This window comes from Tauraco erythrolophus, chromosome 2 (assembly GCF_009769465.1).
Source record: "Tauraco erythrolophus isolate bTauEry1 chromosome 2, bTauEry1.pri, whole genome shotgun sequence".
Lineage (NCBI taxonomy): Eukaryota > Metazoa > Chordata > Aves > Musophagiformes > Musophagidae > Tauraco > Tauraco erythrolophus.
The window spans coordinates 55,794,084-55,864,056 of NC_141466.1; the positions used below are offsets into that span (position 1 = coordinate 55,794,084).

The 69,973-nt window shown below is 47.7% G+C and overlaps 2 protein-coding genes across 3 annotated transcripts; both read left to right on the top strand.

Annotated features, from left to right (window-relative positions):
* Positions 1-367: 367 nt before the first annotated feature.
* On the top strand, positions 368-42,003 carry GRHL1 (grainyhead like transcription factor 1). Of its 2 annotated transcripts, none has more exons than XM_086608378.1 (16): positions 368-387; positions 4,147-4,333; positions 7,382-7,452; positions 8,965-9,355; positions 10,155-10,231; positions 11,055-11,211; positions 11,701-11,812; positions 12,758-12,852; positions 25,958-26,116; positions 32,453-32,504; positions 34,809-34,948; positions 36,741-36,778; positions 36,882-36,970; positions 38,756-38,841; positions 40,611-40,675; positions 41,889-42,003. In XM_086608378.1, the coding sequence occupies exons 1-16, from the start codon at positions 368-370 to the stop codon at positions 42,001-42,003; spliced, it is 1,854 nt and encodes a 617-aa protein (XP_086464504.1). The 2 variants fall into 2 exon arrangements, with proteins under 2 accessions (XP_086464504.1, XP_086464503.1); XM_086608377.1 differs by lacking the exon at positions 368-387 and adding an exon at positions 989-1,035 and having other exon boundaries at positions 32,453-32,540.
* An 18,093-nt stretch (positions 42,004-60,096) lies between these two features.
* Positions 60,097-67,696, top strand: KLF11 (KLF transcription factor 11). The gene is made up of 4 exons (XM_086608379.1): positions 60,097-60,138; positions 62,460-62,714; positions 64,056-65,049; positions 67,058-67,696. The coding sequence occupies exons 1-4, from the start codon at positions 60,097-60,099 to the stop codon at positions 67,360-67,362; spliced, it is 1,596 nt and encodes a 531-aa protein (XP_086464505.1). The 3' UTR covers positions 67,363-67,696.
* The last annotated feature ends 2,277 nt before the right edge of the window (positions 67,697-69,973 follow it).

The window sequence follows — 69,973 nt, forward strand, 5'->3', positions numbered from 1 at the left end:
TACCACCCGCTGCCGGCTGGGCTCAGCCCGGCGCGCCCCGGGCCCACCGCCGCTCCCCACCGCCGCCCCAGCCGCGGCGTCCCCCGTCCCCCGCGGAGCCCCGCGCCAGCGCCCGCTGCGACCGCCCCCCCACCCCGCGCCCGGCCGCCCAATGGGGGCGCGGCGGCTCCGCCCCGCGGTCGACGGCAGCCAATGGCAGGCGCCGCTGGGCGCCCGTCCACCTGCGGCTGCGGGAGCCACCTGAGCGGGCGAGAAAAGCCGACAAAACCCGTCGGTGCGGCGGGCTGCGCGCTGCTCTCTTCGCTCGCCCCCGCCTCGCCCTCCTGACCAGCCGGGCCAGTTCTGCCGCCCGCTGCCTCCGCCAGACATGACACAAGACTACGACAAGTGAGTGAGCCGCGGGGGGGAGAACCGGGTCGGGTCCGGTCCGGTCCGACCGGTGCTGCCGCCCCTCCGGGGGGCTGCGGCGAGGGGGGCTCGCCGCTCGGGGTCCGCCGCCCGCTCTCCTATGGGGCCGGGCCGGGGAGGAAGCCGCTCTCCCCAGGAGCCCGCCCCCCTCCATCTTCTCGGAGGAGTAACCGGAGGCTGTGGCGGGGCGGTGCGAAATGGCGGGGGGGGGAGGGGGTGGGGGGGTAAGCCCCGGGGGGGGGGGGGGGGGGGGGGGGGGGTGCCCGGCGGCGCAGCGGGGCGACCCCGGCGGCCACCCCGCCCCGCGAGGCGAGCGGCGAGGCTGGGCCGGCTTTGAAACCCGACACCGGAGCGAGGCGTGGGTCAGCGCCGCCGCCGTCCGCCCCCCGCCCCGCCGCGCCTTAAATGCGGGCGGCAGCGGCGGCGAGCGGGCCGCGCCGTCGGGAGCAGCGGGCGCCGCCGCACGCCGGGTTGCCCCTCTCCCGGGGGCTGAGGGAGGCGGGCGGAGCCGCAGCCGCAGCGGCGGGCTGTCTGCCCCACCGGAGCCCGGTGCCGCTGCCCGGCGGCGGAAGCGGCCCCCATGGACTTCTACGAGGCCCACCCCTCCGGGAAGGTGGATTTCGGCAGGTAAGGGGGCGGCGGGCGCACCCCGCGCCCCTCCGGTGAGCCCGGCTGCAGCCACCTCGTGCTACGCGAAACCCAGTGTTAAAAGAGCTAAAAGCGAGCGTGCTTTCGGTACCTTCGTGCTGTTACATCGGCTCCGAGCCGGCCGCTTGCAGAGGTCAGTGGATCAGGCTTATTTCTACGCTTGTCACCGTGTCCATCTGTAGGCGGTGGCCACAGGCGCCGTGAGTGAACAGAAAATAGGATAACTCTGAAACGATGCGAAGAACCGGTTATAAAATTAACTGCGTTTTGAACGACTGGTGCCTAAAACGCACTCGTTTCCTAGAGAAAGCATAGGATTTTTACCAGAGCTTTGGTTTTTGGTTTTGGTGTGTTTTTTTAATATACTGCTTTTTAGGAAGAGGGCTTTAATGCAGCAGCTCACTAACTTTATGCTGTGATTAGGGTTTTTCATGTGTTTGCATACGTCTTATTACTTCAATGCCATTTAATAGACGAGGTCATAGCAATTTAGGTACGTGCGCTTCACTTTTCTGGCACGTAGAAGCGGGCGAAGGAAATCCTGTGTGCTGCCTCAGCATTAAAGGTGTGCCCTGCGCACGACCAGGTGTAAAGCAATCTGTGGCCAAGGATCTCTTAATGTCTCAAGTTAAATTGCACAGTGAGACAGACAAAAGGTGGGTTTTGGATCGATGAAGTAAGTGGGAATAGTTTCTGTGATCTGAATGCAGAACAGTGCAGGCTGTGGGATCCTCGCAAGCAAAGGGAGAGTATCTTGCTTTTTGTAATGTTTCTCTGCTTCCACTTCGGTCATGTAGAAAATAAAATTCAGAAATTATTAAAAATGTAGTAGGAAACTTACTTCCATCCTTTGCTGGACACGTCTACTAGTTTGTGAGCAGATCCACCTGCCAGTAATCTTGCAGCCTAAAACTTAGAAAAAATAAATGTTTGCCTTCTCTTCTTAATATGTTCTCGTTTTCCTGAAAGAAGCTGTGGTTCTGTTAAGGGATTGAGTTACTGCCAAACCCTGAGCGTCTCTTGATAATTGTGCAGATAATTCTTTCTATGCTGCTTTTAGGGGGGGTAGGTTATCTGTAGGGCAACATGCGTTATACTTAGGTGTTGCAATGACAAAGAAATCACACAAAAATATGTGGGTTTTGCATTTGCTATGTTTCTGGTTAGTGGCTGCTTTAGTTCCTAGTATTTTTGGTTCTCTCTTTGGTCTCTCTTTCTATGTGAACGTTACGTTGGTGGAAGGAATCAGCTTAGTGGTCTTGTGAGTTCCAGCAAGGCTGATTTAGTCCTTCAGCTTGGCAGGGATGGATCAGGTGAGCTGCACCCAGGTTACTTCAGTTGCCTTTTTCTTTACGAGTGGCTTTAACTGGATAGGCTATGGATATTTGAGGTTTCTTTTATCGTGTTGTGTAAGCATAGGAGCTTGTTCCACGTCCATAAAGAAAATTCTGCTTTGTCTTCTGTTCCCCTCATTTGCTAAAAAGTGGATGCCCCTGGTACCAGAGGTATCTGCGTTTTGGTACACTGCATTTTGGTGCCTGCGTCAGTGTGTACACAAATATGTATTGAAGACCTAAAGAAAGGGCTTGGTGCAAGAGCTTGTCTTGTCATTGCTGTTTGCTTTTTTCCAACTGTATGATACTGATTTATAGCCACAAAGTGCTCTTAACAAGTCCTGGAAACTCCCACTCGCTTTAAGTGTCTTCTGCTCAGCCAAGCTGTCCTATTGAAGCTCAGCGAGACTATTTGTGTAACTGATAAAGGATCGAACGCGTAATTTGAAAAGTGCTTTGCAATCTTTTTGGTAGAAGGTGGTGATAAACGTAGGATACTGTTAAGCTGATTATAGCGATTAGAGTGTTTCACAACTTTTATATTTCACAACTTTTTTGTATTTGTAGTATATTTTGATCTCTGAGTGCATCTGGATAAATAGATGAAAAGAATGCTTATCTACTAGGGAAGGGGTGTGATGGTGGTGGGGAACTGCTTTTTGCAGGGTTTGGGTTTTTTTTTAATATATTTATGTATCTATTTATTTATTTTAAACCATTACTGGTTCATTACAAAGTGCTGAGTTTGGGATTATTTAAGAAAATAAAAACCTTCCTTCTCTCCTCACCAATCTGTGGTAAAGTAGTGTTATGCTTGCACTGGAAAGAAAACTGTTTGAACTGGTTTAAAAGCCAGATTTAAACATTAACTTCAACTCACTTGAAAGATGAAGCGTATATTTTAGAAATAGAACCAAAATATATTAAGTTGTCTAAGCTGGTAGGACAGCATTTTCTACAGATGTCCCACTTTCGCCTGTGGGCAGAGGGTCCAAGTCGTCCTGGAGCTTTCTTATTCTCAGCAATCACAAAATGTTCAGAAAAAATATTGGGGTTTTTTTGTATACTACAACATAAAGGGAAAAACTCCAGTTTTTCTCTTTTTTTCCTGGTGATCTGTTGAGGGTGTTTCAAACTAGCGTCATGGGTTCTTTCAGCAGTAACCAGGCAGTAAGTCTTTTGGCTTCCCTTGTCAGAAAAATTCACTGCCAAATTGATTTGAGGTCTCTTTGACCAATCTCCCTGTGTAGCCTGTAAGTCATCGGCAGCTTCTAGGTGGTGTTTTCAGATATACTGGGAGAGCGAAGGCACCTTCTGAAAGCTCTGGGGGAAAGACACGTTTCATTAATTCACATTTTCTACTTCCATGTGGGAACTGGAGCAGTTTGCGGCTTGGTAGTATTATGTAGGGTGTGCTAGAGGTTTTGTAGGTGGTAGGCCAGTAAGCGCGTGTAACTCTTTCTGGGTTGGATTCAGAGCATGAGCAGGTCTGTTGTGCTCTTAAACAGCTTTGCCTTTTCCTAAGGGCTGGTGTAATCCAGCTGAGTTTGGTCAAATTAATCCCGATTTACACTGAGCGTGAGTGAGATCAGAATTAGGTTTCTGGGCTTTTTGTGTTGACTAATCCTTGCAGTGCACTGAATCAGAATATGAACCCTGTGAAACTAGGGCAGCTAATTTTGAAGAACTCTAGGAATGTTTTCCATGTGTTCTAACAGGTGGCTTTTTTTCTTTCTTCTTTTTTTTATAATTCAAGTAAAAGACCCGTGTTGGTTCTTCAGAATGACTCTCTCTACTCTCAGAGACGTCCTTATACCAGTGAAGATGAGGCCTGGAAAACCTTTCTTGAAAATCCCCTTACAGCAGCTACCAAAGCTATGATGAGCATCAACGGTGATGAAGACAGCGCAGCTGCCCTCGGACTGCTGTATGATTACTACAAGGTAGATTGGCGTGGGTACGCTCTGGCAGCCAGCGGAGCTCTTGTTCCACCTGTGGAAAAGGTGTCATTTGCTAGAGGATTTTACCGAAGCTATGAATAGATGACGAGGATTTTAAACTATGTGGGCTTTAAATGGAGAAAATTCCATGCCTCTTTTTCTGAAAATTGGTTTATTTTTAGCTCAGTAAAATAAGATCCCCTGGAGCTTAATGTAATGGGTCGAAAGCTTCAGTAGCACTTTGCCTGTCATCGCCAGGTTCTGCAGGAGGCAATGTATTGTAGAAGTAGTCATGAAGAATGAGGCTTTGGGAGCATGTCACTATCTGAATGTAAATACACATGGAAAAATAAATGTCTCTCCTTTTGCTCACATGATCCCTATTCTGGTGGGGCTGGTGGCTTTTGCCGGGGCTTTGATGTGCTACCTTAGTTTCAGCTGATACTAAGCTATAACTACAGATTTTTGGTGATGTGTGGGGCAGAAGCATCCACCTGAAGGAGTGTACCACATCTGCATCCGTCTAACTGTCAGTGAGCTTCAGCTGCCACAATCTGTTAATCCTTAGACAGCTGGGGTTGTCTTCCCCAGTGTTCACGATCTTCTCAGAGACACGTGCCTTTGTAGATGCTCAAGGGAGAATTGAACACAGTCGAACAGATAACCTTCTGGTTTGTGTGGGATATGTTTTGCTGAGCTTTCTTTCCTAAATACCAGAAGTCTAAGCCAGGGTAGTTATCTCCGATCCACCTCCAAGTCAATGGAGACCAGCAGGCGTTTCCAGGCAGGGAGGTTTCCTGCTCGTGTTAAGATGCCTGCGTTATGGTGGCCTGGCTCACCGGGTGGAGACGCCTGTTTTTTCTTTGCTGAGCATACTGGGAGGCCAGGAGGCTGACTTGGCTCACATGCCTGACACTTTGGCTAGTGTCTTTTAACAGTAGTGAGTGCAATTGCCAGCCTCCGTATGTTCTTGAAGCCCAAGGAGAGGTTACCTTGTGCATGCAAAATTGTTGCCTGCCCTTTTAAGAGCTGAACATGTCTTACGTATCAAAATGTTCTTGTAATGCTTAATATGGAGATTAGCACTCCACATGCACACGACAAAATGCCACGAACTCACTGATGTGGATGTTATTCAGCAAGTTTTGTGAGAAAACTGGCTTTCTGCTTTGTGCCTGTGCTTGCTATGCTTTTGGGGGGAAAAAAAAAATAACACACCATACTTTCACCAGAACGATTTTAATCCACAAAATCAATTTTGATTTCTAAACCTGTAGATTACAAAGAGAACATTGATGTTGATCCTTCACGCTTGACAAAGCAGAAGGGATTTGCTGTACATTAATGTCTAGTTCGGGGTTTCCTCTTATGTTTGGGTATCAGTGGGTGTACATAAAAATCAGTGGAAGAACAAGTATGCCGCACACTTGGCTGAAGCAGAATGGTTAGAGGTTGAAAGATTTATTGAGGGCTGTTATGAAGTAATGCTGCAGGGACGACGTCTAGGCATTTCTAATACGCCCCCTCTGCAATATTAAAGGCAGCTGATGAGATCACCTTTGTATTAAAAAAAAAACAAGACCAAAACAATAAAACCAAACAACTTGATTTTTTTCCCATTTGACTAATGGGCTACCCTGATAGCTCATTAACTGAGGTTAATAAGGCCTTACAGGAAACAAATTTTTGATCAGAATCTAGAGTTTAGGAGTGTTGGCCAAACAGAGCTTGGAAGACCTTTGTTTTTCAGTGACTAGTTAGTGTTGATCTTCTAACAGTCTCCAGCGAGAGGTTCTCCAAATTTTGCTGGTTACTATGGAAAATCCTACAATTCTGGTGTTATTAAGATTCCAGGTTATGTGGAAGAGCCAGGACTTAGGTTTTAGTCAGGTGCCGTTTAGAGAAGTAATGCTGTCCACGCAGGTATGCCATCAGCCTTCTCTTCCAGTTAGCAGTGAAGTGCTGGTTCCCCACATTGCACCCAAGCTGGCAAATGCGAGCAGTTATCTGAGCAGGCTTCAGGGAAGGAAGATGGTGGGAGTTTACTCCTCCTTACACCAGAAGGTGTTTGCTTTGCTCATTCAGGAGGCGTCTTGAGGATGACAAAAGTCCTGGGTGCCATGTCTAGATTTGCAGTGGAGCTTGTGTGGACTTGCTGTGCAGTTGAGGGGACCTGAGCGCCACGGGCTTGTGCCAGCAGTAGTGAGAACTGTTCTCGTCACTGGGCTGCTGGCTGCGTGCTCCAGTGAACTGAGCTGCCGCAGGTTGAAGAGCTCACCTTCTTCTGTATGCCTCGGCCTTACAGCGCAGCCAGGAAAATGGCATGTGTCTATGTGTGGATGAGGTGGTTTGTGTGATCAGTGTTGTGGTATGTGGTGTTTTCAGGGCAAATCCTGTCCATGGCATAAAATACGGGGAATGGTATTGAGCTATTTTAAATCCAGAGCACAGGCTGTTACCTTTTGTGTACAAAATATTTAATACAGTTTGGGCCAGCGTGTTCTATGTGGCCATGCATAAAAATGAGCTGTGGCATCCCAAGACACTTATTGGATTTCGTCCTCCCCAAATCCCCTGGTCTTTGAGGAGGAAGAAAAGCCTTGGGTGGTCTTTGAGGAATTGGCCTAGAGAGCACGTGTTCTTGGGGAAGGGGCTGTGGAGCAGTGTCCTTTCACAAGTCTTGAGCGGATTGAGCAAGCTGAACCCTGCCAGCCTGCAGAGGAGAAAACCTGCACTGCCAGCACAAACCTCGAGGGCTCTCCTCCTGGTCCTGTTCACCCTGGTGCTGGTGCTCCAGCCAGGGATGGCCAGTTTTCTGCACTGGTTTTCCCACCACCTGGCACCAGCAGGAGCTCAGGGCTGGCACAACTGGCCAGATCGGCTACACTGGGATCTGTGGGGCATCACCTGGGGTGGGCCTGGCATCCCAAAGCTGTGGAAATGGTGGTCAAGCTGTAATGCTAATAATGACTGGTATCAGAGAGTGATGCTTTCTTAATTTGACCGAATGGCTGTGAAGAATGGATTTATAGCATGTCTTGTATTTCCCAGGTTCCAAGGGAGAGGAGGTCTTCGACAGCTAAACCAGAGGTAGAACATCCTGACCAAGACCATAGCAAAAGGTATTAGTTTTTATTACTGCATGTCTGCTTATCTCCCTTCCCTCCTAGACCACCAAAGCTGCTGAAGGAAGGTGACTGGCTGCATTGCAGTGTTGCGCTGGAAGAGAAAAATGGTTGGCTTTTACTCTGTGCCCCAAATTTCGGTGCTGTCCCAGGAACAGGATGGGGGATTGGACCATGGTGTGGAGAGCTGGAGCCCAAACTGCTTCTCATCACCATCCATCTGCTTTCTGTCTGCTGGTGTCATGCAGTCATCGCAGCAAATGCTGCTCTCTTTAGCACTGGACGCGGCCTGGCAGCGCAGGCACCCCTTCCCAAGGCTGTGGAGGTGACCGGTGACGCTTTGATTTTTGCATGCAGTTGCCTCAGTTGCTCACTGCTGATTTTGTTCTCAGGCAGCAGCGGTGCTTCTTTGTGCATGGGCTGATAGGGAAGGACTTCAAAGTGCTTGTGATTTAGTTTTGGTTTTATATTGTTTGTGGACTTCTTTTGTATCCTCTGCAACTCCTTTCTTTCTTCCTCTTCCTGCCCTCCCTCTCCTGTGCCTCCCAAGCAGAAGATGATACTGATTAAGTAAATACTACAAATGTGAGGTTCATTGAAGCCAGGCTTCCACTCCTACCATCCTCTTCCTTTGGACAGACTAGAATGCTTTAAGGTGAGGTTTTGTGGTCTGGCTGAGCCCATTGAACGACTCATTGTTGAGAAGAGCAGCATGGTTCCCAGCCATGTGTTCCCACTGCTCCCCTCACACCAGCTCTGGTCTTCCACTGACCCATAACCTAGCAGGAGAAAAAGAAGTGGCTAGTTTTCTGCCAGTGGAACAAGCCGAACTGGCTCACCGAGGGGATGGGGTAGCGTCAGAATTGGTGGAAGGAGAGGGCAGGACCACATTGTGGGGAGGGAGAAAGGGAGGGCTGGCTGACTTAATGGCTACTAGCTATGAGGTCAGCTCAGCCACAGATCTCAGTGTTGTCCTGGCAGAAATGAGTGTGGTGGGGTGGAGAGTGGGAAGTTATGCAAACCACTCTCGGCAGTCTCAGTGTGGATTTTCTCAGGAGTTTGTGCATGAAAGAGGGGTGTAATTTCCCTATTAGTGTTTCCTGGGTGGCGTGCAGTCCTAGGGCAGAGGAGCAGCAACCTTGTTCTCAGTCGTTCCCCATCTGCCAAAGAGCGGTTTCAGGGAGTCTGCGTGTGCTGGTGTGTGGTGGGGAGAGCCTTGAAGCGCTTGGTGTAGGACTGCTGTTTTCCAAGCAGTGAGGATCTGGATTGTGAACCCTCACCTTTTGCTCCAGGGTAGTTCATCTCCAAGGTGGGGTTGTGAGCAGTGGGTGAGGGTTTTTTTAAATGAGTTTCTCATCTTTTCAGGTTAGGATTGAGCTGTTCTGCACAAGCAGGAGAGTTGGTGTCAACTGTCTTTGTCCAAAAGGCTGAGAAGTATTTCTAGCTCTTGTTTAATAAGTAAATAAGCTGTATAATTTACACATGATTTTTTTTCTTTGTCCTTTAAAGGAACAGCATCCCAAATGTGACGGAACAGTCACTCATTTCTGCTGGAGAAAACAGAGTCCAGGTTCTGAAAAATGTGCCTTTCAATATTGTCCTTCCACACACGCCCCAGATGGGCATGGACAAGAGAGGCCACCTCACAACCCCTGACACAACGGTCACTGTTTCAATTGCCACAATGCCCACCCATTCCATCAAAACAGAGACGCAGCCCCATGGCTTTGCAGTGGGCATCCCACCAAGCGTCTACCACCCCGAGCCCCCTGAGCGGGTGGTGGTCTTCGACAGGAACCTCAATCCTGACCAGTTCAGTTCCAACACCCAGCCTCAAAACTCCCAGAGGCGAACGCCAGACTCCACCTTCTCAGAGACTTTCAAGGAGGGCGTGCAAGAGGTACTGAGAGAGGCAGTTGCTCTGTGTGTGTGTGGGGGGGGCTCGATCTGGTTGCAGAGATCCAGTTCCGTCTTTAATTGTTCTTGTTACATGAGCCAGAAATCTGTCTGGTGAATTAGGAATAGAAGACTTTCTCAGAAAGGTGCGTAAGTATCGCTTAGTATACAAAATCCACACAACGTGAAATCGTTATCAAAAGCAAATGACTAATTTTAGCAGAGACAGAGCCTTTGGCTGGCAAAGTGGGGAAATAGTTATCTTGATCCACAGCACCGGGCTGGGTTTTGCAAGAGTTCAGCACTCTGCAGTACCTTTGCAGGTACCAAAGTGAAGTGGCTATGTGTGTAAGCTTCCTTACTGCCAGTTTCTAGGCGTGATATCTGTCTGTGGAAAACAGTTGGTTTATTTAGGAGGCCTTGAGTGAGAGTTAAACTTGGATGAAAATCCATGGTTTTTGTTTTACCGTGTCAACTGAAAACAGCAGAGCAGCTGTGTTTCGATTTTGAAGCCAGACCTCAAGGAACTGTGTGGCTATGCCCTTTCTTTGAGATTTGGGAAAGCTTTAAAATGTTGCCCTGAGCTGACTTAGAAGGCTTGTGAGATGCACTTAGTTGATACCCAAACGTTTTGGATTAAAACCCTGCTCAAGTGTCCTGTTTGTACAGACTGAAAATCAGTTGTTATCTGATGATCAATTTGCCTGCCAGAAGTTCCGTGGTAACGAGTATCTGTTTAATCTTGACTTTTCTTGTTGCTGCTGTGTTAATTGTTGTGGTGTTTTGTTTTGTGTCTACCCCAGGTTTTCTTTCCTACTGAACTGAATCTCCGGATGGCCAACATGAATTCAGAAGATTATGTTTTTGACAGCATTTCTGGGTAATGCTTTAACGCCCCTGTTTGCCCATATCCTCCTGTTCTCTTACAGTTGTTCATGAGAAAGCAGTACCATTCATGCTCTTCTGTGGCAAGTCTTTTATCAGGCACTGGGGGGGCTGTCGATCTCAAAACCACAAAAGTGCCTGCTCATTTGAATTTCACGCTTGAAAATCTTACCTCTATCTTTAAGGAAAACTACTTTAAGCAAAACTACCTGCAGGAATGGAAACACCACCTCATTTCAATCACTGTCCTTGTAACAACTCCCTGTCCCATGAGGAAGTGCAGCGCTGTCAGCTCTGCCGCGGTCTTGGAGCTAGCTTCCAGCTGTGTCCATCTCCCTGGTCTGCTTACCTTGCTGTCTCCCTGCTGGAAGTCTATAGCAGAAATAGGAAACGTGAAACTCATTTGAACTCCAAGGGAGGGGAATAAACTAGTTGTTTGGTTAGCTGCAGTTAACCGAGAGAGAAGAGGAGAAGACTGTGGCCACTGAATGGCTTATTAGCTTGTGAATTTTAATTTAATTACTAACAGATACTTTTCTATTCCATGGGAGCAGCTTGCTGCTCTCAACCTGAATAGAGAGCTTCCAGTCTTGCCTGCTGATGCATCTTGGGATTTAACTTGCCAAGAACTTCTCTTAAATGTTCATTCATGAAGGAAATGGTTGAAAAAGGGGCTCATCCTGTTTTCCAACTTCCTTGCCTGTTGATGGCTTAGTGAGTCAACTAACGACTTTGGAATTTCTCCAAATTAAATGTAGAACGTTTAATCGGCTTTCCAGGAAAATGCCTTAGCAATCACTACCCTCTTCACTCCATAGGAATAACTTTGAATACACTCTGGAAGCCTCCAAGTCCCTACGACAGAAGCCTGGGGATAGCACGATGACTTACCTGAATAAAGGTCAATTTTACCCGATCACTCTGAAAGAAGTCAGCAGCAGTGAAGGAATCCATCACCCCATCAGTAAAGTCCGAGTGAGTGGCAGCTCTTGTGGTTTCTTGGGAAAGAGGGTGTGTATAATGGTAGCGTTAAACTCTCCCAAAGTGCAGTAATCTAAACCAGAGCATCAGCACTAAGGCCAGCTTACCCGCTCGCTTACGTCAGTGTTCCTTCCTTTGCTGTCCACCTACTTCCAGACCAACCCATCGTGGCTCAGTCTGTTAAGAAGTGGTGTCAGCACTTGTGTAAAGGTGATGCAACACCAGAAATGAGATCCTTGAACTCCAGTTAGGAGAGCAGTTCTGCTCATCTCTGTTTATGACCCAGAAAGTGCTGCTGTCTGCCTTCCTGTTTGGCAGCGGTGTGCCAGGTGTACTGTGGTGCGTCAAGCTGGAAAGCCTAAAGCAGAAAACCTGATACCAAGAAGAACTTCCAAAACAAATGTACTCTGTGGCCTTTTCTCTTTCACGTGTTTGCATTATTATTATTTTTTTTAATCTTACCCCCTCCGCCTCTCCTTTCAGAGTGTCATAATGGTTGTGTTTGCTGAAGACAAAACAAGGGAAGATCAACTCAGGCACTGGAAATACTGGCACTCAAGACAGCACACAGCCAAACAAAGATGCATTGACATAGGTGAGGAACGCTTTCATTGCTGATGTCAAACTCCAAACTTAATTCCTTGGCAAGATTTGGTTTTCTGCTAAAGCTTTGTTATTTTAAGAAACCCTTGGATCACGCTCTCTGCTGTCCATAGCTTTGCTGAAAGTCTAGAGAGAGCTTTTGATTGCTTGAAGCTAGTGGTGTAGTTTTTAGGACTCATTAAAGAAGCTGATTTTTGGAGGATTTTCATTGGTGAGCAGGTTGAGTTTAGGGTTTTGCGTTGGGAGATCCAACACCCCCCTCCAAACTACAGTTGCTTGGGCATATCCTGGTGCTTGTAGCTAAATTGCAGCTTGCAGACTCTGTGGCTGTCCTAAATATTGTGTTTCTTCAAAGGACAAGATCCTCATAGAAATACCTCGACACTAATGATCCTCCTTCCCACAGCTTTACTCACAACTGGTCTTTGGTACACATAAAAAAAACAAAGCACTGCAAATTTCCACTTGCCTCCAGACAAGACTGGGGCTGGCTGGCTTCCAGCCTTCTCTGGCTGAAGGCTGGGTTGTACTCCTCATCCCTTCCTTCTGTGAATAAAAGCAGCGATTAATCACTTGGCACTTAAAGCAGACGCGCATGCAAATCTTTCTTTGTTATTGAAGGAGTTTTATTGAGAGCTTATGCCCTTGCCGTACGGGGTAGAGTTTCCCGTACATAGCAGGTTGTGGCACAAGACATGCGATATTTGGGATGTCTGCTGTTTCACTGGAGTTTCTAGTTTGGAACTTCTGCCCTTGTTGTGTTTTTTTGGTTTCGTATGAGAACCGTTTTCGCCCTTTTTAATCATCCATTCTGAAGTGCAGTTCAGCTTCCTTTGCCCCCAGGGGGTTGCTGAGGAATTGCAGTTTCGGGCTGCTTTATGCGATTAAGAACTCCAGATGGTATCACCTCTTCCTCATGCATCCTTCTTTCTAACAGCTGACTACAAGGAGAGCTTCAACACCATCAGTAACATTGAGGAGATCGCCTACAACGCCATATCCTTCACTTGGGACATCAACGAGGAAGCAAAGGTATGTGACCACGGTTATATTTCCTGTCCTTTTAACAGATTTGGGGGCTGGGGGAGGGGAAGGGTGTGTGGCCTACCTGGTGATTAGTGTGTAACAAGTTTGTTTACGCTCTTACATTAGGCAAAACCTTCTGGCTATTTCTTAAGAGGGTTTGCATGTGCAACCATGGAGAGCTTTGCAACTACTTTAAGGTTCTTGGCAGAACTGCCTACCTGACAGACAAGTACTGACAAAAGGAAGCACTGAGCATTTCCAGAGCAGCTGAAGTGGTGCGGGAGGTGCGATGGAGTGTAGCTGGGCTTGGCAGTGAGCACAGCCTCCCGGAGAATCCCTGCGGGAGGTGGGGGGCGGCTTCTGAGGGAGCCGAGGCTGCGGCAACGGGCTTGCCTTTAGCAGAAGAGGGAGTAGCTGCTGCCGCTGAGCTCCCAAAGCACGCTTTGCCGAAACCGCGCATCCCAACACCCAGTGACCTGTTTCAAGTCAGAGCAGCCTCCTGGTGAACTCTGGTTTGATCTTTTTTCAGACTTTGGGCACTACGGTAGGTGTGTAAGTACAGGCAGCTTCCCTAGCTAGTAGCTAACTGCAGCTGTTTGAAGCCACTCCAGCTTTTGAAAAAGACCCGTGAATCATCTGAGTGCCAGGACAGCAGGGCATTTTCCACCCATTTGTTGATGGACTCAAGGTGCAGTAGTTTCTTTGGAGAGTTTCATTACTTCCTGGGTTTTTTTTAAAAATTGGGAATGGTTTCCTTCAATTTTTAGAAGCTGGCGGTTCCCTTGCTCATACATCATGTGCTAGTCACCATTGTCATGGGGAAAACTATTGGTGACTGCGGAGTGCTGTGTCTTGGGAGAGCCCTAGGTTGGGGGACTTAGGAGCTCTCAGCAGAGAACGCAAAGGTCCTTCTCTGGAGCTGCGTGCACCACTATGCTCTGCTGGAGGTACAAGGAGTGGTGTCACTGCACAGAGCTCACTGTCACCATGTCTGCTCCGTGTAGCACAAGAGCTTTAGAGGGAAGAGAGAGAGAGGGGTTGTGTGGGGGCTCCTGTTGGGTTTCAGCTCTGTGGGAGAAGTTTTGGATGCTTGGTAGGCAGCAGCAAGGAGCTGTGTGTGCTGCTGCTGCAAGTTCTGCCTTGCAGCATGCATGACATTACTTTTGAGGCTGATGCTGCATGCCAGGCTTCTCTGTTCACCAGCTTTGGCTTTAGTCGGGTTGAGCGGGATGGCAAGAAGGGCCTTATCTGCTGGAGGATGCTAAAAGGCTGGTGTAATTTTTGAAGCATAGGACTTTGCTATGTGAACAAACATGAAGTTTCAGAAGGGCTGTCAAAAGGAGGCAATAAGTATTCCCAAGATGGTATCCTGCTGCCATAGCCCGTCTAACATTGTCCTGTTCTAGGACCTCTGGTAATCTGTGTCTGCTAGGTACTTGAGGGCTTAGCATTTGCACGCGGGGATGGATCATGCAGACAGAGTGATGATTTCAGGTCCCCAAGGAATCGGAAGCACTTCGCAGCTCTGCAGCTGCCTCTCTTGCTGGCTGAGCCATCCCACAGCAGTAGGAACGGGCCACTGACCCAGGAGTGGGGCTTAGAGCTGGTGCCGAGAGCCCCGTGGCTGCCCTAAGCCATCCCTTCCCACCAGGTGACAGAGCCAAGGCCTACAAAGCAGTTGGTTCTTACCCAGGTGCTCTGCAGACCCTGAATGAGTAGTTTCAGTCCATAGTGAAATTGTCAATAGCAGCTTGAAAAGATCTAAGGACCCCCAAGGTGCTATTTCAGCTCAGAACTGTACTTTATGGGATGAGGTGATGCGGGGAGGTGTGACCCAGACTAGTTTTGCAGCTACATAGGCAAATTTACCTCCAGATTCACAGTCTCAGTGTGTGAGATGGTGTACTTCAAGTATTGATTTGTATGAACCTGCAGAGAGGACTGTTGATACCAGGACTGCAAGCCTGGGATCAGAATCACATTAAGACAAAAATACTCTGAACTTGAGTGTTCAAAGAATTGGTGTTTTTAGCAAGTGCTCTGTGTGTTTAAGCATCTGTTTAACTTTATTTCTTTTCCTCCAAGTGGATGCATTTTATCAATGATTGAATTTCTCACCAGTAGAGCTGCAGTTCTTTCTCAACTCTTGTGATCTTATCAGGAGTTGCCTGGGCCAATTTCAACAATTTTTATTGCATAGTTCATTTACCTTGCATGCACACGCTCGTTCTCTCCCTCTCCCCTCTTTTTTTTTTTTTTTTTCTTCCCCACCCCTCCAACAATAGTCTTGAAGTATATGAAGAGAGCAGGCAATAAAAAGAGCTGAGTTTCTGATGCTACAGAAAGTCCTCCACAGTAATAAGTACAGGGTCTTACGTTTAATAACAGCAGCAGTGTTGCACAGATGATATGTTTAACCAGTCAGCAAGCCTGGATTATTAGAAACTTGCTTCCTGAGCCCTGGAGTTACCTGGACCAGAGCCAAATGATTCTTCTGCTGCTTCTCCCATTTCCCTCTTGCTCCTGGTTTGCCACGGGAATGATTTGGTCCGGTGCAGCGGTGTCAAACGGGAGGTGATGAGGCTCTGCGTCTGGGGTTTCTGATGTAGTGACTAATTAGGCACTCAGGGCTCTGGGGGTGTGTTGGATTTAAGAGAGAAATAGCATATTATCACAACAAGTCACCCCTAGCAGCTCTGGGACCAGATGCTTGTCCTTCTTGTGCTAGTCTTCATTGTGGGGATGTACAGGCACTTCGGGGATTTTGTAAAATTCAGCTTTCTGGTGAAGAAACTCTGCTTTCAGGTGATACGAGTCATGCGCTTGCTCTGTAGGCCAGAAAAACGTGCAGGTTTTGCAGCTGCGGTGTTGGAGGATGGGAAGGATGTTTGAGATGTCCGAAGCAACCAGTATTTCCCAGTTGCCTTGTGCTGGGAGAGCTGAGAGTGACACCAGGGCTTTGGATGCCGGACACAGCAGGCAGGTCTGGCCCTGCACGGATGGAGCTATCACACAGCTGGCTGCATTGGTGTGCTGTTTCATGTCTGTGAGCCCATGTGTTTAGAAACCAGGAGTGTTTCATGCATGACAGATGCTTCCCACTCTGGGACCAGGCAGTGTCCATGGATTTCAGAGCAAATGCTTCTTTCTGACAGCTCCTCTCTGCCCTCTTCTGTTACTTTGGGACATCACAGGAGCTGCTAGAAGCTGCCACTTTATGGAATAATGGTGGGTTAAGAATGTGTTCATGCTGGAAAAGGACCCAAGATCCAAAGCCTTCTTGCTCTGAGACAGTGAAAGGAGCCGAGGGTGGGGAGGAAAAGACAGACCGCCCACAGTGGTGATCCTGAGACTATAAGGGGAATGAGGACAGGGTAGAAAGGTTGACACGAAACACTGCAGAGTGGGGAAGTGGTGATTCTGGTGGGCTTCCAGGCCTCTGTGTTAGAGGTGGGGTCTGACCCCACCACCTGACAGATCAGGGAGGGGAAGAACTGGATGAGGAGTCAATCATGCTTTGTGAGGAGAAAAGGAGAGATGGCGCACTGGGAAATTAGTTGATAAACTAATGAGTTGTTGAATTGGATATTTATTAAAGCCAGCACTGCTACGCAGTCAGGAGCCGTCCTAGTTGGGTGGAAACATGGTCTGATGAGTCTAACAAAGATGTGTAGCTGATACACTCGCTTGCACGCAACAGGTAATGCTGGAGTTACCCTGAGGCTTGTGGAGACTTCAAACAGTTTCCCACCCTGTCCTGAATGTCTGCTGTGTTGGGCAGACAGTCAAGGTGGGGTTCTTCTCCTGTGAACAGCTTTGTAGATGTCTGAACGCAAGCTTGTCATCTTTCTATGACTTCATTAGAGATGGGGTGTCTAGAGCTGGGATGGAGCTTTCTTTGGAGATGCCTGCCTCTCCTCGTTGACTGAGCAGACTTGGCCATCATTAAAATCAGGGGGTTTTAAAGGTAGGGAAGAGGAATCCTGTCCTTGCAGCCGTTTTTTACCTCCGTATGTCAATCAGGAGAAGCGTTTGTACATTCAGGTCGTGAGTTTTTGAGGCAGGAACCATCTCTTCCCAGGTCTGTACAGAGTGCCCTATTCTCCTTCTCATGCTTGGTGGCCATTAGGGGTCTTTTAATGGAAATTGCCACTGTATGCATGGTTAAATGCACATTTATTTTGAGTGTTTCCTGTTGCTCTTCGTAATGTTGGCCATTGTCCTGTTACGTCTGTTGTGTTACCCGTTAGGCTGCGAAGCAAATTCTCTATCCCTTAACTTTGGCCTGGGGACATGGCCTGCTCTCAGGTCAGTGGCAGTTGAACAATCTGGACAGATCAGTTTCCCCAGGGTTAACTGGCTTTGCTGGATCCCGCTTTGCTCAAATCCTGTCTGAGCTCCTGCCCAGTGGAGCAGGAGGGCTGGGGCCTCGTGTCTGAGCAGGGCGAGTTGTTGTCTGCGTGGTGATGGGAAGATCCTCTTTGCCCCGTTTTTGTAGTCCTAACAGTGCAAGGACCCCACTGTTGTGCTGGGGCACCCCTTCCATGCTTGCCAAAGGGTCGCTTCTGGAACGTAGCGTTGCTTCCAGCAGCTCCCAGAGACGGGCCCCATGGAGGTCTTCTCCCTGGCTTGCTTTAGGCGGGATGGTGGGACTAGAGCCAAAAATGATGTCACTGCACATTAAGGGCTCTATTGTCCTCCCACTCCTTCCCTCCAAACTAAAAAAAAAAAAAAAAAATTAAAAAAAAAAGGCGTTGTAAGCCAGATGCTCTGTGTGAAAAGACCCTTTCTACTAAAAAGGGATACAAAACAAGGGTGGTGTAATAGAGGCATTTAGAGCTGGAGAATAGTGTAGTAGTCTTTTTGCTGTCTTTCCACCAAAGGAAGGGAAGGTGCTGTGGTATCTCTTAAGTGACACCCTCAATGACGGGACAATTAATACGTTTTTTGTTTTCCTTTTTGGTCTAAGAAAGGTGGAATGGTCTTGTATTAAAGTAATATGAGGCTAATTTGGATTGGCCTTTTTAAATAGCAGATTTGGCAATGAGGGTGGTCTTCTGGCAGATCCTCATGTGTGTTGACTGCAGTTCTTAGCCAGGATTTTTTGTTCGCATGAGTTCAGTTTTGGGAAAGGGTGGATCTCTTGCTACAACTTGAAGTATGGCTGGGGTGTACACCACTGATTTATTTTAAGAGTTTATTATAGCATAATCCTCACTTGGTGTTCACTGTAGGAAGAATTTCAACTTTTTTGATTGATGAATATTGCACGCTTTTATATGGATGCCATTGTAATGAAACAGCAGTCATATGCCTCATTAAAGAAGGTGTTGCCACCTTCAGCAGCATTGAGGACATACAGGTTTGGCTAGTTGGAAATGAAACTATGAAATGTGATGAGTCAAACATACTTAAAGGAAAGAGATTGGTTTGAAGCCAAGGCTGCAGACCACAACTACTTTGAGGCACAAGTACACACACAGCCTTTGGAGCAGTGACATAGGAAAGTCATAGCGAGTATTGCTTACCTGCCTCTTAATGCTGACCTCTCCCTACTCTGTCCTGGGTTTTCTTAAAAACAAGCATGTGTTGCCCTTGATGTTAAGTGTTGCAGATTAAGAGCAGGCTTTCAACTCACAGTTTTTCTTCAGAACTTGATGTCCCAAACTCCACCATCTCTCTCTGGCCTTCCAACCAACTGCGGAGCTCACAGTGTGTTTCCTAAAGCTGGAAGAAAAATCTCCCTGAAGTTAGCTCTTCTGTGGAGAAAACTGGGAGGAAACTTTTTCTCCATTCCTTTCATACTTGATGGCAAAACTTCCTTTTCAGCCATTTTTGTGCCTTTGTAGATGTAATTATTTCAGTTTGGTGGGTTTGAGGCTTTTTGTTTGTTTGTTTTGGGGTTTTTTGTTGAGGTTATATGGTGAGTGAGTTGGTGGTTTTGGTCGTTTAGGCTTTTTGGGGGAGTTTTGTTGTGGGTTGGTTTTTTTTTTTTTAACGTTTTGACAATTTTTTTGCCAAACTGCTGCTTTTTCTTTCTTTCCAACCAACCCAACAAAAGCTGACACCTGGCTCTGCACCTTTATCTTATCAGAGCATGGGGTGGGAGGATGCATTGGTAGGACTGGGAACTTCTATCCCCAGGTTTCCCACGTGTTGCGAGCGGAGATGTTCCTGCATTTCCTTGCCTCAGAACAGGTTGGAATAACAGTCAGCATTGCTCTTTGTGAGTGGGGAATATGTATTTTCCTTTCATTACCATTCATTTTCGTTTTGTTGACGGAGTGAACTTGCTAGGAGGATGTTCTCTTATCCGAGACTGGGGCTTATTTCCCACTCGACATACCCACGATGTGTTTTGTGTCAGCTGCCCAAATTTGGCTTGGTAGGTCTGAATGCAAACTAACTTCCCCGGGCTGTGAGCGGGACGGTGCTGGGCCTGGCTGAGCAGAGCCGGGACGGATACAGCCCTATCGCACATCTGCCAGACAAGCCTTATTTGGAGCGTCCGATCCCAAAGGCAGGAGGCGGCTGGGGAGCCCACAGGTGCATGAGTTGCCCAATTTTTTTATCTCTCTTTCCTGGCTCACCTCCTGCTGATGCAAAACCTGTGGTGCATGTGGGAGGCAAAGGAACGAATGTGAGAGCAGTAAGATTAGCCACCTCTCAGGTGATCCGTACCAAGCTTTTTTTTTTTTTCCCTCCTTCTTCTTTTAAAGACAGAACAGTCTTCCCAGCACAGCTTTCCTGGGACATGCCCTCACGGCTGCATGCAGCAGACCTGCACTTGCCCTGCCCGCGCTCCGAGCCGGCCCCGACCCAGCGCCGCTCCTGGAAGCTATGGAGCTGTGTTAGCACCACGTGGTGCCCAGGCTGGTGGCTTTGCCTCTCGGAAGGGCTCGGAGCTGCGCTGCTGTGATTTATAAAGCTTTTGGGCTGGAGGTGGTTTGCATCCAGCCAGCTGACAGCACAGATGAAGCACGTTAAGGCCCGTCTTGAACACATCCGTGTGGACAAATCTTTAGAAAAGACCCTTTATTTTTCCCCGTTTATGTTTGTCCAAGCCTTTAGAAAAACCACATGCTCTCAAGTCATCAGCACTCAAATAACAACCTTTGAGCTTCCGGGTAGGTTTTCTTTAGTGGAGGGCTGATAAATGAGTTGTTTGTGGAATTTGGGCCCGGGGCTGCTCCTTCAGCTAGCCAGCAAGGAGTGCTGTGACCACATGGCTGCATACCCCTGAATTGCACACGCGTCTGCGGGAGAACAAGCAACTTGGTGGCTCTTGGGCTTTGTCCTGACATTCCCAGGATTCCTGTTGGCAGCCAGGGTGGGGAGCAGCTGTGACCTGGCATTGTCGATAGCTGTGTAGCTTCCTTCTCCCCAGTGTTGGATGGGGCACATCTTGGTTCTCCAAGGGAGTCTGTGCAGGTGGAGGAAGAGGGAGTTAGTTCATCTCCTCTGGTCTGTACCAGATGGATGGATCCTTTACCTTATTTGTTCCTCTGGTTTTTATTCAGCTGTTGTAGTCTCAAAGGTTCCTCTTCACATCAGTTTGGTTGAGGGCTTCTATGAGCCTTTGTCCTGCAAAAAGTGAAAATAGGACGTAGATCAAGTCAGCTGTGCAGTGGCTGCTGCCCTCCCCAGCCAGAGACCACAGGAGTGGCCTTGCTACTCCAAAAGAAAGCAAAGTGAGACGCAGCGTAGGTCCAGTGGGTCCTGTTGTGCAAGCACACGGCCTCAGGCTGAGCTGCGAGTAGGCTGCATGGTGATCAGTCCACAGGCAAAACAGTGCCTTTGTGCTGGGGAAACAGTCCCAGGACATGCTGGGGTCCCTTTGCCTAAAGTGTCTTGGGCAGAACATTGAAATTATTTAGCCAAGATCAAGAAAAACAGTATCAAAGAATGGTTTGGGTTGGAAGGGACCTTAAAGATCATCTAGCTCCAACTGCCCTGCCATGGGCAGGGACACCTTCCACGAGACCAGGTTGCTCAAAGCCTCAGCCAACCTGTCCTTGAACACTTCTAGGGATGGGGCATCCAACTGCATTCCCTGAAAAGAAGCTCATCACAGCTTAACATGTCCCTGGTGGTTGTGTTGTAGGCTCCAAACTCCATATTTTGTACACACGCAGTAATCCAAAATCAAAAGCATCCTGACAGTTTTAAGTTGAATATAACAATAAAATCAGAGGCTTTTACCTGCTAACACTAGAAAAGAACTAAAGTTTTTATTTGAATTCTCAATAGAGAAAGAAATACTCAATGGACTTGGGTTATTGAGTGATGTCTGTCCTCTGGGTGCAAAAATGTAATGGGACATAAATCGGAGGAGGTGAATTCAATTTATCTGTCTTCTATTGAAATAAAAGCCATGTGGAGAAAGGCGATCAGACTGGAGTAGTCCCAGGTGTGTGTAGGACCTTATCCAGAAGGACATACAAGACCTTGCATAACAGGGAAATCTGTTACACGTCTGTTACGGTTTTACCCATGCCTGTGTTTGCTGGGGACTGGCCAGAGCTTATAGTGTGCTAATACCCATCCGAGTTGCTTGCCATTACCTATAGCAACCGCAGACATTGTTGATGCGTACCCATGTATCGTTCCTTTTCAACTTTGCTTTGCCGTGAGTCAGAAGGGGCTGTATAAGGTGACATTTCATCTAAAGTTGCTGCATATGTAGCCTGTGGACTAATCAAAATTGCTGGTGCTTTTTGCGTGACAAAAGAGCATGGCGTCCAAGATAAACCGAGGAGAAGAGATCTGGGTATGCAAGCCTTCATTTAAAAAAGGCATCTTTCATCTCGCTGACAGCGAAGTTCCTGCAGTGCTTTGATTGCCCTTTAATTATCCCTGTTTTTCCTGGTTTGTTTGAAAGGCAGATCTTGTTAGAAAAAGGTGCTGTGTGGAAAGAACTTGGCTGTCTCTGCTGCCCTTCCTTGAGGGCACACAGCAGAGCTGCCGGATTAATTTTTTGTTTTCTGCATTATTAAAACGGAGGATTGTTTCTCGTAGATTTGAACGTGGGCACGGTGTGTTTCTCCCAAGTTAGGCGAGGAGGTGCAAGTGGTCGGGTGGTTAAAGCAGACTGGAAAGTCATGAGGTCTGGCTTCTTCCCACGCTGACTTCCAGCGTGATCCTGGAGGAGGTGCTTTAATCCTTCTGCCTTCGGTCTTTCGTTGTGTGCGGTTGGGCTGCTGCTTGTGTGCCCCAAACGCTGCAGGAAACCTAACTTGGCATTGGGTGGGAGAGGCTCTGTAGCGTGTTGGGGGTGTAGGTCACCAAATGTGGGGGGTCAGCAGCTCATACCAGCTCACAGGTTTCATGTTGTTTGTGTTTTATCTGAAACCCCACTGTTGTGGAGCCGTTTGTCTTGATGAGAATCTCGGCTTTCATTAATAATAATAAAAAAAAAAGCATGAAAAAAATCAACAAAAACAGAAAATAAAGCCTGGCTTTGCTTGGAGAGAGAAGCCTGGAAATATGATTCAAATATAGACTAAAAGCTTAATTGCCAAGCAAGCAAAATAACTCGAGAACAGGTTTCTAATCCTTTTAGAAATCTCAGTTTTAAAGAAAGTCTGCGTAACTTTTGAGGGCTTGAGTCATGTTTGTAAGTGCTCGGGCTTGACAATGCTCTATTTTTAAGTGCTGTCTTTATGTTGAATCTTGGGAGGTGAGATGAAAATGTTTTTTTAAAAGTAACAACAAATCTTAATATAGCTGAGAATGCGGAACTGCCCTTAGAAAAATAGGTTGGACACATGAAAAGGAATCTTGCTCAGCAGGCTGAAGACGCAGAGCAACTTCTGCGGTTACGTTTTTCTTTCTTCTGGCAATTTTGGGGTGGGGATGTAGCTGGCGCAGTCACTTGGCCTTATGCTTCTTTTCAAACGCAAGTCAAATCTTCCTGAACAAAAAGCACCTGGCTTGAAACTGTTTTAGCCCAAACTGGAAAAACTGTTCTCTAAAACTTGTTTTTTGTGGAAGTTGGGGCAGCTTTAGGTTGCTCAAAAATATGAGTTACAGGATGGGTAGGGAGAAGCAGATGATCCTTTTGAACTGAAATGGCTTTGTACGAACAGGAGAAGACAAGCTGGCTCTCTATTGCTTCAGAGAGGTGATTAGGTTTTAGTTGTCATCTCCTGCCCGGAGTCCTGAAGACTTAAATGGCATGAAAATGAAGTCAGCTGCTTAAAGCCAAAGCTAATCAAATGAGGGAGACTCTAAAGTAGGAGGATAATCTTTGTTATCTAACAGGCAATCCCAAATTCCCATGAGATTCCCATGCACCTGTGCTGCTGTAGCATGCATCTGTTGTGCCGAGACCAACACTTTTACCTTCAGCCCAATGTGCTGCGTGGGCTTTGCATGGCTGGTGAGTCGTGGCAATGGAAAACGCAGACCTGAACTATCTGGTAAAGAAGTGACACTGCTTGCTACGGAACTGGTGACTGATGCTGCACTTTGAGTCTGCTGGTGTCTGGTAGTGTGAAACTCAAACGAGGGGTTTCACAGAAATTTTTAGGCTACGGTGGACTTGCTGACATGGCTGCTCAGGCGTGTTTTCTTGAAGAACACAGTAATTTCTTCATACAGACGTGAGAGTTGCGTGTGAATATTCAGGATGGGTAAATAAATTTAAAATTAAAATGTAAAATGTAAAAATATGCAAACACCAGAGCTGAGGCTCTTTCTGAAAAAACAAAACCCCTACTCAGGGAACAGAATTATTCAGGCTGTGTGCACATCTGATTACCCATCTCCGAAGTGGATGAACGAAGCTCTTCACACTCCTTGAAGGTTTCCCCCGGGGTGTACCAGCACTGCAAGCAAAATGCCCTTGTAAAGCTGAAGGCAGCAAAAAGGGAAAGGGGGTGGATAAAAGCTGGCAAAGCCATCATTGGGGTTAGTCGGGGGAAGATTGAGAAGAGCTTATTTTAAAATAATTTTCCTGGCTGCAATTTGGGACGTATTTAATGCTTTCAGAAATAGTCGTCTTGGAACAACACGGGTTTGGGATGCTGAGACACAGGCTGGAAGGCGAGTGGGCATCGAGTGCTGGCTCACCTTTGGTGCTGCTGTCCCTGCACGTTGTCCTGGCTTGGGCCACCGCAGGACACGTGGGTCAGGGTGGCTGGCGATGGGGCTCTACAGGCGTGCCGTCCTGTGCCGCTGTTAGACATTGTTTGCCATGTTTCAGTGTCTCTTTGCACGGGCGGGACTCGGTGGGGGCATTGCCAGCAATGTGGGATGGTGTGCCTGCTCCAGAGAGGGGATGGGGACTGGCTGCCGAGCTGATGTGCCGGCAGCTGCCTCACCGCTCTGGGGCAGCCAGTGGTCGCAGGGGCTGCGAGAAGTGGCATGTGAACCTCAAACATTCAGGAAGTTATTACGAGAGAAGACGCTTATCTGTACTATTTTTCTCCCTCAGGCTTTTAATACTATTGTGTTATATGTGGAAAAAAGCCACCAGAGTTTATATCCCTAATCTGGTGATAGTTATTACATTTCCATTTCCCCTCTTTTGTTAAAACTAGTAAACGATGTTGCAGAACCTGTGTAAAGAAGCTCATGATAAGCGCTTTGCAAAATCACAAAGCCAATCCAAACCTGGAAGCTTTTCAACACCTACCTTGAGAATTTGCAGCTCCGGGATGGTTCCGGGAGGTGGCACTAACTCACTGCAGAGACTGTCAGATGAGCCCTTCCTGGTGGCAGCACAGTCAGTGAGGGTTCAGGCAGTGGGATAGTACTGCAGAATCTCTGGGAAGGTGCTTCTGGCTCCCAAGGCTTTGATTATTTTTCAAAACAGTGGGTTCTCAGCCTTTATTCTTGAGGCAGAGAGGGGAGGAACCATCGCAGATCTTGGTAGCTCGTAAATTCCTGGTAATTAATCATTGCAGTGTCTTCTGAGACATGCCAATAATGAGGATTGTGTCTGGAGAAAAGCCTGGCACACAGCAAGCCCATATTCCAGATACAAAGTACTCTGGTCTATCTGTTCATATCCACACAAGGATGTTTCTTCCTTGTGTCAAGCAGTGTTAGACTTGTTTTCTCGTCGTGATTGAGGTTTTTTGGGGTGGGTTTTTGGTTTTGTTTTTTTCTTGTTTTTAGGCAATTATGAAAATATTAGATATGTTCAAAATAAATAACTATTAATTTAATTTCCTCATAATCCATTTTTTTATTAGAATAATGAAAATACTACTCTTTCCCTTTTGATCTGAACATTAGCAGGATATTGTAGGTTTACTGGGGAATATTCAAAATAGTGCTCATCTTCTTAAGTGTAAAACCCAGAAACTCTTTCACTGAAATAAGGGCATTATTCCTGTGTTTAAAGGTAACATATTGCCTAATATTTTTTTTAAAAAGCTTTGAATATCAGTTACAAAAATGCAGCAACCAAAAACCCCCAAGTAGTTTCAAGCATAAGCTGCACTCACAGCAGCTTATGTAAAACTCGTGGAAAGCTTTGTTTTAACTTGCCCAAAGTAACATAAATTTTTCAAAGCATAGTTGTGTTCTTACCAAGATGGTAAAACACTGGGCAGTGAGGATTGGGTGTAGGAGGATTCCTGTTGTTAAAAGTTTGGTGATGACATTTAAAATCTCAGATTCAGGCAGAAATATCAGGGAAAGATGGCTGAGGTCTTCATAAAGTTTGGAGAGTTCGTTGAAATTTATTCTGGACAAAGTGGCTTTGTCCCCTGTAATGGCTTATATAAAGAATTAAAGAATATTAAAGAACTGGGTGTAGGAGGATTCCTGTTGTTAAAAGTTTGGTGATGACATTTGAAATCTCAGATTTCAGGCAGAAATATCAGGGAAAGATGGCTGAGGTCTTCATAAAGTTTGGAGAGTTCATTGAAATTCATTCTGGACAAAGTGGCTTTGTCCCCTGTAATGGCTTATATAAAGAATTAAAAATGCTGTAACACTTCCTGGGGATTTTACCTGCTCTCTCAGAAGAAAGAAGGTCCTGGTCATAGTGGCAACGACCAGGATTTAGATCTCAGCACTCACCAAATAGTCCCTTGCTCAGTGGCCAGCCAGGAGCCTGTGTGTCACTGCTGACGGGCGCTGCTTTCCTCTTCTCCAGGTTTTCATTTCTGTGAACTGCCTCAGCACGGATTTCTCCTCTCAGAAGGGAGTTAAAGGCCTACCCCTGAATCTTCAGATTGACACCTACAGCTACAATAACAGGAGTAATAAACCTGTCCACAGAGCCTACTGCCAGATTAAAGTCTTCTGTGATAAGGTAAGGTTGGGTCAATGTGCTGGTGACCCTTCGGAAAAGGCTATTCTGCAGCTTAGCAGCTTTTTTTTTTTTTTTTTTCTGCTTCTGCCACGTGCTGTTTTGGCTCGCTGAAAACTCCCGTCTGTGTTCAGCCTTTGCAAGGAAAAAATTTCAACCCCTTCTGCTTGGCTCATAGATGTTGTGATGACCTCAGATAAATTTGCTGCTCTCAAAATGCTGGAGCACTGGGAAGTGTTCCTGAGCATTGACTTTGGAGAAAGGCCAGTCAGTGGCAGAAGACTGTCAGTGCTTCAGACGCTGGAAAGTCCAGCGGAGTGCCTTCAGTAGGAGAAATCATTGCGATTGATCGGAGCAAGTGGAGGCTTGTCTTTTTGCCCAAGCTATGCCATATTGGTCTTTTTAAATTTCTTCATGTGTTCTTACTGCATTCTTCCTTACTGTTCTTACTGCATAAAAATACTCCAGTAACTTGCACATCTTGTGAGCAGAAAAATGTTGCTGTTTTCACTGTACCACTGTGAGATACAGCAGCATGACAAAGCCTGTTTACAAGCTGGATGGGTGCTGTAATTTGACTGCTCTGCCTAATGCATTTAGCACACAGAGAATTAGTAACACCTTTCCCAAAGCCACTGTTCACTGGAAGCTGTGAAAGAAACCTAGCAGGAGCTGAACTGAAAGCAGTTGTAAAAGCTTAACTGAGATTGCAAAGAAAGACTGTTTCCCAATCTTTGTAACCTGTTCCTACCTGAACAATCTTTAGAAGGACCAGAGCAAGTAATGTGCAATGTTGCTGTTTCTAGAAGGACCAGAGCAAGTAATGTGCAATGTTGCTGTTTCCAGAGTGACCAAGATCTTTCTAGGCTGGGATAAATGTTGCCTGGACTTCCTCGGTCCTTTTGATTGCTGTAAATCACACCAACTTCCTATTTTGCTGGCATCCTACTTGATTAGGACCTCTCATTCTTTGCATCCGGACTCTGTCTTCATAGCACAGACTCTGTGAGTGATATCTCAAATACCTCTCTGCAGCTGCAGGTCTGAGATGGGCTTGTGACCCCCACTCTTGAGTCATCTGCCAGCTTTGCACTGGTTATGTACTGTGTGGTCTTGCCTTGTTGTCATCCCCCAGAACACTGCTGCAAAGGTTAATCTCCTGTGCCTCTGCCTCCACTTACCTCCCAAAACATATGGAATCCTCTACAACCTCTGGTGTAGCATCCTGTTGACCCATCCTGCCGTGTTTTATTGTCTATCTGTATGCTTTTAAATAGGCCCCTCTGCTTTCCTACATGACTGGGAGAAGCTGCCTGTAGCTGCCTGCCAGTGTAAAGCTACTTAGTCATCTTCCTTCAAGTGCCTCTTGAGATGGCTTCTGTTGTAATGATTTCTGCAAAGAATTTACCAGGGAGTTAACGAATGCTCTCTAGAGCCGGCTTAAAGGCTTGCCAGTAAGCCAAAGAGGCTTGGGTTTCATGGGCTTTCTTCAGGCCTTCTTTTTTTCCTTCTTTTTTTTCTTTTTCTTTTCCTTTTCCTCCTCTAAAATGAGACTGAGGCAAGTGTGTCATCTAAACCTCTTTCATTTCTGGGAGTCTCATGTGTTATCAACCTGTAATCCCTACAATACCAGTGAGTATAGACTTGCTGCAGGGAAGAGGGAATTGTCCAGTCAATTACTGACACTGTGCTAAAATTGCTGACAGGCTCGTGCCACTGCTAATAAGACAAAGCAGTTAATAAAAGGGCAGACGTGTAGTCAGTACGTAGCTTAAAGGAAACCATTTGAGTCTATGCCATAAATTTCAGCAAATCTAGTAGTACAGTAATGCCGGTGTATCTTTTATTTTCCTTTGAGATTTTGACCTTTCCTCCTGCTTTATTCCTCCAGATACTTTGCAAATTAGACCTGAATTAAAAGGAAAGGGAGAGAAGCAGAAAAGATTACTTTTTATGTATTTAATCTGTTTGTTCTGTGAATGTGCAGCCAATGTGAGGTTGGTGCCTGAAGATTCTGCAATTCACGTTTACAGGAATGGTGTTGAAGTTTGCTGCCTTTCAGATCTGGAGATCTCAGCATTGAGAGCTGAGGACAGAGGCCAACGAGCTGAATGCTGTTAGTCACCACGTTCAATTAAACTCTGTACTCAAACACTTGTTTGAGACGCTGGGCAAGTGCTCCTGTGAGCAGAGCTGTGTCCTTACAGCTCCATGTACTGACTCGTAGACCTCAATGCTGACCACCTTCTCCAGTCTCCTGTAAGAGCACTGACATTTCAGAAAGAGCACACGTTTTCTGCCCTGCTTTGAATCTTAGGTAATCAATCACCTGGTCTTGAATGTTTACAGGACCATCCTTATTATAGTATCTACATGTATTGCAATCCTTTGTGTGTTTGTTCTCATGTGGCCACTTTTATCTGTAGAAGTACTGTTATCCATGTTTTCTTCGTGGAGGACCAAGTCTATGCTGTGGAGGTCTGTTGAAAAAAAACAACACAAAATGATGATGCTATGATCACCTAACAGGGACAGCTCTGTGCGGGTCCCTCTATTCCTTTGTCCGTTAAGGCTGTGTTTGCATTGCACACCTGAACTGACTTTGAACCCAGGCACTGGCGTGGTAGTCCTCTGCTGTCTCATTTTTCTGTGTACAAATCAATAGATATCCTACAGAAGGTCAAACAGTTTAGTTAATGTTATGCGGTGTAGTTAATGTTGTGTGGTGGCCTTTGCATGGGAAAGGAATGAAGAGGGAGAGTTCCCATGGTTGGAGTGGAAGGGAAAGCTGCCGATACTTGTTTCTAGTTTCTGGCTGCTGCCTCTGAGACTAAGTTTCTTCGTGGGTTTCTGTCTTGCCCTTCACACTCTCTCTGTGGAAAGAGAGTCCACAGGTGCTCAGGATGTTTGGTTTTCATCTAATACTACCTGATTTCAGGACCTGAGTAAAGTGGTATGGGCTTAACAATGTAATCCTGTGGCATGTTAGAGCACAAGCTTTGTTCAGGCGTGCCTCAGCAATATTTGGGCTGTGCAGGGATAGGGGTGACCTGTCCCAGAGGAAGATGATCTTCTTTGCTGTAAATGGGTGCCTCGCCTAAGCATCCACTTGGGGAAGATTAAATACAAGATTTCACAGGCTATAGCTTGTACTGTCCTTGGGGACCTGCTGTTACTCTTGTAGTGATGGGTAGTACTGTGGGAAGGTTTTTATGGGATGGTAGAAACAAGCAAGTGAGATGCTGTTGGAAGGAGAGAGATGGTGCAAGGTGACTGGAGGCAGCGTTGATGTGGATGGGCAGCAACACCGAGACTGTTCCTTCTGTTGCATGATCGCAGAATGGTTTGGGTTGGAAGGGACTTTTAAAGATCCTCTAGTTCCAACCCCCCTGCCATGGACAGGGACACCTTCCACTAGATCAGGTTGCTCAAAGCCCCATCCAGCCTGACCTTGAGTACTTACAGGGATGGGGCATCCACAACTTCTCTAGACAACCTATTCCAGTGCCTCACCACCCTCCGAGTGAAAAAATGTCTCCCTTATGTCCAGTCTAAACCTACCCTCTTTCAGTTTAAAACCATTGCTCATTGTCCTGTCACAGGACCTGGTGAAATGTCCCTCTCCAGCTTTCTCATAAGCCCCCTTTAAGTACTGAAAGGCTGCAGTAAGATCTCCCTGGAGCCTTCTCTTCTCCAGGCTGAACAACCCCAACTCTCTCATCCTTTCCTTGTAGCAGAGGTGCTCCAGTCCTCTGATCATCTTTGTGGCCCTTCTCTGAACCTGCTCCAACAGCTCCATGTCCTTCTTCTGTTGGAGTGCCAGAGCTGAATGCAGATGGGCTCTCATGAGAGCAGAGTAGAGGGGGAAGATCATTTGCCTCAACCTGCTGGCCACACTGCTTTGGATGTAACCCAGGATACGGTTGGTTTTCTGAGCTGCAAGTGCACACTGCCAGCTCATGTCCCAGTTTTTTTGTCCACCAGTATCCCCTGGCAGCTCAGCTGCTGGGGCCATAGGGCAGAGGAAGAGCGTGAATGCCTCATGGGCTGTGTGCCAGAGCTGCACCCAACACGAGAGGGTGTGCACAGAGGGGATGAGGAGCAGCTCTTGTCTCTGGAGCATGTCCAACTGACGCAGCCCATATGCAGAAGCCGGGAAGTCCCGCAGCATCATGAAGGGTCCAGATCCCAGTGTGTCGTGACTTGATGTCGCATCCTCCCCCTGCATCTCTGTTGCTTATCAAATACATCACATTTCTCTGTGGGAGGGAGGGATGGCAGCTCTCCTCAAAATGCCAGTTCCCTTTCTCAGCCCAAGAATCCGTTATGCAACTGGAGACTTTGAGGGAAAGAATGACAGAAAAAAAAAAAACAACACACAGCCTTTAACACATAGACAACAGTATGAAATCTTGCTTTCAGGCTGTAGGCTGTTCTCTAGGTGATGAAGTTGAGGAAAACCACTTTCTCACAAGCTTATTTATTCTATAATTGCAGAATACAGGATTCCCAGTGTCTTTTCTTCAAAAATATCTGGTCCTGGCTGTCGCTGAGCTCCTCTGGCAAGGCAGAAAAGCCTGTTATCAAGACATGACTTTGTGGTTTTTTTTATGTGGGATTTGAGATTTGTTTACCTGGGCCCTTGTAGCCTAGAACAAGTTGACTTTCAAGCAGAACTCTGGCTGTAGATTGGGGAGGGCAGGGCTTTTCTCAAAATGTGCCCTCTTGATGGATTAGCACGTTCTCCATGAGGAAGCAGATGCTGTTCTCTGTAGCACAGTGTTTGAGTAGCAGAACTTTATTATTTCTGTGTGAAAGGTAGAAGGGCCTGGAGCCAAATCTGATCTTTCCACTGTCAAGCTGAGATGTTGCGACTGCTCTGGTAAGGGAAGTTGCAGAGGGATGTGGGTCCAGCTGCGCTGAGGTTTAGGTGGGATATCTTCGCTGTAGTGGGCTGTATCAGCTTTATGGTGTCAAGCAAAGCTGGCAATGGCTGTGTCTTCATTAGTAATTTTTTTTTCTCTTTTTCATAGCAGCTGTCAGAAGCTGCTTGCATCCCTGCTGTTAGGAGAGAGAAAAAGGGATATATGTTAATGCACATCAAATGTTTAGGCTAATTTTCCTTTTTATTGCTAGTGCACATGTGCCCACTGCTACCTAGCAAGCATAGGCATCCTGTCAGGGGATCACCTATAGGGGATTGATTTATTCTGAGATTGGGAGGGCTGTTGCCCTTCTCCCATGCCATGCGTTAGGCACGGTTTCATGCCCCATTGCCACATGCTTTTTGACATCTCATTTGCCATAGCTGATCTCGTCTTCCTCCAGGACCATACAAGGGTGTTGGTGTGTTTTGGCAGGTTTTCAGGGTGGGAATAAGAAATAATGGCTTCCTGTGGCCAGATAAGTTACCTCTTACCCTGCTTTGGAGGAGGGTGTTGGGAGACAGGTAGAATTTGTGTATATCGGTTGGGGAAGTGATCTGGTGGTAACACCAGGACTGAGTGTTGGGAATCTACTGTGGGCTTATCACCTTATGCAACCGGCAATGTGACATCCCTGCCTTAACCCACAGCCTTGTGTGAGGTCTGGGCAGAGCTGTAGGAATGAACACAATTCCAATACAAACCTTTTTCCTTCCATCTTTCTCTCCATTGTAGCTGCCCGCACCTTGCGGAAAATATAGGTGTCTCCCCACTGCAGCTTTGTTTGGAGGATGAGGATCTGTGGCAGAAGTTGGTTAGATATTTGTGGATTCCCCCATAGCCTGGCCCCCATAAAAAGAGAAGAAGTAATGCCTACTTTACAGTGATGCATGGCTTCAGCTTGAGATCGGTAAAGGCTGATATAACTGCTGCTGGCTCCATGTGCAGCGTACAGGAAGGTATCCTGCACTTGGCGATCCAAGTGTGGCTTGGTTTTTATACATCAGGATTAAATGATGATCTAGTGAACTCTTAAGCTGAGGGAACTTGCAAGTTTTTATTGTTTTAAACGCTTCAGATATGTTTTATCGCACACTTCATACAGTTGTTATAGATGTGGGTATCTTTTGTCATTATATCCCCATCTGACTTGAAAGAAAAGCAAGTGTGCATCGTGGATATGGTTGTTGGACTTCATTAGGTGACAGGACTTGAAAGTGAACACTGGGCAGATCTCAAAGTTGGCACACTGCCAGACCTGCAGCTTGGGTGCTGTGGAGCTGACCTCCACAAACACAGCTCTGGAAGAATTGATGTTCCTGCCTCTGCAGCTGAAAAAAAAAACAAAAAACCCCCACAAAACTAAAAAGACCTCTTTCTCTCTCCCCCTTCCCCTTGATCTCTTGTCTGGCAGGGAGCAGAGAGGAAGATCAGAGATGAAGAGCGAAAGCAAAGCAAAAGAAAAGGCAAGTGCACTGACCCCAGCTCTCAGTTGAATGCCTGTAAGTAGAAATTATTCCATCGGTATTCTAAATTCTAGATCTCATTTTGATTATTAATAACTTGTGCAGCAGAACTCTCCTAAGTCGATTTTTTTTTTTTTTTTTTTTACCCCCCTGTGGAATAGTGTTTGTTTTAAGCAGTTGCTTATGGAGCCATTAACTGTGTTTTGCAACATACTGAGTCACTTAGGACTTCACTTCTACCTAGTTCTTCCTGTCCAAGACAGTGTCCTGCTGTGTTTTCACTCGGCTATGGTCTTTAGCAGTTGAAATGACAGGGTGAGTGTGTGATTTTGGGGCACTGCCGGAGCCCCTGCAGCTCTATGTGGCTGCAAGTACCGGCGCTGTTCCAAGTGCTTCCAGCTTGATCCTACACTTAGGCTTTAAATTATGTTGAAAATGTGTTTATAACTGTGCAGCAAGGTGGTGGCAGCCTTGGGACTGAGCCTCCAGCCTCCTAGCTTTACACTCACTCTTGTAGAGCAAAGTGGTCCTTAGTAAATAATTTCAACAGAAGTTGTGAGGGATGCGAAGGCCTCAGCACTCATAGTACGTAAAGGCTGCGGAGCTTCTTCCAGCTGAGCATCTTTCCTTTGACTGCTGCAGATGACTGCAGCAGATCCTGTGTCTGGATAACTGGTTATTCACCAACAGAGCTGCCTAGGGGAAAATGTATCTCCCTGTTCTTCCTTTGCACGAGGCAGGTGCGTGCTCTCCCTGGCTCTGCTCTCTGCTTGTCAGAGCTGTGCTATTAACAGTCCAGCTGGTTCAACAAGCATGCACCTCACGGCTTGCTGGGCAGGATTTTCCTGACGCAGCAGGTACAGGCTGCTGGAGCAGCTTCAGAAGAGGATTATGCTACGAGGGAGCCCATTTGCTCAAGGGCAATTGCAGAAAGGGCTGGGTTTTTTGGGTTTTTTCCTAAAGTTTAGGGTGAAAGGTAGGTTTAGCCCAACCCAACGCCTCCTAAAAGACTGCTGCTTGCAGCCCTCTGTGTAATGGCTGGAAAGTGCAAACAGTGTCAATACAGATTTCCAGGATCTTATGATTTTACAAAAGCTACTTTCCAGCATGAATTTCCTAGGCTTGGGCTTAGCCTGATATGACCTTTATTTTCCTGGAAAGTACAATCCATTGCTGTTCAGTTCTTGTGTGGGAAGTTTTTGATTGCTTTAAGCCATGTCTATTGTACCCACCTCCAGGATCACAAATGCCATGTGTGTATGGACTCATCAACAGCTGAAATAGTTTGTGACTTCTGGACAAAGTTATTTTCTACAGGGATTGAGCAATCTTTAAAAAAAATCACTTTTGCAAGGAAAAAAAAAAAAGTATATTTTCTGCTGGGGACATGAGAATTGAAGTGGTTTGCTTGCAGTTGGTTTGACCCAAAATTGAAATGTTTCCACTTGGTAAAATGAGTGGAAGCCTTCAGCTGGGGTGAGTTCAACATGAATGTGTCTAAAGAGCAGTTTAAGGCACCTCCTGCCTCACTCTCTCCCAACTGGTCTTTGTGGGTGAAGACTGTACACTTGGTGGCTTGTGTCACATCAACTGGTGCACGGTGAGAGCACAGGTGCTCTGTGGGAGACAGTGCTGATCCTGGTGGGGGGTGAACTGGGGTCTGGCAGCTTGAGGTGACCAGGGTGAACAGTGAGATGAACAAAAATAGAAAGTTTGAAAGCATGGAATCGAAACGTAACTCTAAATGTAGCATCTTGCAAGAAACAGTATTTGTACCACCTCTGTAGCGTGATAGTACTGCTGTGGTGCTGTCTCTTTGAGAGACTCTCAACTGGAACCACGTAGGTTGCAGGTTGTCTCTTCCTTTGTCTTCTTTCTACCTTCCTGGTATGGGAAACACAGCAACCTTTTGAAGGAATGGGTAGGGAGAAGAGGGAACTCGGACTAGGTTTTGCCCTCTGTTTGGATGATTTGCCTGGAAGACCTGTGTTCCTCTGTTGGGGTGAGTGGCTAGACCATTCTCCAGCCCCACTTAATATCTGAACAAAGTCAAGCAGCTCACTTGGAGACATGGAGCAAACTCCTGCTCCTCTGTGAAATGAGCTATTTCCTCAGGGTCCAGGCCCTCATCTGAGAGGTAGACAACCCAGCTTCAAACTCCTCTACCACAGGAGCTTCTCCCTTTGACTCTGACTACAGAGTACCCTTGTTCAACAGCAGATGGGCCTCTTAAATTATGTCGGAAAGCTCCAGCCCCATCAGTGTCTTTACTATCCTCTATTCCAATCCTTGGTCTCTCTCCAGTTTCTGATGTCAAAGTGCCAATGCTTCCCTCACACAAACGTACAGACATCACCATCTTCAAGCCCTTCATGGATCTAGACACTCAGCCAGTCCTTTTCATTCCTGACGTTCACTTTGCAAATCTTCAGCGTGGTGCTCATGTAAGTAAAGCTCATGAGTGTGGGGATGAGGAGGGCTATGGGTTGTATTTGGAAAAAGCCTAGGATGCTGTGTGCATGTATATACGTACAGAATGCCAGACTATCTGCACTGATGCTGTAAACAAATACAGGCTGAGTCTCATGTGAGCAAGAGATGTTGCTCCTAGTTGTGTTGGCTGGAGTTAACTGGGGATGTTTTATGAATAAATTATCTGACTATGAACTGTTTTCGTGAACCTGAAATGATGTTTCCAAAACATCTCCAGCTGAGAGTTTATTGAATGAACTGCAGGCTGGTTTTCTCTTGTAAAATCCATTGGGTTCCTGGTGTGCTGCCCTAGACCTCGGGCTCCTCTGGCCTGCTGCTGCAGGATGAAAAGCTGTTCAGTGGAACTGGCAATTGTGTCAGCTCTGTGATCCACTGCCAGAGCACCCTGCCTTGGTGTTCCTGGAAAGTCCCAGCTGACAGGAAACTGGAAGGGAAAAAAATTAAGAGTGCAACCAAGTTTCAAAATCTTGAACTTTCCTGTGCTGGGAGTTCTGGCATGCTCTAACAGAATCTAAACCTTAACTTTTTAAGAGCATTACCTAAACTCATAACAGGGATGGAGAATAAACTTGTATCCACAAGGTTGACTTTTCTGCATGCTTTCTTCTGAAGGCTCTAGTGCTGAGCTGTCAGGAGACCCTATGCCAGTCCAGATAGAAAGCTGGTTAGCTCTTATTTTCCTGTCTCTCATTTGAGATCCTTTAATTTCTCTTTCTGAAAAGAGGTAAAGATGATGCCTATTGGCTTTTGGAAGATTGAGCCAAAGTGTCGTTTGATACAGGGCTGAAATATAATAAGAGGAAATGAATTCTAGTTCTGGATAAAATTTTCACAACCCTAAGCACAAGTATTACTTGTGTATTAAAAAGGCGGCCAGCGTTTATTGCTTGGACCAAAGCATCTTACTTCTAGTAGTGTAATTGTGTGCCTGGCTCCCTGTGGAGAAACCTTTTGGCTGCTGCAGCACCCTGTGAAAGTTCTTTCCCTATGCAGGCTTTCCAGAATATGCAAGGGGTCAGACCACTGTTTGTTCCATTGGCCAATGATACCTGTTGGATGAGAATCTGGAGTGGTAATAAAAACGGTAATATCAATGGAGGGATCTATTCGGTAAACCTGACGAGCAGAAATGGCCTGTTGAACCTCCTCTAGTGCCCGTCGCGCTTCAGGAGTCAATTTTCGAGGTGAATTCAACTCAGGGCAACTTTCCCAGTGTAACAAGCTCCAGGTGTTTCTTAGTTAGACTGCATAGGGAAAGAACTTTCACAGGGTGCTGCAGCAGCCAAAAGGTTTCTCCACAGCTCCCTACTTCCAGCCTTGGTTTCCCCTATGTCCTGTACTGATGTGCTCCCAAGTGAGCTGGGTAGGTGAGCGATCTGCCTATCCCTTGCAGCTCCTGCTGTGGGCTCAGGGGTTCCCTCCCCTTTAACTTGATGCTGTTGGACCCTGCTCGTGCCAGATGCAGCAGGATTGTTGTTCCATGCCAGTGACTCTTTAATGCAAACAAAGCTATTGCTAAGTCGCTATTAACAGGTGACACTTGGAGGGATGGGGAGAGCATTGCTGACAAGACCATGTTACACCAGCTGATGGGTCTGTCCTTATGCAACTTTGTTTTGTAGCATTCAGAGCCCTTTGTAGTGTTTTCCGAGGACCGAGTACCACGTAAGGTTCTCACTAGCTAGCTAATGCAGCGTGTGTTTTTCTGCGTATGTCAAGAAAATCTCACCTTTGTTTTAAAAGGTCCTTCCTGTTGCTTCAGAAGAACTGGAGGGTGAAAGGTAAGAGCTGCGATGCTTTCACCCTGCTGAAGTCTTGCCCTCAGACAGAGGGGTAAGTCCCTGTAATTGTACCGCTGCTGACTTTGTGCCCTGTCAATGACAGCTCCAGCCTGAAGAGAGGAGCCTATATCGGTGAAGAGGACTTTATTGCTACTCCAAATAAGATGGCCAGAGTAGAAGAACCAAAAAGAGGTATTGTTTTCATCTGTCAGAGATATTACAGTATTTGTCTATCGTGATAGAGATGCATCTGAGGTTGAAGAGTCAGTTTATTTTGGAGTATGCTTTAGCCTGATTTTTCTGGCTTTGAGTAGTAATAGAAAGCATTTGCATATCAGGATGTAGTTCAGCTTCGCAAATCTTTTACAGTGTCAGAATTTCTGGGGTTTTCTGCCAACTCAGATGCTAATTGGCTCAGAACCTGTAAGGAAAGAGACTCGGAGGAAGTGAGCAGCTTAAAAGTCTTCTAGGTGAATTAGGGGAGAGAATTCATCATGTAATCTGCTACAAAATACTTCGGACATCTTTTCTAGGACTTTAAGCAATGAACGCAAAGAACTAGTTCTGGGTATAAAAGTATTGCATCTTTCATGGTGCTGGAAAATGGGCTGTTCACCACTGAGAGCCAAACTGAGAGAATGTTCTGCTTATTTTTAACCTGTTGTCAACCTTTGCAATTTGATGTGGGATTGGACGTTGCTGTGGTGTTGTGGCAGGAGATGAGAGGTCCCTTTGGAGATGGTGTAGAGGATTACCTGGCTGATGACAGTTGTGTGTGGAAGGACCATGACAAAGCTTAAAGGATTAAGCGAGAAGGATTAAGCTTGTGATGCAGCAAAGGTTAAGTCTAGCAAGTCTGACCTTAATGGGGCTGCAGTTCTGTAATCTGAATAAACTATTAAGGAAGGATAGATTTTTATAAAAGGAAATGAGCCGCCTTGTTTTTTGTTGTTGTTGTATGCCATAAAAATAGGATTCTTTCTCCTTTGGCTGGTGCATCATCCAACCTGTGCTGTAACTGAGAGTATGTGTGCTGTCTTCATTTTTTAAATCCATGGTCCTTCTTTTTTAAACCTGCCTTTAGTAGAGGAAATCCATCAAGGTGCTGTGCTGTCCTGAGTTCACCTTGTTCAATTAGAAGTTCCAGTAATTGTTTTGTGTTGCAGGTGTGTCAAAGCTGTGGCTGATGAGCCCTTGTAAACAATCCAAGCTGCAATACCTAGTCATTAGAAGATGGATTAAAGACAGCAAAACTGTTAATGTCCAAGCTTTCTTGCTCTCATGGCTTATTCCTCAACCTTAATGCCGTTTTTAATGAGGCTGATGTTATATACAATGACTCTCTGCTAGCTTGAGAACGCTAGGGATGCTTACCTAATTGGGTTTCTTAATCTTTCGTTCCCCTCCTAGCAGAAGACTAAGTCTGTGTGTGTCAGCTGGGGTGGTATGAGTATTACTGAAAGGTGGCAAGGGGTAGGAAGAGAGATGAGACAGTGTAGGAGGAGCAGAGGACTGTACAAATAAATTATTTAAAAACGAGGAGGTGATCGGGTTGGGTTCACCTGCTGTGGTAGCATCTGCTAAATAATTTTATTGTGCAAAGTCTTATGGCAGATGACCTGTGAGATATGGATACCCAAGAGTCTCAAAGCTGTGTGTTTTGCGTTTTACCTTCCTGTGTTTCAAATATGACCTTTTTTTTCAAATAATAGAGAAAGTAGCAAAGAGAGGAAAAAAAAGAAGTATTTTGACAGTAAAGATGTTTGAGCATGCAGTATTTATGTGTGCAAAAAGTACGTTTTGAGCTAACCTGGCTATGCATGTTTTTGATGCAGTCTTCAAAGTATATTGAATGTACATATGTGTATCTCTTAATAAGATCCTCAGTGTATATTACTTAGTACTTAGCCACTGTCATACAGATCATTTTTGAGTAGCAATTATGCAGTAAATTCCTGTCTCTGATTTGCTTTTCAGTGTTGCTGTATGTCCGAAAAGAGTCAGAGGAAGTCTTTGATGCACTAATGTTAAAGACACCGTCTCTGAAAGGTCTAATGGAAGCGGTAAGCAATAAGGCTGCTTTATAAAAGCAAGTGCAGACCCTGGCTCTCCAGTCCTTGTACACTGGACAGTCACAGGAACTAGACTCTCTCACAGCTTGTGTCCACATATTCCTGCTCTTCTGGATAAGAAGCGTAAGGCTGATTTCCTTACAATAAAATGGAAATGAATGTAAATAATGCTTTATTCATTATTAAGGGACTTCAGGAAGCTTCTCTTTTAAGTACCTTACCCCACATCTGTGGGATCTGGATGTAGGAAAGTGTTTCTCAGTCGTCTTGAAGATCCAGGTGTGTCAAGCTTGATGACTGGATACCAGAGAGAGTTCCAAACTGACCGGTGCTGCTGGAGAGAGAGCATTCTAGGCTCTCTTCTTAAGCAAGCTCTGCTTTGGCCAAGCTGCAGAAGCAGCTCTGTAAAGTCTTTTCCTAGTTTTGTCGAAAAACAGTCAACAGGCTCCCACTGTGGATGTCCCTTATGTCAGAGAGGGTATTTTAATTAGAAGGTGGAGTGATTTCTAGAATGTGTTCAGTGGCTTGGGTATTTCAGCCTTTCAAAACCTTGTTTGGGGGCCTCCCGTCACCCTTCATAACCTGCTTATGAAAAGCTCCAAGTCCCAGCTTCTGAGTGTGCTTGAAGACTTTATATATCAGTACACATGTGCATGAAGTTCTCTCTGGTACTTGACTTCTAAAATAGCCTTCCACTACCCCTGCTCCTGCAGTGCTGCAAAGGAAACACAGAGCTTAACTCCAAGGAATGGTGTAATGTTTGGCATCAGCTCAAAACTGACATTTCTGGCTGCCTCTTTCTGTGACTAATGCCTCGTCGGTGCTTGGAGGACGGTGACTTTGGGGCTGTATAGCCAGGTCTTGGCGTTAGCTTTCGGACACAGAGATGGCTCTGTAACCTGAGGCTTTCTCCTGGCTGTGGGGCTTTGCCAGCACAGGCAGACTGGAGATGGGGGCTAATGGGGAGGGAATGGAAGGCTATGAAGTCCTCCCTTACCCCATGGTCCTGAAGCAAAGCTGTGCCTTTTTTGATTTGGTTGGACTTCTTAAAGCATGGAATCAAGAGCTTGCAACTGTACCTTGGAGGAAGCTCCCTCTGCTTTTGCATCCCGAAACAGTGTCTTGGTTTGGTACTTGCTGTCAGTGTGACAGAGCAGTTTGCTAAAGCGAACCAGGCTTGGGTTACAGACCTTGTGACTTTCTGGAGGTTTGTATGATGAAGTGCTGTGGTTAGTGGCTGTGGCTTCATGCTGAGGTCACTCTGCTGGTAAGGGGGACGCTCCTGATCAGCTTGTGTCCTTAGCGGCAGAGGTCTTAGCTCTGTTGCTATTTTCTTCTTGCACCAGCTGCTGCGATGACTGGTCTTTACCTGGTCCCTCTGACGCTGAATGTAAAAATGGTTTTTGATACGCTGAGAGAACAGAGAGCCAAGAGAAGATGAGAACCAGGGTGTGGGGTGGTTTTCTAATGCGTGGGCTTTTTGGTGTGGGGGCAGGGGGTCACTATATGTGAAGTCAGTGGCCAGGTTTAGAACATGATTAGAACTTTTGCACATAAGTTGGCAAACTGCAGAGAAGGGGTTCTCATCTGTAGGCTTATGCTGTAGTTCAGGCTTTAGTATTGCCTTTAAAGGGCAGAGGGGTTGCAGAGTGGTTGTTTTCATCTGTAGACCCTTTTTTGTTCCTTTCTGTAAAATAGTAAGTGGAAAACAATACCAGCAGTCGTCTTGCTTCACCAGTGCTTGTTTTCTTTTGTTCTAGATATCCGACAAGTATGAGGTTCCTTTTGATAAAATAGGAAAAATCTTCAAAAAATGTAAAAAAGGGTGAGTATGTGCCTGTGCAGCAGCTGTCTGAGAACATGAACTCCTTTTTTCAACCCTGTAGGCAAATCTGCTTTATAGGTCCTCCACGCAAATGTCATTCGTGGATGTGTGCATGCGTGTGCACACGATGTGCTAATCCTGTTCCAATGTCACTCGTAGAGCAGAAGACTGCAAGGATCCTCTAGGAATGTATAGTCTGACTTCCTGGGTAGATACAAGTTATTGGGACTTCTCTGAGTTAATTGCTGTTTGAAGTAGAGTTGATCATGTCAGGGGAAGAAGAGTTGAGTTTGTTTAAAGATTCCCAGTGATGAAGAGCCTACTTTAACCCATGTTAAATTGTTCCAGTGGTTATGGTTAACTGTACTCACGATGCCCACATTTAGCTACAATTGCTAAACCTGGTTGGTTTTTTTGTGTGCTAAATGGAAGAGAACTTTACTTGCGAAGTACCCGTTCCCCACAGAGGCCACACTCCTCAGTCTTTTTCTTTTGTAAAATAAATAATTGAATTCCTGAATATGTCTGCTTTTGCTTCTCCTTTTGATGTCTTAGTAATTTTCTTGGTTTTTTTTCTCTAAAGTCACTTCAGTGTCTTAGCCCCTTCCCCAAAGCCCCTCTGGCTGGAAAAGTACATCCTTTAATCACCTTTGGAATGTAGTTTCAAGGATTGTGCTTTCATAGCAGAATTACCACAGCAGAATAACTGCAGAAGTTTCAAATTGATGGTAGCTAAACCACTGCTGAGGATGGTTTTGTATGTGTGCACACGCACACTCACATGCGTGTGTGAATACACACACAAACACACGGGTATTGACAGGAAGCAGCCAGGTGTCAGTAGTTTTTTCCCCTTTAAGCTCTGTAGGGTTTTGTGCTGATTGTTTATAGCTGTCAAACAAACAAGTTCAGAGCCCCAAGGCTGCCCAAATGTCAGAAGGATTTCTCCCAGTTCTGACATCTCCCTCCTTCCTGGGTCCAGGAGCCAGAGTTAACCCTTTTGTTCAGATCCTAGAAGCGCAGCTGCAAGCCTTGATGGCAGGTTTGGGTAAGACCAGCTAGGTCTGATATAGGAAGCAATGGGTCAGAGATAGGTGAGCGAAGATCTCGCGTTACCTCTGGACAGTCCAGGCTCTCTGAGACTTGAGGGCACCTTTGGTGTCTTTGGCATTTAGAACTGTAATATCTCCCTGACTGACTTTATTTTTTCCAGAATTCTGGTCAACATGGACGATAACATTGTGAAGCACTACTCTAACGAAGATACCTTCCAGTTGCAGATTGAAGAAGTTGGAGGATCTTACAAGCTCACTCTCACTGAGATCTAAGATCATGGATCCCCTGTGGATTTTAAACAAAGGTCTCAAGTGAATATTTTCCCATAATTTAGGATGCTGGGCAAAACACTAATTGCCTTCTCCAGAAGAAAGCCAGATGTTGACTTGTTCTGGGGAGCAGAGCAGTGTTTTTGCTTAATACATTTGTGTTTCTGTTCTTTCCAAAGAACACTGTAATGCTCATGACCTTATTTGCACTTGAAATGAGCGAGCAAAGATCGCGACTAAATAGAGAGCATGTATAAATCACTAGTAAATACAGGAGGGGAAAACCCCTGGAAGGTGGCCTTTTAGAGCGAGGATATCTTATTTATCTATTCAGTAACCATGTTTGAGCCTGTTATCAGCTAATACCATTCTACTGGACTGTTTTCTGCTAGGTAGAGCTGCAAAACTACGAATTGATACTAGTTGGAATTGTGTGCAGGTTGGAGAAAAGTCATTATAATGTTTACTCTTGAACAGGGCAGACTGTTGAAATCACTTGTGTCGTGGGGGGGGAATGGAAAACTGCCTTGCTTATGAAGAACTCGCCTTAAGTAACTGTGTGAACTCTCATCAGATGAAGCTATATTGTATATAAGTGCAATATATTTTTTGAAGGTTTGTAAATGTGTACATACAAGTGATATATAATATATATAAAATATGGTGTTCTGTATATACCGTGAATATATGCAATGGAGCCCATCTAAAAGGATGCCATATACAGAGAAAACGGATATTTAACGTAGCTATTTAAAAATGGACAAACCCTTAACACGCACCATAGGTGAGCGCATGTTTGTACGTTCGTAGAAGGCACAAGAGACCTGCTTGTTCAACATGGATCTTCCTATGTGGAAGGAAAAAGGTACCATCTCTCTCTCCTAAACCCTCCTGCACAGCAAAGCGACGGCAGTCCTGGCTTCCCTGATAAACTGCCAGTTTGAGCCCTGAGGTGGCTGCACACTGCTGCCCTGGGAGGTGATTTGGGCCGAGCCTGAGAGCTGGCTCCCAAGGGGAGCTGAGCACTTGCAGTTTCCTTGAACTCTCACTTCTAGGGGTCAGGAAGAAGGTCTCCTGGAGGGTGGATTTTTTTTTTTTTTTTTTTTTCCTGTAGCAGTGTACTTAAGGCTCAGCTGGGTGCTGCCCGCAACAGCAACTCGGGTTGGATGAACCCATGGGTCGGAGCCAGCTTGCAGGGTCCCAGGACACTGACGACTGGGAGTGCCCAGGCAAGGCTTTTGAGAGAGGAAAGCAGCATCCCAGCGCAGCAGCCGAGCGGTCGCAGGGACTAGGGGCTGCAAGCAGGCTAAGCGCTCCTGGTGTGTGTACATCACCAGGCACTGACCCGCTGCGGAGGTGGAAAGACCAAACGGGCAGCTGGTAGCAGGTGTCCTGAGCCTAGCCCCAGCTGGGAGTGCCAGACACCTCCAAAGAATACTGCTCTGCAGTAGATTGTACAGTATTTACTCGTTTCATGCACGTGCTTTATGAAGGAAAGGCACTCTGGTTAGTAGCAAGTGAGAGAGGGATGTTTAAACAGCAGCACTTGGCTCTAAGTCAAAAACCTGTATTACAGGGTGAGCAGGTGAGCATGAGGAGCAGGTGAGCGTGAGTACCAGGTCCAGGGTCACTTAGTGCTTTTGTTAGGGATCTGAGTAATCAAAGAGGTTTATAACTTCTTCAGACAGCACAAAGCTGCGAAGAGCTGCACATGCCCCACCTGGGACGTGAAGGTCAATCTAGATAGGCTGGAGAAATAGCCTGGAAAAGTAGGATATGATTCTACTTAATGGTTAACGATTCTACCTAACGGTTAACGAATCATAACTAAATGTTGTTCAGCTGTGTTGTGCTGCTGTTTGGAAGAGAGAGACAGATGCCACATTGGGTTGATGAACAGGAGCATGGCCTGCAAGAAATAGGAGACCCACCTTTTGCTCTACTTGGCATTGCTGAGGTCTCGGCTGGAGCACTGTGCCTGGCCCTTCCAGCAGAGCCTAGTCTTGTCGGATGTCCTAGAGAGGCCACACTGTCTGGTCCTTCAGCCAGAACTCGTAGCTTCTGAGGAGGAAGGGCTGGATGAGTTGCCTGGTGAGGTGTCATCTTCAGAAGGGAAGGTTGAGGGGAGCAGCCTCCCAACACGTGGAAGTGTTCTCCCGGTCCGTTGCAAGCACAGCAAAAAGTAGTGGGTGTAAATTGCAGAAATTCAGGTTAGATGTCGAGGTGGTTTTCTCTAGAGAAGAGCAGGTTGCCCAGGGAGGAGGTGGAGTTTGGCATCGGAGGTCTTCAGAGCCAGGCTGGGCAAAGGTATCTCTGGACTGTAAGGTGTAATTCTTTCTCCCTTGGTGCTGAGACTAGGTGACCACTTGAAGTCCCTCCCCACCATATTTTTTTAATGCTTTATATGAAATATAGTATTTTGGGATTTGTGTTCGGACTGATCCTGAACTGGTTCACAGACCGCGCCATTCCCCCCTCCTTCCTCCTCCTCCTCCAATGATGAGCCCCGCGAAGGCTATGGACACCGCATGCTCCCTTCTTTGCTCTGTGGCTGGAGTCAAGCAAACCCCACGTGGATGCACCCACGACTGTGGACGTGTGAATGGAGCCCGTGGGCTTGAAGCCAAAGGAGAGAAGCTGACATGGAGTCACGGTGCTGAAGAGACTTGGCCAACACATGTCACTCCACACAGGAATCCAGCGCCTGCAGAGCAGAGCAGCCCTGGGACTCGTTCCCAGCCAACACCAACCTGCCACTTGGGCTTCCCTTCATCAGTCGCGGGAATAATGTTACTATGGCAAGGGAATTTTTTTTTTTTTAAACCTGATATATAGAATACATATATATATATTTACACATTTTTATTGAGAAAATGGAAGTTTTATTACAGAAACTCAGTCTAGGGTCAGGGAAGTAGATTTAGAGTCTTCATAGGGGTAGGGTTGACATGAATGTTACTTCTTTTTACTGCTTAATGAAGTACGTGAACTAAATCTGACGATTGTTTTCCACTATAAGATGCTCTGGGACACGGGTCTTATAATAGTAGCAGCAATGTCATGTATGTTTTATGAAACTGATTTTTTGGGTTTTACCTGCTGTTTTTTAATTGATAATGTATTTTAAACCAAGCTATTAAATTTTATATGTTCATTTCTAACTATGAGTCTTTTATCTGGTGAACACATCTGCCCTTCTGCCTTTATTTTTCCTTCAACAGGGGATCTATGAAACAAAACCCCAGTGATGGTTTACTTGTTTCTCTTCTTTGCAGAAGATAATCCAAATGCCAGCCTTGCTGTTATTCCCACGTAAGAGATGGTTAGTCCTGTTCTTCTTCCCTGCTTGATTTCAACTGACCTCATTCATTTTTGAGCATGGGGTGAAAGCTGCAGGCATCGACTTTCCTGAGATGGAAACACTCCATTGAAGTCCATGCTAATTCTCCAGACTAATCCTAATGCCGCTGTTGCTCTAGTGTCCGGAGAGCCAATCGGCTCCTTTTTTCATACCGTTAGAAATGTCTTGACAAGCTTTAGCTGGCCCCCTGGCCCCTGCAGCAGTTGCGGGGTGCTGCCTTGGGCAGTTTCTCTTCTGCACCTACACCTTCTCTGTTGCTGGGCTTACGTCGGCACGCCTGGGGCTCAGTGAGGAGTAGCGTGGGAGGCGGAAGATTTCTGGGCTGGGTTTTATCTATTTATTTCTAGTTCTAGTATGGACTGCGCTTGCAGAGTTTGCATCCCTGAGGTAGGGAGATATGCTGCAGGACATCACCTGGCAAGTCCTGGGGTGCCCTGGGTGATGCAAAAGTGCCGGGGGGAGGCTGAGAGTCATCTCCACCCAAGTTGGTGCCCGCTGAAAAGCTGAGTGGGGTTTAGCCCCTGTACAGTTGGTTCGTGGTGTGGTGGCCATCTCACAGCAAACCTTGGCATGAGGATGGACCTGCTGCAGGGCTGCCTGCGAAAAGGCAGCAGTGCTGCTGCCTCTCTGGGCGGGTGATGGCTTCGTCTTCCCAAGCCTCTACGCAGTGTGTGTGCGTGCGCCCACGCCATACCTCCTTCCTCCTCCCGACACCCTCTCGGCCCTTTTCTGGTCATCAGTGAATTTAAAGAGTGTTTTTAAGCAGGTCTGATCTGCAGCGGAGCATCAGCGGATGAAAGGTGAACTCCCAAAGATGCAGCTTTGAACTCCCAGGCCAGGCAGCCTTACAGGGAGATCCGTGCTGCTTCCCTGGGGTGTGTGACTCAGGGCTCTAATATCACAAACATTTAGTTAAGCTTTTAAGATCTGATCTTTTTTGTATGGGAGTGCTGAATTCTGCAGCTTATTCAAAGATCTTTTGCCTATACAAATGAATTGCAAGAGTTTTTTCTCAAGGGCTTGCAAGAGCGTGGAGTTTACGTGCTCCTCTATTTGGCTGGTTTGTTATTTTAGATTATTTGATTCGTTATTATGGTTAAATTATTAAACATTAGATGATATTTAGATGACCCCTCAATTAGATTAATTGCTCTGATAAAAAACGTGAGCTCTTACAACTTGATTTGCTGTTTGTCCTTGGACTACCCTACTACACCACAGGTGCTCTTGGTTGGATACCTTTGCATAGTTCACAATACTGCAGAAGGGGCATTTTGGCTTTTCCTTTCTTCTTGGCTAGTTTCAGTAGCTACTGTGGCCAGGGTGATTGTGGGGTTTTTGATGCATCTCATGGTTTCTTGTTTGCACAGGGCAATGCTCCATCACCCCATCGACCTGTTTGCCTGCGCACACGGCTTGTGGGTGGCTGGCATGCCCGCTGGCCCAAGCATTATTTATTTTTGCCATCTCTCCAGTGTCAATGGCGTTGAACTTGTGTGCTCACAGCCCTGGTCATCTCGGGCAGCATCTCAAGCCCAGCGTTGGCCTGTAGGTCGATCACCTCCTCCACGGTTTGATGGGTGGGAGGCACGCACTAGGCAGAGGAAAGGTGCACGGCTGAGCCTGGCAGCAGCTCTGAAGAGTGGGAACACTGTGGAGAAGTGTTTGTACATCTTGGGAGGTTGATACCTGGAGGTGGGGACAGCCCCAGGCTCAGGGATCAATGGCAGTGAGGGATGAAGGAGCACAGTGTGCGGGTGGCTGCTACCACTATGCTGGAAAAGATGATGGAAATTGAAGTGAACTCTGGAGCGGGGGTGAAGGGGCAGGGGGAAAGGCAGGCGAGTCGAGTCCTGGGGTTGCCCTGCACCAGGGAAATCAAGTCCCGTGGTTCCTTAGTGCCCAGCTGGCAAGGGGAGCTGGATGGAGCCCCGGCCAGGCAGCTGGCCCTGCCAAACTATTGTCTGCACCTACAATTTCTGGGCTCGATGGCTTGGGGTGAAGAGGCTCAGTCCTGCCGCCACTGCCAGGCAGTCAGGCTCGAACCCAGCTGCCCGCTCCAGCCATCCGCGCGTGCCTGGGCAGAGCCTGGTGTCCTGGCTAGAGCAGCTGCCATCGGTCGGGACCGTGCCGCGGGGCAATGCTCAGCTCTGATCGGAGGGGTGACGGGTGCTGGGGACAAGGGTTCAGGAGCACAGCGATTGGCACTGGATCTGCGGGGCAGCTGTGCCATCAGCACTAGGGTTGTTGCCAGCACTTGGTTTGATGCCACTTTTAATTCTGTCATGATAAGGTTTGCTTGATTTTTTTTTTTTCTTAAAGTAAATAATTACATGAGCTTTGCAAATATTAATAAGTAAATAAAGTAAAAGTGGCTACTTGGTGGTCAGGTCTGCAGGTCTTTTCTGCAGTCTCTGCTCTGTGACTCTTCTCGCTTGGAATACTTTGCTTTGAACCCATCATCCAGCACTGGCCAAGGGCTTTCAGGGGGCAGCAGGGCCGGGTCCCTCATCACCCAGCCCTTGCTCTCCCGCTTGCTCCTGCTCTGCGTGCTTAAAAAAGAGCAGAGGGCTGGTTGAGACTCGCCACCTGCAAAGCCCCAGGTCAGGATAATGCATGAGACAGGAGGAGGCACTTTTAAAAGCAGCAATAACAAGCAAAAAAAAAAAAAAAAAAAAAAATGTTGCTGCTTAAATCAGCAAAAACCTTGCTGTGCCACATGGCTGTCCCCGAATGGGGAACCTATGGCAGTTCTGTATGGAGCTTTGCCTGCGAGTGAGCCCCAGCCCCTGGCCTCAGCATGGGCTGAGCCGGGCCCAGGGGCTTCCCACATCTCTGCAGGGGCGATGGATTTGGAGAGAAAGGGGCCGAAGTCCACCCGATCTCTGTGGAGTCACAGCTCGTCCCCGCTCATCCGTATGTGTTGTGGGGCCAGGGGCTGCAGCACTGCCCCATCCATGGCCAGCAGCTCCCTGGAACCCCACGCTGACTTTTGTTGCTTTTTCAAAGGAAAATTTCGAGCCCTCCTCCAGGACTGCAGAGGAAATCTGGAAGATGCTTCAAGAGGAAGATAAATGAAGATGATGATTATGACCCTAAACCACTCTCCTTTGCGCTTTTTCTTTTTTTTTCCCCTCCCTTCGGGTCTTGCAATTCCAAAGTGCTTGGAGTTAATGATGCTGTTCAATGCTATCACATTTCACAATATTTAATTTCTTGGCAGAATTTCCCCCCATCACCCTGCTTCGAAAAGCCTCTCTCTCTCATTCTCAAGGTTTTCTTCATGCTGCATTACATCTGTCCATTACCCCACTGTTATTTAGCTCCAAAGGTACATCTTGAGGCTTTTACGAAGCATATTTGAGCTCCCTGACGACGGCGCTCGGGCGGATGTAATACAGTGTGACGGACCATGTGAATGCCATTAAGTGAAGAGATGACAGGTGGAAATCTGGCCGGCAGGGACCTGGCTGGCTCCAGTGGTGCTGGGATTTCATGCTCAGGTGAAGGGAGAAGGTGGACTTGGCCTGAGACTGATCTAGCTGGGGAAAAAATTAGCTCATAGCCCAGCAAGTCTGTCTTTGGCACTGAAATGAAGGCACAAACCTTCAGGTTAAGATATTCAAGCAGGATGTTCACAGCTCAGCATATTTTGGTCAATCACTCAGCTTGAGAGAAAAGGAGGGGTGGTGCTTGTGGAGCAGAAGAATCTGCGGCCAGGGCTCAGTTTGACCACAAGGTTGAGAATTACTGGGGGTGTGGGGAAGGTCTAGGGGTGAAAGCAGCATTTCTCCTCAGTCCATGGCCTTTCCCATCCAGCAGAACTGTGAGTGTTCATGCTCCGGCTGTTCTTCACAGAGTCACCGCATGGTCGAGGTTGGAAAGGACCTTAGGAGGTCATCTGGAGAGCCACCCAGAGCCAGGTGCTCAGGACTGTGTCCAGATGATTTCTGAGTATCTCCAAGGATGGAGACTCCACAACTTCCCTGGGCATCCTGTGCCAGTGCTGGGTCACCCTCAGAGTGAAAAAGTGTTTCCTGGTGTTCAGAAACTTCCCCTACATTTCGGTTTGTGCCTGTTGTCTTCTGAAAGTATGTGGTGGGTCTCCTGGAGGAAACGATACCAAGAGATCAAAGAGATGAAGTGGTGATTTTGTTACAAATATGAAAATGAAATGTTACCTACTGGTTCCGAGGTGTCTCGGTGGGGACAGTGGAGACTCAGAGAATGGAATGGTGAGAGCAGCTGGGACCGAGGCTTGAGCCTAAGTGGGAGCTGAGATGAGGAAAGGAGGTACCTTTCTCATGAGTGAGATGGGAGGCTTGCACGTGGGATGCAAGGAGAGGACCAGCAGCTGGATGGTGATGGTAGGTATTGGTGTTACAGCTCCATGCCCGATCACCATGCTGTGAGCCCTGCAGCATCATCCCATGTATGTCCTGGCAGCCTCAGAGGCTCAAGTCCTGTGCAGTCCATCAGTACGTCTTTACCAAGCCACAGCCAAGTGCCAGGCAACCCCCAGCACCCTGGAGCTTAGCCATCCTCCAGTACACCAAACATTTTCCAGCCATGGTGGATTTTAACTAGAGATGGGATTCACGTCACAGGCATCACAGAGATGGCAAGACTGAGCTCTCCTGGAGGTGAGAAGATCCTGGATCTTGGGGCTTTGCTCTGCGCAAGTCTCTTATGCTACTTGACTCTCCCCTTCTTGGCTTTCCATCTCCTAGGCTAAAACATGGAATGCTGATGAAAAAGGGTTTGGTATTGAACACAGTGTAGATGGGTTTTACTCACAAATTGAATTGAAACTAAGAAAGCTGGGAGAGAAAAAAAGCAATCCAGGAGTTGAAAGAGCCCAAGCAACTGCTCTGAGTGGAGTAAGCCATCAGATGTTAAATGGCTTATTTAATTACTGGGAACCCAGTCAAAGCCAGCCCACTTCCTCCTGGGCAGAATTCCAACAGCACGGGATGCCCACCGAGCAGCAAGGAGGTCTTGCCCTGCCCAGGAGCGGTAGGTTATTTCTAACAGAAAGCGCAATCAAGTTTTACAGGGGAGGACAGATATTATGTGAAAGCTGAGGGTACAGAAAATCTGTAGTGGGAAGAAGGCGGCTGAAACTCCTTCAGCTTGAAAGCCCTGAAACGATGTTGACTAGCAAAGCCCTGCAATAGTCCAGCAGGGCAGGAGAGCGTCAAGTATTTCACCTACTTGGATTAGGAGAAAAATCAGACCCTTGGGGATAGTGGGGATGACAACTGCTGCATAAAATGCGAATTTTGATGTTAGACAGTCTCGTGCCTGTCTCCCCACCAGGTGTGTAGGAGGGACCTAAAGAGCCTAAAAAATGTTTGAGGGTCAGTTGTGGATCCTGGCCGTAAGACTTGGGTGAAGTGATGCTGTTGCTCACCAGCCTGGGCTGCGGCACCAAGGACGCTGTTGCATCTTCTGCAGCCAGGAGGAAATGGCCTGCCTCTTGTAGGCAGGGTCGGTACCTTGAGCTGATTAGTAATTAGTTCATTATCTCAACTCAATCCAGCTGGCTAATAATGACTGGATGCCATAATTCCCCCTTTTTGTTTTACCATTTTTTGTTTTCACAAAGGCTTTAAGGTGAGCAGAGACCCGGCCCATTCATCCAACTCCAGCACGCTTCCCTCCTGCGAATACCGTGTCAGGGCTTGCGGCTTTACCTTCTTCTCCGAAGGACTCTTGCTCGGACTCCCGGCTCCGGCTCTTTTGGCTCGGGCTCTTGGCTCCGGCAAGGGAGTCGGGGCTTCCCAGGGTCTCGGATGTATCACGTCAGGGTCACCAGTTGTTGCTCACCAGCCTGGGCTGTGGCACCAAGGACACTGTTGCATCCTCCACAGCCAGGAGGAAATGGCCTGCCTCTTGTAGGCAGGGTCGGTACCTTGAGCTGATTAGTAATTAGTTCATTATCTCAACTCAATCCAGCTGGCTTATAATGACTGGATGCCATATGATGCAGCCCAAAGGAGGCAGCATCCGGGCCAGCTCTGCTGGTTTGCAGCCCGGTACATGCAGCACACACCCGGCTGCTGCACCTCGTTCCCTACGGCTGCAGCTCACCCCAAGCAGCCCAAGGTGGGGTGTGCAGGTGGGGGCATCCCTGGGCAACACCCACACCCTGGAAAAGCTCTGCAACGTGCAGGGCCAGCTCATTTCTCTGCTCTGTCGGCACCATGGGAGGTTGCCCAAGGGGAAAGAAATTGAGTGTAAACAGTGTCGCCTGTACTCGGGGAGGGGAAATAGCAGAGTTACGAACCAGAAGAGCCGCAGCTCAGAATTAGAGCCTGAGTTTATTTCACATCGGTTGCTTCATCGCATCTTCTTAACATCCCGAAGCACTGCAGTAGTGGAGGGGAAGTGCACACCCGAGGCTGACGTAAGGATTTACCCGTGCTGTGAAAATAACGAGAACTCCTTGTCCTTTTTATGTAAACAGTGTAAAACTAAGTGGAGAAATGCCTTTGAAGGGGAGCGTTAGGATCTCTGCAGTGCGAGGGGAATAACAGCAAGTAAGTCCAAAGTATGGACCAGTTAAGAGAGAAAGTATCAAGTGATGCTGAGCAGCCCAGCCTGACGGGAGGCTTGATCCAAGCAGCAAGCAGGATATGTTCTGCTTCTGGGCAAGTGGGTGGAGGAGATTGAGTCATCTGTGACCAGCAATACTTCTGGGGAAGTATCACAAGAGCAGGAATTTCAGTTTTCCAGCTCCTTACCTGGGGCAGGGATGGGATGCGGACATCACCGCGGTGAGACACCCCCTTAGATACTAGGACAGGGACTGTTAAACTGTTAAGTGACTCTGTTGCTACTGACTTTCCCCCAAAAAACTTCAAAGGCTCAGAAGAACATCGACAGCTTTTATTTATTTAGCTCTTAATGGATGAGTAGTAAAATCCTATACTTCATTGTGTCTATTTTATACAGACAGTTATATATACAGTTAATATACAGTTAATTGTATATTAACTCTGCTATATACATGTATAACTCCACTATGTATAACTCCATCATATAATTGTATACTAAGCTCCTCCATTATATATGTGTATATAAAGTTATATATAATTCCATTATATAATTGTATATTAAGCTCCTCCATTATATACGGAGGGCGCTCAGGGCATATAATTATTAATTGTATCGTCTGAGTGCAAGCGTTGCAGGGGGATATCACCCTTGTGAGGAATTCCATCCCCGGCTCCTGCCTTCCTTTGTTTTGGCTGTCGTTCAACAGGGACGTGTCCTTATCCCCGCGTTTGCCATCCGTCCTGCGGCATGCAGCTCTGCTCGGGGCCCCAGCAAGACGGTGGCATTGGAGAGGGACACAGAAACCCTGTCATCCATCAGGGAGTGTGGGCTGACTCAGCTGGAAACAATGTGGGTTTAGGAGCGCGGCTGTTTTGCCCACCAAGCAGAGTCTGGGGAGGTCACAGGAGGTGTCAGTGGAGCACGGATGGAGACCCCGAGACGAGGAGCAGAGACAGGAGCAGGCACAGCGCAGTCCAAGGAAACTGGAAGAAGGTGATGCCGCAGCCAAAAACACTGGCTGGTGAGTTTATTTATAAATAAAATGGGTTAGCGATTGCATCTCGGTTCGGGTGCCAGTGTGATGTGACAGCTAGTTGTCACGGGGAGGGTTTTATACAGCAAAATTCACAGTGGCACTCACTCAGACACTATTTCAGGCATTTCTGTTGTTGTAGGAAGCAGCAAGTGAAGCTGAGCATGCAGAGCAGGAGTAACTCAGCTTTCGTCTCCTGCTCATCTGCTCCTGCAGATCCCGTGCACCTGCGAGTGTCCGGGTGGGGAGGACCATGCTCCCGCTGCGCTGGTGGCCCCACAGCCAGGTTCCTCAGCCATGGATGGGAAACATCCGGAGGCAAGCAGGGCTGAGCCTGGGTGTCTCTGAGGACACCTGCATGCAGGAGGGCAGCAGTAAAGGTGTGTTTGGTGCCAAGGTTGGTCACTTGAAGGTGACTGTCTCATCTGTCCCCTTCTCCTCCACACAAGCTCTTGTGTTTACTTCTGTCCAAGGATGCCCTGGCTGGTCTCCTGCCCCTTCCCAGCCTCCTCAACTGTCTCGTTTTCAGCGATGGTCATTAATCGCAACCCAATATAATGATTTTTTTACATGGATGTTCCTTATTCTTAACATTTTGCCAGGAGAGGGCCAAGAAGGTACAAGAATCTCTTTCTGCAGGGCTGGGGGAGGGAGGGGAAGGGTGGGAGATGCAGCTCCAGGGAGGAGCAGGGGAGGCTGCAGGATGGATGATGTGGACTAGGGACATGGGAGTGGTTAATTCCCTGGGAAGTGCAGGGTCAGGAGTTGACATGGGAGGAGGGGGAGAAAAAATACAGATCAGGCACTAGCCTAGGAGTAAAATGGACATTGATTTTACAGTCTGGTTAGAGACGTGACTCAAGATGCAGCAACCTTTCATTGGGCAACCAGATCCGGGATGTCATAGCCCTTCCTAGCCACATAAGGGCCCATTCCCAGAAAGGTGTGTGCTCAGTGGTGTCTCAGGTTATCAAACATGACAGGGGACAGAAGTTGAACATCTGAGCCATGTAGAAAGTCCCTTTGATATCAGTCGGGTAATCCAGAAGGGGTGCAAGGAATGGGAATAAGTGCCAGGATCTTAAACCCCATTTGGTGTCAGAATAGGTGACCCTTAGTGAGCTGCCTGCAGCAGCCACACAGGAAGACCACATTGACCATCTCTTCTGACCACAGACGAACCTTGGCCAAGAGCCAGTGAAGAGGTAACTAAGTACATATGACGAAACAGCTGGACGCCTGTGATCAGTTAAATCCCCCGACCCACAGACCTCCCTTGGGCTTGACACCGTGCTGTGCTCGGTGCTGCACAAGTACTCAGGTGTGTATGGACAATGTCCTAGAGGAGATGGCAGTGTTGGTCCTGCAGGACCTTCTCTCTGACTGCAAGGACACCATCACTAACTCTGTGTGTGGGGCCACTCCTGCCCAGTGGAAGTTGGTACCAGTCACTCTCAGCTGTGAGTGTGAACGATGCCCAATGGTCCAGAAGTCAGTCTCTGGTCACACGAGACGTCTTCCCAGCATCTGAGTGCTGCATGGAAACACTTCAGAGTTACTAAAGTGTGAAAGATGATTCAGGATGAAACACATTTGCACATAGGCTTGATACCTGCCCAAGCAAGTTGTGAGATGACCAAAAGAGGGGAACATCTGTCAGCATTGCTAATGCTTTAATATACTGTGTGTCAGAAAATATGCGTGGGTTTGGCTAACTAATATTGAGGTCAAGAGAACGGTGAAAATGATGAAGACACTTCAGTAGAACAATAAATAAATAACATGTCATTTTATTTTTTGCTGGTATTTGAATACATCTTCCAGTGCCACTAAAATGAGATCAGGGCACAAATAGCAGCAGTAGAAAAGCAGATGGTGCACTTGAACAAGCAGATGGTGCAGTAGTGTGTCATACTTGGTACTGTCAGTTACTTTGTTATTTTTATTATGGTAGATCTCTGAATGGTCCTCACCTGTAATCAATATTTGTGGACTGGATTATTTTAATTCAGTAAACCTTATGTTTCACATATTTGGAAAAAAGTCTGGTTGAGTGGGGATTCCTCTCTGTAGTACTGCCAGGCCTCAGGAAGTGTTTGATACAGTCAAGACTTTTTTCAGGTAGAAACATGTTTTTGGGAGTGGAAAAAAAAATAATAGGCAGCTTGCGTTTATTCTATAAGCATCCCGGGCCCAAAATAAAGTGGGAAACAGTCTGTGTGGCTCTTCTTTTAAACTCTTTCCTTTTACCATAACCTGACTACCTTTCCTTATGCTGTGCTGGCTGCTTCTCTGCTCCTTGGATGCTTATCCATGTACTGAAAGCTCCATCTGTTTCTGAAAGTGAATTCGAAAGATGCAGGCGAGGAAGAAGTCGACTTTCGACTCACACCGGTTGGGGATGGCACACAAGGACCGTGTTTCTCGTCCTCCCTTTGGGCAAAGGCCGCCGTGTCACAGCCTGTCCCTGCTAGCGGGCACGTACGCGGTTTGCCGGGGAGGGCCGGGGCTCCCGGCCGGGCGGTGGGGGGATTTGCTGTGCCATTCGATAGCCCGCAGCAATAAATGAGATCTCCTCTTTGGCAGCTGGCCCACACGCTGCGTGTCAGCGTGGGGGACCGGGCATCTGCCTACCCGTTCCCCGTCGCACACTGCCCAGCACCACGCTCACCTCTGGCAGCATGTCAGGAGCACGTCCCAAGGGTCAAAGTCTGTGTAAAAGCACCTGGATTTATCATCGCTTTTGCATTCAGAAATTATTCTAGCGAGAAATATTCCTTGTCGGTCTGTCTAGCTTCTCTTCTTCTTCCTTTGCGCCTCTGTTTCTCATGGTTATCCCTTACATCCCTTTCCCCCTCTATTCTTCGTGGATATCCTGTATATAACTCTGCAGTTATAAATCCCTTGTATAACTCTGCCGTTCACACAGAGGTCGGTGCGTTCACTCCCTGCGTGAATCCCTCTGGTCCCGCTCCTGTCCTCGGCCAGGGGCTGCTGCAGCTGCTTCCATCAGCTGGTGTCAGGCAGCACCTGGCAGAGCTGCTTCATTTGCTCCGTGGTGGGGAGTTTCTCCTCTGGCTGCCGCTTTTGGCCCAGTGAGTATGTTTCGGGGCGATCTGGGGCTGCAGCAGCTCCGACTGCTCCATCCTTCAAGTGCACAACAGAGCAGGGAGAGGGGATGGAGAGACTTGTCCTACACGTTGCATCACAGCCTTTAATTTCTTCCGACGTGTCTTCTCATGTCTCCTGTACGGGAGCTATGATTCTAATTATCTATACAAAATCTATTTGCCCCATCCCTGGAAGTGTTCAAGGCCAGGTTGGATGAGGCTTTGAGAAACCTGGTGTAGTGGAAGGTGTCCCTGCCCGTGGCAGAGGGGTTGGAACTAGATGATCTTGAAGGTCCCTTCCAACCCAAACCATTCCATGAGTCTATATTTATTTAATCCCGCCCCATTTGCTAGGCTATATGTGTTTGCTACAGTAGCCTGCTGCTGTATTCAGCCAGACCAGATGCTGCTGCCAAATTGCACTAACTCTAAAGCTGCATCCAAGACAACTGCTTTGGTCTATTTTTAACTGAGAGGAAACCTTAGGAAAACTGTCTGAGCCCGTAATAATTTTCCTCTAGTCTCTTTTGAATTGTTTATTGTATAATTATCTGCAAAAAGGGAATGGGGGAGAACTGCCTGTGTGCCTTTTTGTTGCTTTCAGTCTACAGTATTAAATATTTTCCCTCCTACTCGCACGCGATGTTTGATGCTTTTCTTGTCTTCCCAGCCGAAAGGATAAGATAACCCAAGTGGAGCCTTCTCAACCCTCCGCCAGAGCGACTCATGGCTGCTCGTTCCTACATCGGAACAAAGACATTGTCTGTCTTTGACAAAGAAAGCTTTTCTCTAAAGTGTTTGCCAACAGTCTGAGTTAAATAAGCCTTTATAATGCCAAATGGTACTCGGAGAGCCAGATCCCGAGGACACTGGGGCAGCAGCAGCAGCACCGCAGGGCAGGCTGGTGGAGGATGGCTGTGCTGGGCTGGGGGCTGCACTGCCACGGCCATGTAGGGCAGGGACACTGGCACCCTGCAGCCACCGGCACGGGCAGGCTCCTCCGAGCTCTTCGGAAAGGAGTATTGAGGATATGTGGGCCCCGTTCCAGGTTCCTAGCTTCAAGAGGGAAACCACAGCCAGCATGGATCATCCCGATGAGCACACTCGTACGTTGCTCAGGAAGCTGTGCTGCTGGTTGAAGCCCAGAAGGAAGTCGGTGGGTGTAGGCAGAAGTACAGAGAAGCAAGAAAATATTAACTGCATTAATATTCACCTTAGCACAGCCTCGGGAAAGGAAAGAGAAAAGCGGAAGAAGCAAGAGGGAGGAGAGGAGGAGAAGCTCTAGGCTGTTAGGGCTGGGGGCTCAGGTTCCACGGGCTTCAGGCCATGCTCTGCTACTGACATTTGATGCGACGATGAAGAAGATGCTCCTTCCTCATCTAACACTGCCTTAGCTGGCAGCAGCAGAACAAGGGCAGACCAGCTGATTTTAGTTAAGAGTTCTGAGGATTTATATTAAAAACCTTAGTTGTCATTTTTAGCTCAGCAAAGGAAACACATTTTCCCTACGGCGCAAGTCGGAGTGCGGACGTGTAATACTACTTCTTTCAACTGGTTCTTGCATGGGTACGCTGTAGCAAGGACCCGCCCCGGTCCAGCAATTTCCACCTGGGGACTCAGAACACATAGGCAGAGTCTGTGGTACGTGACATGGGAAAACTCCCCGCTGGGAGTCGAGAGGAGAAGTGATCCACTCTGCTTCCCTGCGACCACTTCTTCACTGGCAAGGTCGCTGTGCTGGCTTCTGATGCTATTACTCAATTAAAAATCTGCACTGTAAATGACTAAGGCTGTGCGTGTAAGCACCTTAAGCAGAAACTGCATGTGTTTCAACAAGCAGCAAAGAGACAAACACAACTGCTTCTCAACTGCAGCAGAACTGGAGAAACTGCAAAACGGAACGGCACAGTATTTTCCTAATTTTACAATTCCCTAAAGGTTTCCCTCGAAACGAGACCATGCGAGTGGCTCTGGTCTTACACGGAACAGGCAGTGATTTATCGAGAGAGGCACATATCCTGTGCCCCCACTGTGCCACCCTCATCGTGCTTTTTAGTCACTGACAGCATTTTCCCCGAATTTGTTTCATTCCCTGTCGCACAACTGATTTCCTTTTGTGAACGTAACTCTCTAATGTTAGAGCTGGATTTGCAATTTGAATTATTAGCATTTTTCTCACTGTTGTAAGGCATGGGGCCCTGCCTCGCAGGCTACAGCTCCAGCACAGCAGGTACTGTGCAAAACAAAAGCAGAAAGCTGCTCAGAACCTAGGTACAGCACCAGATGCTGGGCAGAGACATGAGCTTGCAGGTTGCAAACCGCAGGCAGGAACAACGGCATGCAGGAAGCCCTGTGGGACCTTCAGGAGCGAAGGGCTTGTAGCTGCACCAGCTGCTGCAGTCCCTGTGGGATCCCTCCGTGGGGGAGATGGTGGTGGGAGGCCTGATAGGGGGAAAACAAAGAGACATTAAGTTAAACATGGGAGGCACTGGGGAGGGATGCAAAGAGGCAAAGGGAATGCCCAAATGGGTGGGTGAGGGACCTCATTTTAATTTGGTCTTTATGGGCTGGGAAGCAACAGCGCTGGGGAAGCTGAAGTACATGGAATGTGCAGTAATGGAGACCAGAGACGAGCACAGTATGGCGGAGCTTTAGAAACGCTGTGGACAGCAGGGAAGGACCAGGACTCTGAAGAACTGATGGAGTTCTTGATGGAAAAAATGAGCCCCAGTGGTCAAGCGAAGCTAGCAGCAAAAGGGGATGAAAGATCAGAGACGATCCCTCCCACGTCCTCTGCACTGATGAGGATGTCACGTCTTGAAAACACAAGGAAGGAACAAGTAGAGATAATCCAGCGGGAAAAAATGCGTATTACTGTCTGCGTTTTGTTTCAGCCGCAGCGCGGCTCCCAGCTGCCACCGCCACCGGGATTCAGTGTCACCCAGTAAAACCCCAAACCCTGCCAGGAACTGGATGGCAATGAGTTTTGGCTTCCATTAAGAGAAGAAAACAAGGGGCTAGAAGGTGAAAAAACAAAGAACACACATTTTTTTATAAAAAGTATGTTGTGACTTGAATGTGTTCCTAAAAACCGCCCGCCAGGCCATGGGTGGCCCCCGCAGACTCACGGCCGAGCAAGGGCCGGAGCCACGAACTCGGGGATCAAAAAACCCGTACTAACGACCCTTAGTATTTTTTTTGGGGGTGGTAGGGCTATTTTTAATCCCGGATCCTCTGGCCGATCCAGCCGGCAGAACCCTGCCGCAGCCAGGCGGGCGCCCGGCCCCTTCCCTGCCGCACGCCGCGCGTGGGGCCCCGCCGAACACGACGGAAAAACTGACGGCGCGTGGTGGGAACCTGTGGGAAAAGGGATGTTCCCCCAAAATCCTGACCCAGCTCCGAGGGCGGCCCCGCCGCCCCGAGGGGGCGCACGGACCAGCGGGGGGGGGGGGGGGGGGAGGGGTGCCTGCGTGCGGCGCCGCACGCACCGCGATGTGCGGGGGGGGGGGGGGGGTGAGCCGCGCCCCCGCGCCGCGCCGCGCCCCGCCACACCCCCGCGCGCACGGGCATTCCCGGCCGCCGCCCCGCCCCCGCCCGACCTTTCCCCCAGTTTCCAGCGCGCGCTGCCCCCTCCCACGGCTCGGCCCCGCCCCCTTCCCTGCCTTCCCGCCCGCCGCCGGCGGGGCCGCTGCCGTCCGACGTGCCCACGCGCCGCCTTTCCTGCCGGCAGCCCCGCGGCACGCCGCGATCACGCCGGCCGCCGCCGCTCATTGGCCGGGCGCGGGCGGCGGCGGGCGGTGATTGGTGAGGAGCCGGCACCCCCCCCCCCATCGCCCGCGCTGTCTGGCGCAGGGAGCGTTCCGGAGCGCTTCCCCCGGCGCGCGGGCCGCTCGGCTCCCGGCGGGCGGGGTAAGGGGCGGGGGCGGAGGCGGTGCCGGCGGCGGTGCCGGCTGCTGCTGCTGTTGCTGCTGCCGCGACTGCTCCCGCTCCCGCTCCTCGGTCACACCGCCGCCGCCCGCCGAAGCCGAGCCATGCACGGCTCGCCCTGCTCCGAGATGGGAGACGCGTCCGCAGTAAGCATCGAGCTGGCGGAGGGAGGGAGGGAGGCAGGAGGGGGCGGCGGGCGGGCGCCCCCCGAGCCGGAGGCAGGCGGCGCTGGTCCGGCCCGGGCACGTGCTCCGCGGCGGGCAGGGGCGCGGGGACCGTTACCGCCCCGGCGCGGGCGGCGGCCCCTCGGGACCGTTACTCACCCGGGGAGGGGGCGGTCGGCTGAGGCCGCCGCTGGCTGCGAGGGGTGGTCGGTCGGTGCCGTTGCTGCCCGGGGAGGGGGCGGTTGTGCCAGGCAGAGCCCTCAGGGGTGGATGTTGCCCCGGTTTACCTGCGGGGAGGGGAGGGGGGGGGGAACCTTCCCTCAGCGGCCGTGTGAGGGCGGCGGCAGGGCGGGAGCTGCCGCCTTCCTCCTCCTCCTCCTCCTCGTTCGCTTCCCGCCATCCGCCCCTCAGCGGCGCCGCCCGGCCGGGGGCACCCGCCGTGAGGCGGGGAGCGGGCGGGGGTGGCGCGGCCCCGCGGGCGGGAAGAGGCGCTGCCCGGGGGTGGGGGGCCCGCCCGGTCCCTGCCCGCCCCGTCCCTGCCCGCCCGCTGCCCGCGCACGTACGGCCCCGGCAGCCGGCGGGGTGATGTGAGGACAAGCAGCCAGGCGCGGTTAGCCATTTCCCTGGCAGCGGGAGAGCCTGGGCTGCAGCGCTCGCCTTGAGAACGGGATTTTTATAATTTTTTAGTAGTTTTTTTTTTCCTCTTTTTGAAGCGGGGAGTATGTTATTCATGTTTCTTTAGGGAAAACAGCTCTCGTGAAACATAGGGTTGGGAAAAAGTAAAAAAATCTCCTGGCTTGGTTGCGCGTAGTCACGCTTTGAGGAACACTCGCGGGCTTTCTGGCTGCTTAGGGCACCTCTCCCGGTGCGGCTTCTGTTTGACAGGCGACCTAGGTCCAGGCTTGCAGGAGGCATAATTTTTTGCCATCTTTCCCGTTGTCATTGTTTTCAGTGGAAATCCTTAGAAGTCTCTCTCAGAGCAGTTCATAGCTTTAGTGTGCTTTAACCCCTTCGTGCCCCCAGCCTTGACATCTCCATGCCTGGTACCTTATGTTTTAGGCGAAAGTCCTCTGTGAGCATTTTGGATCCGTTATGTAGAACATGTTTGCCATGCACCTCTGTGCAGAGGAAACAATGTCACACAGCTCTGCATCTTTGTAACACTGCCGAGCCAGGAGCGTTCCATGTTGCTTTAACAAATCTTAGGGCCAAAACTCGTTGACTTAGGTGTGTTAAGTGATGTCACCCAACAACTGTAGTTCTCTCTAGGGCTTCAGGCCATGGTAACAGTGTCATGGTGCTCACTGTTGCTTTTTCAGTTAAAACCCTTTTGCTGCAGTATATAAGCACTCTCTATAACAGCATTAAGCTCGAGAATCTTGGTCCATGCTTCTTAATCCCAGCCCTAACAGTTGATGTGCCTAAAGACTGGAAGAGTTTGAACACTTAGTTGAGACTGAGCTGGCATGTGAGCGATAAACCAGCCGTGAAGCGTAGGTTTTGGAGTCAGTGCCAAGCACTATAGGAGCTTTATGAAGTTAGGGTGTTCTCTGTGAAAGAAGTCAAGTGTTTTGCATGCATGCATACACATGCACGCACTGAAATTTTCTGTGATACTTCCAACTGGAAAGAAATCAATATGATTACATTTGTCTTCATGTTACTCATACTGCGTTTTGGGATACCTGGCATCGATGTAGTATCATACCTTTCTAAAGTACAGTACAAACAATTCCCACTGCATTTCGAAGACTATTTTCCTTCCTTCATTCCCCCCACCCTGACTTCCCTATTGGTAAAAATAAGATTGAAATGCTTTTGCAAGGTGTGGTGCTCTGAATCAGTGATCATACCTTAAAGCATCTTACTGTCAGCTGAAATTTACCTTCTAAATGTTACCAGAATGAGATTAGTGCTGAATAGCATTTGTCTTCTGGGTCCACAAAACTGCCTTGTCTAAACAAGGTTGGAAGTCAGATTTTTTTTTTTCCTCTTTTTGTTTATGTGCAGGTGTGGGAAGTGTTTATTCAGAGCAGTGTAATCCAGGAAAATAACTCTGGAAACGTGAGCTACACACGTATCTCTTCCTTTCCTGCAAATCATGCTGCTTTTTTTTTTTTAAGAGTAATAAGGATGGGGAGACAAGCTGGTGGGGGAGGGTAAGAGTTGAGCTGAGTGGTAAAAGCCTTGCCGCAGGCATGGGATCTGTTTCAGATGACCTTCATCGTGAGCAGACAGTATGTGGGTGGTGTTGGCTTTGTATTCTGACTTGTCCTAATAGCCAGTAATCCGATTACATTTAGGTTGACATTGTGGACATCTATGAGTCTATCCGGGAAAGGCAACGTCATGACAGCGAAAGGTCTACCTGCAGCACCTTGGAGCAGAACGACATTGAAGCCGTTGAAGCGCTTGTTTGTATGAGCTCCTGGGGTCAAAGATCGCAGAAAGGTGACATATTAAAGATAAGGCCACTTACGCCCTTCTCGGATTCTGGTGATTTCACAATGCACGCCGAGGCTACGTCTGAATTGCCAAAGGACTATTTATCTACACTGGTAAGAAAATCATGAGTGCAAAATAAATACACCTGACATCTGGATGTTACATTTCTGCAATGTTTTGACTTGCCTGGAAAAGATACTTACCTTGATCATGTGTCCCTGCGTAGAACAGCTACAGTAGAGCCAGTGCTGTGAGTGTGTACATAGAATAGTGAGGTGGGCATGTTGAGTTTGGGTTTTTCTGCTGTCTTTGGAATGGCAAATGAAGGGGTTTGATCCCTGGTTAAATCTAGAGGGTGAAAGTTGACAGGTTATTTAGTTTGACAGGTGAGCAGAGGATGCTGCCTGGATGGTTATTGTAGGTTTCTTGGAGCACTTTGAGTAAGAATGACAGAGTGAACCTCAGCGTTTCGGCACTGACTTCTCTGCAAACACTGTATGAAAAAGGCTCTTGATGGCGTTTGGCTTCACTCTGGTCGTTATAAGAGAAAGTACAGGTTACCATTATGAAATAGACGGTTTAATTAGTTTCTGTGCTATGTGTTTCTACATGTAGTCTGTTAGCACATTGATCTGCTCTGGCTGACTAATGTCAGTTGAATCACATTTTTTTTTTTGTTGCTATTTGTGTTGCAACGAAAGTAGGTATTATAAAAGGGCTTGGTGCCGTTCAGGTTTCAGACAGTCAAGGCCCATTTCCACCAGTAGGCTTCTAGTATGCTATTACGTCAGGAAAAAGGGGAATAATAGAGGAAAGAGGCTGCGATAGCATGGCAGCTGGTTGACAGCCTTCCCTCATACTCTGCTGCTCAGTGTTGGCACTGTCTCTTGAGCAGTGTAGGAGATAGGCATGAGATGTCAGTGGTGTAAGAGGAAGGAGAGGTGATGGCAGCAAGAAAGCATAGAGGCAAAGGGATGAATAAGAAGGGAGAGAGGCAGTTCCATATGTATTTGTCTCTGAAGTAGCCACCAGCTGATGGGGTAATCATTGCTAAAAGATCTAGGGCTTGCTGGAAGCTTGAAATTGAAAGGGTACACTATCACTGTCTGTTGGTAGTCTGTTTTCGGTGAACAGTAGAGAGCTCATTGCCTCTTACAGCTGCACCCATTGCTAAGGGGAAAGGAATGAGAGAGTTTTTTGTAGCATAGTGAGTAGAACGTATGATGTTTTATGCAGGTTTACATCTGCCTCATTGCCTTCCTTTTATTAATATGCTTTTGAGCATATTCAGAATGGCCATCAGATGAGGCAATGTGTGCTTTAATCAGTTTGTCCCAAGAGGCAGGTTCTGAGATTCTGAGGAGGGAGTGTAACTTTATTTTTCACAGTGAAGATGGTGAAAAATTGTGCTATGAAATCGCAGTGCTGTATAACCGTTTTTTCTTTTTTTGCAGTGCATGACCCCTCCGCACAGCCCGGACTTTGTTGAGATATCAGCTGCTATGCTCCTCTCCTCACAAGTCACTTATTCCAAACCAAGGACCGTCATGGCAAATACAGCTGCCTGCTCAGTCACGTCAGCCACCGGTGCCTCTCCCATAACCAAGCCGTCTGTTATCGACGTGGAGCGACAGTGCAGCCAGAAGCCAGTGATGGCTGAATCCACTGCCCCTCAGCCTTGCAGGGCCATGGCAACAAGTGTGATACGTCACACAGGTGATAGTTCTGCTTACCATCACATTCCTGCTGCGCAAGAGAAAACAAAGGTAACTTCAGGTTACAGCACTTCCAGAGACTGGTGTGGAGCAGATGACCGAAGACATTCCAGACTGCCACAGGACTCGTGTGCCACGGATGATTTAGTTAACAAAACCTCTCCAGTACATCAACGTTGTGCACATGACTCCACTGATATTGTGACCAATAAAGAACAACTACCAGCCCAGCCCGTTTCGTCGCAGACCCACTTACCAAAGAATTGTGAGAATGACTTGCAAAAAAGAGCTAGCCCAGTGACACCTGCCCCTGTTTCAAGCCCCCAGGTTCTCTGTCAAATGATCCCTTTAAATGGACAAAGCAGTATGATCAATGCTTATGTCAAGCCTTCAACTCCAACAGTCTCGGCTCCCATGAAACCTATTTTACCGCAGACAGCCTCGCTCTCTCAGCCTGTTCTCATGGGACCTTCTGTGCCTCAGGGGACCGTCATGTTGGTTCTTCCACAGACTGCTGTCACACAGACACCACAGTGTCCACAAACAGTAATGACTGTGGGGAACACCAAGTTGCTGCCCCTTGCTCCTGCTCCTGTGTTCATCACTTCTGGTCAAAGCTGCACCCCCCAGATGGACTTTTCTAGACGGAGGAATTATGTTTGCAACTTCCCTGGGTGCAAGAAAACCTATTTCAAGAGTTCCCACCTCAAAGCCCACCTCCGCACCCACACTGGTGTGTACAACAGGGCGGGTCCTTTGTCACTCTGGCACTGGCTTGTGTTGGAGTGCTGAAATGCACATTTTTGGGGGGCCTGGGTGGGAAAGGGAAGAGGCAGGTCATCGGGAAACTTCTGCTCATCTCGGAGAAGAGAGGGATGTTCATTCTCTGTGGGCAAGCAAAACAAGACAGGCTTTGTTCCGAGACCCCAGCTGACCCCATAGCGTTAGTTGAATTTCACGTGCTTTAGTTGGAGCGAAGCTTTGCCGTCTGTGTGTGTGTGTTTAGCTTTGAGTGGAATCCTGCCATCTGGACTAGATCGAACTGAATTGTGCAAGTCCCTTTTTTGGGACATGGAGCGGTCTAGTGTAAGCAAACCATAGTATAGGTAGTTGGTCTAAATTGTTACACAAATAAAAGAAAGTCAGAAACTGCACGTTTTTCCAGAGTCTTGTCTGGGCTAAATGGGAATGCAGTAAGATTTTTGGGCTACTGTGGTAGGAAGTAGAGTGGCTGCAGGAATGTAGCAGTTTATTCAGTTACAGAAAGGGAATTTTAAAGGTAAACAAAAATTAATTGTAATTAATGTGAGCTGCTTTGCTCCATAAAATCTGGTTAGTGTGGAGACAGTATAAATGTGTTTTACTTATCCCCTTTCTAGCTCCAAGATCCTGTTAAGTTAAAACTAACTGAGATTTCAGAAGGGACTATTTTTGATGTTGAGGGACAGGCATAGTGGGAGATTGGTACAGAATGGCTCACTCAAAAGTTTGTCTAATTTTGGTTTTCCTTGGCTTTTTTTCCCCCGCCCTCCCTTGCTCCACGGACACTGTGGTTTATTGGATTTCAGCTTCCGTGGCAGGATTTGCATTAGTTTGCCAGCTTGTCTTTACAGTTCCTTTAGGGAAAGAGCTTAAACCCTGTATGGAGCTGATAATCCTTGTAAACCAGAGCTCAGAGGTAGATGGTGCTTCTACTTCTGGCTTGAGACAATGTGCTGTAGGCTGCTGAATTAACCTGGCTCTACAGGATAAACATAGACTAGCAACCAGTGCCTCACTTCGAGCATGTGCTGCTGCTGGTCTGTAGGGAAGCTGTGTGAGTCCCTGTATCGTGGTTAAGGCTGGGACATCTATGGGAGGTGAAGCACATTGACCCCTCGCTAGCCAGTCCACATTACAGGATCGGGAGGCAGAGTAGTTTAGCTTCCTTTTCCCTGCACACAGTAGCTAGGTGATACTGCATACATCAAAGGCAGAACTTTTACTTTCAGTATCTGAAATAAGAACAACACTTCTGTGGGGCTTTCTTTCTGCTGGACGCTTTATATTCTGCTCCAAAGTGTTACAATAAATTCGAGTCATGTGGTAGATGTTTATCTTGAGCTTTATGGGGGTTGCAGGCGGTAGATCACGTTCTTTGGGATGGGTCTGATGTTAAGCAGTCACCCAGGATGAACAGAAGCTGACGTGGTGATGACTGCTGTCATTCTGGGGCGTGCAGATCTCCCCTAGCTGTCTGTTGGGCCTCCAACAGAGGATGGTGGGACAGGCTGTTCCTCAGTAGCACTCGCTGGTGCGGTGTTTGTATGTAGGACTGGATTGCTGGAGCAGCAGGACTCTGAGGCTCCATTCCAGGCTTCCTGTTTGCTCGCAGTATTTGCTGATGACATGCAGCAGCCGTAGAGCTGTGGTCATGCAGGGATGGGGGCAGGGGGTTGCTTCCAGTTTGGTCAAAGGATAAGATAGCTTTATGAAGACTCTTTTCTTTAAACTAGGGTTTTGGACAATTAAAAAAAATTGACTCAATTAAAGAACATTTAAAGAGATACAAGGGAATAAGTAGAAACGATACCCATGTTTTTTTCTTTGGAGCACAGCTTGAGCTTAAGCTAATGTTGACTGTACACATCAGCAGTTCTGTGGAATTCATCAGTTTTTGCAAGGCAGGATTTAAGTTAGTACTTTGATAAAATTGTAACACAGCTTCTCAAAGTAACTTATCCTTCTTCTACGTCCTGCAGGAGAAAAGCCTTTCAGCTGCAACTGGGAAGGCTGCGACAAGAAGTTTGCCCGCTCGGATGAACTGTCACGCCACCGTAGAACTCACACGGGAGAGAAGAAGTTTGCTTGTCCAGTGTGTGAGCGTCGCTTCATGCGCAGCGATCACTTGACGAAGCACACCCGCCGCCATATGACCACAAAGAAGATCCCCAGCTGGCAGGCAGAAGTTGGCAAACTCAACAGAATCACCACAGCGGAGAAACCGAAAAGCAGCAGTGCTCTGAGTATGCTCATCCCCGTGCCATCGTCTGCCTGTCAGGGCTAGTGAGAGACACCTCCTTCTCTACAGACTTTCTGAGGATCAGGAAGAGCTCTGATGGCTACAACGGAACTGACAATGGCTTTTTTCCCCCCGTGTTTGTGCATACTTTAGTTACCTTCAGTTTAGGTCCTCTGCTAATAATTCCATGTGAGAAATCTATCATATTTTTCCTCGTCCCTTCCTTATCTGTTTTTTTTCAATACTTGGGCAAATGCAATCACCAGCACTTCAGGAAAGCAGAACTCTTTCGAAATGATTTTGGCAATAGGTTAAAAAAAGTCACTTGTAATGTTTGCTATTAATATTCTGATGGACAGTAAAACAGGGTGATTTTTAATTTTTATACTAGTATTTTCTATACCAAATATATTTTGTATTTATTCATTTTGGTCTTGATATGCAAGCAAATTACTTGACTTGCGTCAGTAGAGGTGTGCAGGATGAGACCCAGAGTTTTGGAAACTCCTTTTCAGTAAAGAATTGTGTTCAGAGGTTTTGTAAACACGTAATATTTGATAACTGCTAGCGGTTGGGATTTTCACACTTGCAGATCCTGGTCCTGCAATGGGCCGGTGCTGTGACACCCTCCTTATGCAGGTGACATTGGAGGTTTGAGATCTAAGTGTGTCATCATTTTTCAAACAACCCAAACCAGAATGACTTTCTTCTCTGAAAGAAATGTTGAAATTCTCAGCGTTTTATAAATTCATAGCCGTTTGCATGTGGAAACCGTTGTAACTTTTGGTTTGACATACTGGGCGTTCCTGAGTCCATACTCCACTGGAGCAGTTTGGAGATGCCAGACTGCTCTGGTGGAGGTAGAAGCACAAAGACTGTTTAGAAGCTTTGACACTAAAAAATTGTGCTTTACTTTCAGTCCTACTAAACCAGCATATCAAAATCTACTGAAAAACACGAAAGTGGCAAGATAACCCCTGAATAATTAGTTGGGTCTCTGTTTATATTTTTTTTGAGTATGGGAGAAATAGAAAATTAAGTTTTTTCTAATGTATCGTGGATGCTTGTGCACCTTATAGGAAATTGTTCAAGGCTTTCATTTACCTGTATCAAAGCACCAGAGGAAGTACTAATCATGTCTTGAGTTGAGAAATAGCCACAGTGTCAACTTGATGATGCTCTTCATGCGGCCTTATACTTCTCCACAGTACTTTGTATAAAATCACCCTTTTCTATTAAATGAGAGATCCTCCCTGTTGAATGGGTTTTCTTTTACACTAGGTGTAAATACGGCCAGGAAGTGGAATCACTGGCTGCAGGAGTGCTGTGCTGTAGTGGCATGGTATGAGTAAGGAAACGAAGTGCCCGTAGCGCAGTGGGACTGCTCAGTGTCCGCGCTGCGGCAGGACGTACCTCCTGTTGGAGTAGAGCTGTTGTGCTGCGAAGCACCAGGTGCTGTTTTGCTGGGAGACAGCTCACCTGCCGGATGAACTGTTTCTGTGCTGTCTAGTCCTTCTAGACTCTTCCCCCTTCAGCCGCTCCTACACTGAAGCTTGGCTGAGCACAGAGGAGGACTATTTTTCCTGGATGTGTAAAATGTGGATAACTAGGAATGCACTATATCTCTTGCACTGCTTTGTTATTCAAAAATCCTGGTCTTGCTTCTCGGTGTGGGCAAAGCAGGGCACTCGCCTGTGTAAGGGCAGACTTGCTGACCTCAGCTAGCTCTCCCCTGAAATCGGCCGAGACCTGTTTCAGTTGGAAGCAGAACACGTCGGTATTTTTTACACTCAAGTCTATAGTTGTAATTAACGGTAACGAGTTTTCAAACTGCACTAAACTGGAGCATTGTGCGAAGTTTTTGTGTCTGGCCTTTAGAGCGTCCACACCCTGTTCGCTCGCTGCACGCTGTAATCCCGCTGACTGCGGCGTACGTGCCGTGCGGGCGGGCGGGCGTGTGCGCGTACACAAACCTCGCCTTGTGCGCTCCGAAGGGCTCGGCTCAAACCCCTCATCTGGTAAAGCGGATGCTTATAGTGTTGCTCTTCTCTGTTGATACCCAGTTTTCCAAATTTGTGTGGTGAAGACAGAGACATTGCTGGTTTGTGTGTTTTGTTGTTGTTTCTTCTCAGAAGTCCTTTAAAACACGGACTTTGCCTTCTGGGTGCCATTGTAGCATGCTTTTACCTGGGGGAGGACTGTCCTGTCTCAGTCCAGTAGCCAATTTAGTACTCCATTTTTTTACAGACTAACCATTTATGGTGTTCACCCGAGCAAAACAGTTTGGAAACTAGTGTTATAATAAATTAATAAATTGTCATGTTAGTTTGTTGTATCATGAAGGAGGGAAATGGTGGACTGGAGAATATGGAATTTCAAAAAAATGAGTGTCGTATATGTGTGTGACGATGCAGAAAAGCGACGGCTCCGTCTTTGTTAGTTTTACCTGGCCTATGAATCCCGGCAGCCCGCTCCGGCGAGGTGCGCGCTGCCTCACTCCACACATGTCCGGGATGTGCGACTCTTTCCCTCGTGGATGTGCATGACTTGTGTGGCGGTGTGGCTGCCTCTGCTCTCTTTGCTCTTTCTGTTCCTTCCTGCTGTGTGAGGGTTGTGTATGGATCAAGCATGGCTGGGATGGGATAGCTGCTCTCTT

Coding starts and splice junctions, on each gene's coding strand:
- GRHL1 (XM_086608377.1), top strand. CDS start 989: ATGGACTTCTACGAGGCCCACCCCTCCGGGAAGGTGGATTTCGGCAG. Junction 10,232..11,054: donor GTTTTTGACAGCATTTCTGG/GTAATGCTTTAA, acceptor TTCACTCCATAG/GAATAACTTTGAATACACTC. Junction 11,813..12,757: donor ACAAAGATGCATTGACATAG/GTGAGGAACGCT, acceptor TCTTTCTAACAG/CTGACTACAAGGAGAGCTTC.
- KLF11 (XM_086608379.1), top strand. CDS start 60,097: ATGCACGGCTCGCCCTGCTCCGAGATGGGAGACGCGTCCGCA. Junction 60,139..62,459: donor AGATGGGAGACGCGTCCGCA/GTAAGCATCGAG, acceptor GATTACATTTAG/GTTGACATTGTGGACATCTA. Junction 62,715..64,055: donor AGGACTATTTATCTACACTG/GTAAGAAAATCA, acceptor CTTTTTTTGCAG/TGCATGACCCCTCCGCACAG.